Source organism: Amblyomma mixtum, chromosome 9 (genome assembly GCF_055824585.1).
Source record: "Amblyomma mixtum isolate Tamu chromosome 9, ASM5582458v1, whole genome shotgun sequence".
Lineage (NCBI taxonomy): Eukaryota > Metazoa > Arthropoda > Arachnida > Ixodida > Ixodidae > Amblyomma > Amblyomma mixtum.
Window position 1 is genome coordinate 4,496,634 of NC_143020.1, and position 72,089 is coordinate 4,568,722.

Sequence of the window (72,089 nt, forward strand, 5' to 3'; positions counted from 1 at the left end):
GTATTTCTCAGTGCTCCTAACACATTGTGTACTTATGGTTCGTAGTCCGTGTTGTGGCCGTTCGTGTACGAAATATTTTTCTCGAACAAAACTCGTACTCTGCTGTCCACTTAGGTTTTAGAAGGTAGACAAAAATGTCGGGGAATGTAGAAATGCTTGAAAAAAGTTGATTGGTAACTGCCGTGTAGTAGGGTATGTGTATTGTACTTTGCACAACGGCGTTCAGCACGCGAGGTTCGCAAAAACATGCTGACTGCGCTCGTAATTTCATTCCCTCGCCGCTTTCGCACCTTTTCACTGTTTACAGAGTTACAATATAAGGAGACTGAGAATGACCATACTTGCGAATTTTTCAGGTAATTCCACCCGTCGGCAACACCTGCTGTGTGCCGTGGTGCCGCAACAGGAGCACCTTGAGCAGGAGGCCAGGAACCATCTTCCGCATCCCACGGGACAGCAGGTCTGTCGTGCTTTGGGTTTTCAGCTTGCCATTTTTCATAGTTTAATATACAGATAATCGTCTATTTCCACAGCTAGTCGCTTTGGGACGTTAAACGCCACAAACCAAACCAAACCACCTATTTCCACAGCGATGTAACTGTGAATGTGTTTATAGGCATAAAATAAATGACCGTGACGTTGTTTGACAGATAAGAGTAGCAGTGAATATTTTCACATGGCAGCAAATTCATCATGTGATAACTAGCATACTAAGACTGCTTACTGTGTATGGTGCAAAGTCCCAAAATGACTCAGGCTATCAGGGACATGTATAACAATGAAGCCATTTGAATAATGAAAGTGCTGTGCACTGTGGATAGAAATAATTTTGCAAGTGTTACATTTTTCTTTTGAGATGAATACTAGGTAGGCTGCAACACCTATGCACCAGTTTGACAACCTTTGCGACGGCGCTTTTCTACAATCGGGTAATGTACCTTTTCCCCAAATGTCTCATGGTCTGTTATGAAGAACACTTGCGGCGGCTTGTTTGGATGCTAGTGAAGCACTTCATGCTTATACATTCAACAATGACGCCACCGCGGTAGCTCAGTGGTTATGGTGCTCGGCTACTGACCCGAAACACGTGGGTTCAATCCCGGTTATGGCGGTCACATTTCAATGGAGACGAAATGCTACAGGCCCGTGTACTGTGCGATGTCAGTGAAGTTAAAAAACCCAAGGTGGTTTAAATTACCCGGAGACCTCCACTTCGGCGTCCCTCATAGCATCAGTTGTTTTGGGACGTTAAACGCCATAAAAAGCAAAGCAGAGTTCCAGCAATGAAGTAATGGAGTGCCTTAAACACGTACGCAGGTCGACAGCATGGGTGTCATACAGTGGAAGAAGTGACCTTTTGGAAAAACCGCCCAGTTCAGTGTACACCAGGTACCGGATGTGCACTGACCACTTCACAGCAAAGGACTTTATGGATCCCGGGCACACGCGACTCACTAAATTGGCTGTGCCTTCTGTGTGTCCAGGTTTGCAAGGCAAGCTGGTCACAGCATATATATTTATGAAGTAAATATTGTAGCAGGTAATCAAGAATTAAGCTGACGTGCTCTACAGCAGATAATGTATACGTGCCTAGTTCGTATCTTTCCTTGTGCTGCAGTTCACTTCAGTTGGCTTGAGAGTTTTTGTTTTCCTTCATGGTCAATAATTTCACTCTTCTGCTGAGCCTTTCCACACTGTTTTTCAAGAAAAAGGCTCTGCATTCACAGATGTGCGCTCATATGACTGCCGTACTCATTCTGAACATTGATTAGTTGCCGTGGTGGCTCAGGGCTGGTGGTGCCTGGCTGGTGATCTCAAAGGAGTGGGTCGTCGATCCCATTCAGATTTCGATGCTTGAGGCCCTGTGTACTGTGTGATGTCAGCACGCATGAATGCACACCGGTGGTCCGAATTTCCGGAGTCATTCGCCAGGATGTCTCTCGTAGCCTGATTCGCTTTGAGACAAAGCAGTACAAATGAGACATTTGCTGATGTTTTCTGCCATTGCCTGCAGCGCCGCATCTGCTCATCGACCATGGCCATACCACAACAGACGTGGCAGATCATGGGTGTTCTCTTCCCCAAGCAGCAGCCGCTTTCCTGACTTGGCTGAAAGCGGTGCAAGCCCTCAAGAAAGCAGCTGCGTTGGTTAGTGCTTGTTCCTTTAAAGCTGCTTAGTAGCATTTTCAGTAGTAGTGTTTAGTAGCATATGCAGCATATTCTTCGGATGGTGGACACTATCATTTTTGCCCATTGAAAGAACAGTCAGTTTAAAATTAGTTAGGGAAGCGTTGATTTTGTGTGACTTTTAAACTGAATATTTATCGTGTCTTGTTGCATCATACGGAACGTCTCTCTGTTCACCGTTTTTCCGCTGATGGTAAAGTTTCCAAGTTATGGTTTAAGTGCTGGTACAGCTCACTCGATAGATTTGTGAACGGTTGTAAACATAAACATTGTTCCTTACTTCTGTACTTGCACATGCTCCTTAATGTTTCGTATATGCAGTTCGAGTAAATATTTATAGTATATTGGTAATGTATAAACTTCATATTCCAGGTGGCGTGGGTTAAGTTTGGTTGTCGCCATCGTGTTTCCCGTGCTGGAATTAGGCTAGACGACTGTTTCGTAGTTTCGACAAGTCATCAATATTCTGTTCTAATATGGTTGACCTGTCACTGAGTAGAGTTTGACCTTGCCTAGGCTGTAGGTAGTTGGTATGCGCCGGACAAAGTCCCGTGACCCACAAGCTGGTTGGCACGCTGAGTACAGCTATCACTCAGTGAAACTGCAATATGGACGACACTAACTGCAATTGACAAGAGATGACAGGAAATGCCTTACAGAGGCATTGCAAACAAGAACAGAGAGGAATGTGTGCTTGCCGCAGCACCACTGTTACTACCTGAATTGCATGTGCCAATGCAAATTTGTGTATTCCATGACGTTGTGTTCGGCTCTTGTGTTCCCTTTGGCCCTCAGAAACATAACTTTCCACTATAGAAAATCTTAAATTTCATGCCTTAAGAACAAACAAGCCGCAGTATTCTGCAGAAAACGCCAAAATGCGCTTCAATGCCCCTCATGTAATAATGAGAACTATTAGTTTCATTTTTTTCCCCACCTATTCACGGTAGGCAAACAAACCTTTGCCATTAGGCTCATAAGCTGGTAAGAGAGGCCATGTTTTCAGTGAGCTTGCTGCGACTTGGTGCGGAAGTGCAAGGAAGGTGGCTGTGTACATACAAAAAGTTTACACCCATAGTACCTGTTGGTCAGAAAGAGAAGACGCTGGCAGAATTGAGTGCAGCAAAGAAAGAAAAGAACAGCAAAGCACTGGTTGTCTGGAAACAGCAGTGACTGCTCCTGGTGCTTTGTGGGGAGCTCATGCATTAAAGTGTCGGAGGTTTGCCCTCACTGTTTTGGTACATGCGTCTTAAGCAATGCCTTTTTATGTTCAATTAATTTAAATATCTCCTCAGCCCTCAAGCTCCCATCATTGTATTCATCCAGATAAGGTAAAAGTCATTTGTCTGACGTGTTCCTACAGATGTCGGTAACAGTATGATCCAAAAACAAAAGGCGGCTCTTTACACAAATGTGCGGCAAATGCTTAAGTGGAGGTTTTTTTGTGCATTCACAGGAAACTAGGGGTGTTAACCATAGCATTGAATGCATAATGTAAAACTAGAAGCGTTTACTTCACATGCAGGAATCTTACTCTGGGACAAGTTATATTCGGGACAGTCGTGTAGATGGGTTGTATGATTGAATCGCGCAGAGTGCATTATGCTCATAAAAAAATACCCGTAATGCAATACGTTGCACTTATTGCAAGCAATGTTTACTGTGACGGAACCATTAAAAGGCATTTTGCCAAGACTGACTTTATTGCTGTTGTATCGTAGTAATGATAATTAGCAGTAAAACAGTACACGTAGCATACGGCTGCGCCGATCTGTATTCTGCTACTTCGTCGTCTTCTCTATTCCCGTGCGCGCGAGTGCGTGCAGCGCACCTTCCACACTTCATCTTTATCACATTTCCGCCGCACTTTAAAAAAAAAATGTCTAGCGGATGTCATAGTCTTTGAACCATGCGGGCCGCTTCTTTTTGCGAGTACTTCGGCGAGGCGGCGCAGGAAGTGAAGCCGCAGTTGCCGCTGTGGATGTACTACACGAGGGTTGAGGAGCGGCTGCCGATTCCGGAGCGGGCGAAACCAGGTGCGATGAAGGGCCCGAGCAGCTAACTTGAGCGGCTGGCAACAGATGGATTGAAGGCGCGTCCGAAGAAGAACCCTGGACCACGGTTCCGGACTGTGAACTGGGCGGCAGCATTCTGTTGCCGTCGATAGGCGGCTAAATATCAGCGAAAAGGGCCGCTGGAGCTGGGGACGACAGTTGCTGCTGAACTACTACTTCTGGGCGAACCGCAGAAAACTTGGACGAGTGCCACACTCGCCCATCATCCAGCAGATAAGATGCAGGTCCACGCTGCTCCACAATCTTCCGAGGCTCCGAAAACCGAGCTGACAGTTTGCCTCGCACATTTGATTTGCGGACACGCACGTACTGGCCAATCGGAAAGTCACGACACTTGGCGCCACTCCGCTGGTCCGCATAAAGCTTGTACTGCGCTTGCTTCTCCTCAAGCCTCTGCCGCAAAAGCTTAAGCGCTTTTGTCGGATCCATTGAGAAGCACTGATCCGGCAGTCCTATGACGTTGAGCCTTGTGCGGGGCAACCGGCCATGAAGTAGGACAGCTGGTGCAATTCCTGTCGTGGCATGGGGCGTACAGCGGTAGACACCGATGTAATCCACAATAGCTGTACGTAGGTCGCGTCGCTCGCACATAGCCAACTGAATATAGGACTTAAGCACTCGATTGAATCGTTCCACGAGTCCATTAGCTTGGGGATGGTACACTGAAGAGTAGCAATGGCGTATCCCCCGTTCGCGGAGAAAAAATTGCATGGCCACCGATGAAAATTGAGGTCCGTGGTCAGAGACAATCTCTTGAGGGTAACCCTCACGAGCAAAGAGGCCAAGCAGGAATTCTTGAACGGTTTGAGTTGTGATGGCATCAGCGAAGAAAACCTCTGGCCACTTACTATAATAATCCATTAGAGTAATCGCGAAGCGGAAGCCACTGGGAGCTTGACCGAAAGGCCCCACAATATCAATGGCAACCTTATCCCAAGGTTTTTCTGGGAAGGCGACAGGTTGCAGAGGAGCTGCCACCGGACGAGCCGATTTGTCACAGGACTGGCAGATAACGCATGTCCGTACCATTTCTTCGACGTGCTCGTCCATTCGCGGCCACCAGTAGAGCTCTCGCAGTCGACTTTTCGTGCGGCTGATTCCGGGGTGTGACTCGTGCGCGATGTCCATGAGGCGTCGTCGCAAACTTTCGGGAACGACGAGCCTGTCACCTCGGTACAAGACGCCCTGCACGACGGACAGCTCCGATCGCAGGAGATAGTATGGCCTGAGGTTCTCCGGTAGGGATTTCTTGTCCGGCCAAGTCGCAGATGTAAACTGAATGGCTTGAGCAACTGCCGCGTCGCTGATGGTTGCCTCTTGTAGCTCTTGTAGAGTCACGGCTGGCGATAGCAGGCAGACGAAATCGTCGTCACTGGAGTCGAACTCACTGGGCTCACTGCATGATGAGGTCGGCAAGGGAAGGCGAGACAGAGCGTCCGCAACAGAGTTGTCGTTGCCTTTGTGGTACTCTACAGTGTAGTTGTAGCACAACAGGCGAGCCGACCAACGTGAAATTCGCAACGGCCGATGATCCGTTCCTCTCGTCGACAGCAAAGTGACAAGTGCACTGTGGTCGGTGCGTAGAACAAAAGGCCGGCCCCACAAATACACGTGCCACCGTTCGCACGCCCAAACGCAAGCTAGGGCCTCACGTTCACCAACAGAGTACTTTCTTTCTTGGGGTGTCAAGGTACGGGAGGCAAACGCAACAGTTTGCAGGGAATGGCCGTTGTCTTGCTGAAGCACTGCCCCAAGGCCATATCCGGAAGCGTCACTCGTTACGACCACGGGAAGGGCAGGATCAAAAAAATGCAGCACGTCACATGACGTCAACATGTACTTCAGTAGCTTGAAGCTTGAATCTGCAGCAGCGGTCCAAGTGAAGGCTGAGTCGCTTCCACGAAGTAGGGCGCGCATAGGCTCAACGACGTCGGAGTAATGCGGGATAAACTTGGAGTAGAAACTCGCAAGTCCAAGGAGGGAGCGAAGCTCACTGATGTTAGATGGAGTCGGAGCCTTCGTAATCGCCTCAATGGCAGAAGAAAGCGGAAACAGTCCTTCACCACTGACAACGTGCCCCAAGAAAGTGAGCTTCGGAACGTCGAAGACACATTTGTGGTTGAGCTTGAGTCCGGCTTGGGACAGGCGCTCGAGAACAGCACGAAGGTTGGTCAGGTGCTCCTGTCGGGTGGTGCCATGGACTATGATATCGTCGATGTAGAAGAGGACACCTTTGCACCCTTTTAAAAATAAGTGCATCATCTTCTGAAAAGCCGAAGGCGCCGAAGCAAGGCCGAAACACACTCGTTTGAAGCGGAAGAGGCCATCATGGGTAATGAATGTGGTCAATTTCCGACTCTCAGGGCTAAGTGGTACTTGATGGTAAGCCGAGGCAAGGTCCAACTTCGAAAAACGCTGTGACCCGGCCAAGCTATGTAGAAGTTCTTCCGTTTGAAGCACAAAAAAACTGTCGACCACAATAGCCTTGTTCGGCTCACGCAAATCGACGCACATTCGGATGGAGCCATCCTTTTTCCGAGCAACGACTATCGGTGAAATCCACTTCGAAGCGTCGACCCGTTCAATGATGTCTTGAGCTTCAAGCTTCTGGAGTTCCTCGGACACTTGCTGTCGAATGGCAAACGGCAGCCGTCGGAGCTTGCAAGAAACAGGAGAAACGGAATCCTGCACTCTTTGTGCACGTAGCCACGAGCAACCCCGAGTTCCTTGGAGAAGAGATGTTCGAAGTGTGGACGTAGCTCAGGAGGTAACAGAGGCGTATCAGGCGTCATGGAAAGACATTCCAACGATGCACCTTTTATCTTCATTTGTAGGGCTGCAATGGAATCCAGACCCAGCAGCGTTGTGCCTCCCGACACAACGTATAACAGGATGCAGGCGGTACGGTCGTGAAACTTGGCTGTGGCAACAAAACAGCCTTGGACTATATTCCGAGACTTAGAATAGTCCAATAGTTGAACTGCAGTTGGTTTAAGCGGGAAAATTGCAGCGAAGAATCGGTGGTATAGGTCTTCAGAAATAATTGACACAGATGAGCCGGTGTCAATCAGGAAGCGGATGGACTTGCCTTCAATCAGGACCGAGGCGAAAATTCCGTTTTTTTGACTTTCAACATTGAGAATAGATGCACTGCTGGAGCCATCCGGCATCGACGATGTGTCAGCAGTATCTGCAACTTGCTGAACTTGTTGAACAGGACGGTTGGACGACTTGCAAAGAGAGTCTAAGTGGCCCATCTTGCCGCACCGACGACACTTGCGGTTGCGGGCTCGGCATGCAGGGTTGTTAGCCAGGTGGGCCGTAGAACCGCAACGGTAGCACATGCGCTGTGGTATTGCAGCAGCAGGTTGTGACGGTTCACTTTGGCACTTGCAGCAATGGGCCTGAGGTAGTGTTTGTCTCGATCCGCGCTCGCATCCCACAGGATGTACTGGAGCGTCCTCCTCAGCCAATTCCCTGGCTTCACGGGAAGCTTGCTCGCACTGTCGAGCAAGGAGCACGGCGCGCGACAGAGTCAAGGAGGAGCCTTCCATGAGTAGGCGCTCACGCAGATGGCAACTCGAGGTCTTCTCCACCAGCTGGTCCCTGATCATATCGTCCGCCATGGTCCCAAACCCGCAGTCGCCGACAAGGCTGCGAAGGACAGCGACGTACTCATCGATTGTCTCTCCTGGAGCCTGAACTCGACGGCGAAAGCGATGACGTGCGGCGATTACATTCACGGACGATTTGTAATGCGCCGACAGGATGGATATCGCCGCATCAAATTCGTCAAGGCGCGGCGCCTCGTCACCGGAGTGCGATGCAGCTGCTGTAGGCGCTGGAGTGGACGACGGCGGCGCCAAGGTATAAAAAATGCGCTGACCTTCCAGTCCGATGCAGTGCAGCAGGATGGCCTTCCGCCTGTCCGCGCCCAGAGTAGAGGCACCAGAGGCCAGCATGTAATTCCGGAACGCCAGCTCCCATTGCTCCCATGGAAGGGCAGGACGACCAGGAGTCGGCAGGAAAGGCGGTGGTGGCTGAAGCCCAGAAAAGCTCATGACGGAAAGTGAGCAGGCCACGTGAAGGTCCCGAATCAGAACAGCATCCTCGTCGCCAAAATATGTTGTATCGTAGTAATGATAATTAGCAGTAAAACAGTACACGTAGCATACGGTCGAGCCGATCTGTATTCTGCTACTTCGTCGTCTTCTCTATTCCCGTGCGCGCGAGTGCGTGCAGCGCACCTTCCACACTTCATCTTTATCACAATTGCTACCTCTTTTTCTTCTGTTGCAGTTCTTGGCAGCGATCCTGCAATGGGCTCAGCATACACAAATTGTCTACAGTATTCCAAGTCCAGGGCCACAACAACTATAAGGAGGGTGCAGGCGAAGGTGAAGAGCTGCCGCAAGACCATCACAAGGTTGCGCAAACAACAACACAGCTTGCCGCCAACTATTTCGAGGGCACTAGGTGTCATCCGGCCATTTGTCACTGACGAAGTGTTCAAACTTCTGACTGAACATGTGCGTTCAAAGCCAAGGGGCAAAGGCAAATGATTTCCTTTGTGGCTAAAGAAGTATGCGTTGCACCTAAACTTTCGTGGACCACGGGCGTAGAGATTTTTAGCACCCATTTTCACCTTGCCAACCCAGCATTCGCTGAGACGATGGTTGGCTAACGTCAACATGAAACCAGGTGTGATTCCTGGGGTCATTGAGTCGCTTTCAGCGACAAGTCAGACTTGGGATAAAAGAGATCAAGCATGCACTTTGATCTTCGATGAAATAGTACAGAAAAAAAAAACTTGTGCTACGATTCCAGTCAGGATGTTCTTCATGGCTTTGTGGATGATGGTAATGTGCGGACATCGACAATTGCAGACAGGGCTTTGGTTGTTCTGGTGGGTGGAATCTCCAAGAGGTGGGTTCAGCCAATAGCATTTACAATTGTCATAACCAGCACCTATTATGCGTAAATTGCTCATGTCCCTTATTGATAAACTTAAAGAAATAGCCAAACTGACTGTGAAAACACTTGTTTGCGACCAAAGGGGCGTCAAACATCAGCTTGTGTCATCAGCTGGGCGTGTCTGTTGACAGGCCTTTCTTTGAAAGAAGGGGTGAGCGGATATATTTTATTTTTGACGTGCGCTATCTCATTAAAACTACTCGTAATAATGTGCAAGCTCACAAGTTGCTAATTGGGGAAGAGGTTATGGACAGGGCTTACATTGAGCGCCTGTACAATTCGTCCCACGAGTTGCGCTTGCGTTTAGCCCCAAAGCTGACCGAGCGGAACATTTTTCAAAAACCGTGTTCTACTATGAAAGTAAGCAGAGCAGCAGAAGTACTGAGTGCTTCAGTGATTGTGGCCATTATGGCTTTAATATTTGCAGAGGAGCTGCCAACAGCAGCATTGGCTACAGCGCAGTTTTGAAAAAGAATGGATAAACTGTTTGATGCACTGAACAGCTCAACTCCTAAAAAAATAGCGCAAAGATATCGCTATGCGATTAAAAGGGGTGTTGAAGAACTTGTTCACTTCCTTCAAGATCAACTTCACTGCATTAAAACGTGGAAGTTTCCTGTCAAGCATCAGCCACAAACAATCATAGGCTGGCAGATAACTATCCAGGCTGTTTTGCTTCTTTGGAGTGATCTTTCTCAAAATCATAATTTTTTGTGCCTCCTCACCCGTCGGCTGCAGCAGGATTCGCTGGAGAATGTTTGGGCACATTAGACAGAAGCAAGGCTGCAACATGAATCCTAATGTTTTCCAGTTTATCTCTGGTTTAAAGCATATTTGCATTCAGAAACTGTTTAAACTTTCTAAACAAGGTAATGCTGAGGAGGATAGATGTGAACTTCTACTGGAATGTTCACAATTCTGTTAGCTGGGCATCTTTAGTTGATAATGTTGGGCGGGCTCCTGCTGACGACTTTCCGTCCTTGCAAGATGTTTCAGAGCTAGCCGCGGATAAGCACTCTCATGTTATTGAAGATTCTGTTGTCTATTATGTGGCAGGCTTCTTAGAAAAATATTTTGTTGGTAAATATGCAAATAATTGCATCTACCGTCAGTTGTTGAAAGATGAAGACAATACATTGAGTGGTTCTCATCAATATTTTACGATGCTGAAATCATATCATGTACCAGGCAAAGTGTTTGGAAATTTAACTGTACCATCGCAAAGGGCATGCACATTTGTGCAAGCACTTGAGACCCGCTTTGCTTTGGTTGAGGATACTGCACATCTAGAAAGGGTATGTGATGTTTTGCTGCGACATCTCCAATGCAATGGGGATTTTGATTTTTGTTCTCTTGAGTGCCGGCAGAAGTTTGTGAAAATGCATTGTAGAATTCGTTTATGCTGGCATATGAGATTTGTGAACAGAAATTTAGACAAAGTTCGCTTTCAGTCGTCAGTTTCTGGTGTACAACTTGATAAATTTAAAAGTTAATGTTGCGTTTAAGCATACGGCGAACTTGGAACCAACCTGCCTCAACATAATCTTTGAGAGAAGTACACAGGATGGAAGGTCAGCCCAAAGGACTTGAAGGGTGGGGGGGACTGGATTTAAGTGCACAAGCAATGTGCAAGCCTCTGCAGGATTGCTCTAGGTGCCGCCTAATTTATCGAGTGCATTCCATCTGTTCCATTATGTTTTTACACATAAGCGCTTTTTGTAGTGGCCCTCGTTGCTCTGCAGGTTGAAGAAATGAGCATACGGTTGTCGTTTCACAACTCATACTGCTTCCTTATTTGCACTGAGTAGTACCGCCCGCTTGGGGCGCTGAAGTCAAATGGACCTCTGGGCATTATGGGAGTGTCCGCTCTTTACCAATATCTTTCTCTATGGATAAGTAGTGTATGTACAACTACATCTGGGGTCGTGCGTAATTGTTTTTGTGTAGGTTAACATTCTCGTAACGAGGGGCCAGAGGGGCTTATTGGCTTTAGCTCGTAACCATAGTAACGGCGGGTCCATTTAGGGCTAGCGACGAGGATAAGCGGTAGCACTGGCGTTACGCCGTCGTTCTTTGTTGCGAATCTGTGCTGGTAGTGGCGATTGTGTGTGTGGCAGCTCTGGCAGCCGGAGCACCCTGAGGTGCGTCGTACGGGACGTGGCTACGCGAACTGCCGTTTAGCTGCTGCAAGGCACATCTGAGTTCCCGGTAATTGTTTTTGTGCAGGTTGGCTTCGTGTGACGAAAAGGCGGGAAGTTTCTGTAACCCCCCGTTTGATGCAGTAAGTTTTACTGCTCTTTGTTATACCCAGAGCCATATCGAAGGCCACGGTTTGCGTCGTCTTGCAAAATAAATAAATCGATAGCTGCTTAATTGCTCTGTCGTATGGTCAATTGCAGCAATTGGTACTCAGACATCAAACAACGAGTGTTATATCAGGATATTCTCTCCAGAGAAGGTGCCGTTTTGAGTGAATGCCTTTAATTGTAACCTGTTTCGCGTACGCGAAGCCGGCCACATTACCTTTCCTGCTTTTGTCGTGATTACGCGAAAAGGCGGGAAATTTTAGCGGCTTAAATAGCCACCGGTACATAATTCACGCAGAGGATTAAGTAGCCCGCCGTTTGATGCAGGATTCTTTTACCTCAATTGAAGTGTGATTTGCCACAGATATTTTCGATCGGTGTGTTGCGAGAACGAAGTGCCGCGTAACTGCTGCAAGGTACAACTTAGTCATCAAATAAATTTATAAGATAATTTTCTGCAGAGACGGATGTTTGGTGGACACTTTAATTGTGCCCCCCAAACGTGGAGTGCAGATGCGCAAGGAACCACCTTTTTGTAATCCTTGAAATAAGATGTCTAACGCTTTCTTTTTTTATTCTGGAAATCTCATTTGATTATTCTTTCTACAGCCGTGGAAAGTCGCACAGGTTGCGTCGACCCGTTGCAAGGGCCAAGCACCACCTAACTGCAACAAGGTACATATCTGTAATCAGTCCATTCATTGCAGTTTATTTCTTCCCCGTTATGTGTGCACTTATTTTGCCCTGTTTTACATATGTTATACTGCTTTGCGTTCTTATGTTACTCCGTAAATGTAGCAAATGTGGGCCGCGATGTGGGCTGCGAAAGCAGTCACTCTTTCTATGTAGACCTCTGGCTGACGCTAGAAAGTACCGTTTTGCTTTTAGTTTTGGTAATTTGTAATTGAATGCTTAGCATTGCTGTGTGGCTGTTTTTGAATGTACAGACATGAAGCAGAAATGCTTGGTATGCTCATTAATTTTCATGTGGTCTTTGGCAGCTGCCACGGCTGCTGTGCACAACTGCAGTGAATTCGTGGTTGAGACTGCCCTCAGAGATTGGCTTCGCCATGCTCCTGCGAGGCATCGAGATGCATTTGGAAAGGTATTTCACTCAGTTTTCCTATGCTTCAAAATTTTCATTGTGTATTTTCATCTTGTTGCAAAATTTGTGCTATATTTTTGCATGGGCTGAAGTAGTGCAACTAGTTCACTTGGCGCGTGATATTTTCTGATAGAACTTTGGAAACATTTTAATGCCTAGGCAAGGCAGCATTCAGCTGTTCTAACAAAAACTGAAAATGAGCAGAGCATGCAGTTTGCATGCATGGGGCATACGCCAATCTGTTGCTATTGTGCTGATTTTATAGCAGTGAAGATTCCACTTCGAAGATCTCGATAGTGTCCCATGAATTTTGTACTAGTGCAACTGTGATAACCAATTTTTATTGTCAGAACTTGGAGTCTCTTACCTAAGACTACAAAACTTTTGCCTCAACATGTAGAGAATCCGCCTTTTTACACTATAGTTAACGAGCTCGTTCGGCTGAAAACTCGGCAAACCCCTCCATCACTCTGGAAAAAAATCTCAGAAATTTCAAATGAAGTTAGGGTAGGGTCCAAATGTAGGTACAATTAGCGAGGAGGTTGCTCTTGGGGGTATTTCGTAAAATAGAGGTAATTCGTTAACTTCGTGTATTGCAGCTCAAACCCAGGCCCTTTGTGTGCCAGGTGGGCATGCAACACAAAGGCAATGAAGTGCTGTCGGTTGAGCGCGTTATAGGAGCGACCAGCTAGCGGATGCGTGGTTCGATTATAGAGATTGTTCATCGATAATTTTAATCAATGGTGTGAATCAACATTGAAAATTGATAAATTCAGAAAGTGTCAATATTTCACAGAGGCCATCAGGGAGAGAGTAGGCTGTTATGATGTGTGAAGTTTCCATCAGGTGTGCTTGCAGCTGGGGGTACTGTGGAGCGATGACATATCACATGGGGTATAAACAGTTAGTACTACTGGTCACTGGGGGAGCACTTGTGATGGCGCTCATAGTGTCTACTAGTGTGTACGCTATCTTGTCTACTGTTAAGGTGAAGCTTAGCCATCACCCTAACTTTTCACATACCTTACTTTTGTACCTGAAAATTTAAGCTGCAGGAACATTCTGTTTAGGTGCAAGCATATGATTGCCTACATGTGTTGCGACAGTCCAGAAGGCAAGCCATTCAGCTTATTAGATGAATGCAGTGTCTGTCCCAACTGAAGTACAGTTGCATTTAAGCGAGCAAATTGAAAACAAAAAAAAGGTCTTATGTCATGACTGACTTGATTTTGAAGCACAACTTTTGTGTAGTCTACTGCAGTGTTTTATGAGTTGGAGTGCCTATGTGACAGATAACCATGTGGAAAGTTTGTTTATTCACTTCAGCCAAACCGCCATTACAGAATAGCTGGCTTGTGAACTGGTGCGAGATATTTTGCCTGTTTTATTTTATAGTGAAGTCCAGAGATAAGGCATAAAATGAACAAGGGGCAAGCTGGAGGAGAGGATAGCTGTTTGTGTCTGCTATAGCAGATTAAGGCTCCTTTTGGATTGGCTTGTTCGCTTTATGGTGTAGTGCCACATAGATGTAAAGATTGTTTTGCATTTTGTGTTTGTGATGTCTGGTGAATGGACATTCTGAAAAATTTGTAGCCAGTGATGGTGTGTTCTCATTTTTTACTATTAATTTGGTATTCGGAAACTGTATAAGGAATCAGGACTGAAAGATGACATGAGGAAACAGGCTCCATTGTTAATTTCTAAAAGCGTAAAAGTTAGCGTTGATGCTGTATTATAGTTAGTCCAAGCATGCCCATGGAGCCTGTTCATTTGTAATCACTATAGGATGCACACAGCTAGTTTAAGGAAACTAAATTTTCAGCATGCTAGAAGTTTAAGGTATTTTATTTATTTTGGGCACAGCGCTGAAGTTTCCTTGTCGCTTTTGATGCCCAGCGGAGTGGCCTATGCACAGCTGAACAGTGAACCTACTAACTTCAAGCCAGAACAAGAGCAGCAAGGCCTCGTCGCTTTTGTTGCCCGTTGGAGTGGTCCATGTGTAGCTGTACTGTGAGGACCTGCTGAAGCAAGAGCTGCCAAGGGGTCTTTACGGGACTGCATATATTTAAAGGTTATAAATGCGTGAAAAAAACAAACTGGAAACAGTATGCAAGCAAAAGCTTGTAGACAGACTAGAAACAGGAATTTTCACAAAAAAATCTAGCATGACTATTCAAATCACAGTGAACGGCCTGGCAGGGACTGAGAACAAAATGTTCATTGAACAAGCTGGTAACTGAATATCCACCAACGCAGCTAAAGTTGCTTATGAAGTGTTATGCTAGAGTTTATGACAACTCCTGTTGCTAGTCTCTACAAGCTCCTGCTTGCATATTCATTTAAGCTTTCTTTTGTTCAATGCAGCATTTATTTTTTATGGTAAAGAGCAAAGCAATATGCCATATGGTCCTCATTCATTTGGACTTTTATATGTACAGGTGCCGTCAAAAGTAAATGGAAGGCAATATTCAGGAAAAAAAATTAATCATTGGCCCCCAGTTCATGCATCCTTGAATACATATGCCCAGCCCAATTGAGATTGTGCGAATTGCACTGTGCCCAAACAAGCATGGACCATTATGCTTTAGATTTAAAGAAATTAAATTTTTTCGACAAAGTCGCCTCCCATTTACTTTTGACGGCGAGTGTACAGTGGTTCTGTTATGTACACCTCACAGCTAACGTGAATAGCATTTCATGTCTTTTCTTTTTTTGAAAATGTGGTTTTTTACTGCAATTTCTATGTGCCTTAAGTTGTCACTGTTCCACTCACTTCAGTAGTTTTAGTCCTTTCTGTACAGTGCTGCGATTTGTCTGCAAATAACAGTAACAGCTATTATGTTTCTTTGCATTTCTTTTGGCATTTGTCTTAAGTGATTGTTTTGTACTTACAGTAAACAGTGAATTTGTTACTTTTCGCACACTTGTTTTCTATTCATTTGGCTAGGAGGAAAGCTAGCCTGTCCGCATTTATTTGAATTTTTGTGTTTCTTTTCGTTTCGGCATTTAACATCGATGTTGTCATACACATTACTTCCTTTTTGTATTCATTTTGAAAGAAGTATCTACTAACCAAGCTTCTGTTTGCACATTCATGCTGTATTTTTGGGACAGCAATTTGTTTTTTTTGGTCTACAAGCTACTGTGTGCATATTCATTTTAGTTTCATTTTTTGTGTTATTATTATGACTTGTTTTTAATCGGCAGCCGATCTAAGTACTCGTCGTTCTGTTCAGTCTTTTGCAGTGGCTGTATGCATATTTCACAGTGAACTCAAGTAGCACTCTGCTTGCTTTTTGTATTCTTTTTGAGTATGCCTTTTTATTACAGTGCTATGTGTCTTAATTGTGACAGCAAGAGTAGCCACTGTTAGCATGTATTAGTAGTGTTTTGCTTAGAGCTGTGCTCTATACACTCACCTACCAAGCACAATAGGCACAGTTATTGAGCTGACTAACTTAAGTGACCATTTTGGTGTTTAGTTCTTCTGTAGTGTAGTAGCTGTATTTCGTATGCCCATTTTATAAACACTAAAGACAATCCCTTTCCATTTGGGTTTTCTTCGAGTGTTTTGCTGCTTAGTGTTAAAATGTGTTATATGCAGTTGTAAGACATTTTTGTAAACAATGAAGATATTGGTGCCAATTTAACGCAGCTGCGAAGATTCTGGAAAGCTTGATGTACAATGAATATCTTTTGTAAGTTTTTTCTTGACCTTAGCTACACTAGAGGATTGAGATCCTAATTATTGCACATCATTCAAATCTTATAGTTTACTATTACTGCAGCGATTGTCAGTCAACCTACATGCTATCTGTATTAGCTAGCCTAAATACAGTTTATACACAGGCTTCAGGTAGATACCAGGTGCTATACACCTTTCCAAAAAGGGTTCCCTGGGCGCTGCCATAATGTTCCCTGGACTGCAGTGGGCACCTCGCGCTAGCAGGGTGGAAACGACGGGGGAACCGGTTTCCACCAATCCAGAGAGGAGGTGTTTCGTCGCTTCCACCATGCTAGCGCGAGGTGCCCACTGCAGTCCAGGGAGCAATATGGCAGCGCACAGGGAGCCCTTTTTGGAAACATCTATATACTGCCAATGAGGCATCTGTTGCAATGCCTAGGAAGCACAATAGATGTCTAACTGCCCTATGTGCACATCCATTATATGCGACAAATGTCCAGCCGTAACATCTGTACAACATACTATTTAAAGGTACGGATGCATTTCTTATAATCCCGTGGATATCCCCTCAATGTTATGCAGACATAATTGGAGATCTATCGGACATACACAATGTCCAGCAAGTGCTGTATTTGATACGTCAAAAGGCTGTATGTGGTTATCTGGGTTCCCTCATGAAGGATGTAGCCATGGGGAGACGGTTCGCTTTCAACAATTTCCCTTTCTCTCTCTTCTTTTTCGACTTTGGATGCTGCCCATTTGGTGAGCGCACAGGCCCTTGTAGGCCGTTCACTTACGGTTTCAAAGCTGCCTTTTTATTTCTCTGTAAGGTCGACATGCTCTTTCTGGGGCGGTCTCGCGAGGGCTGAGATGCTCTTCGATCTCCGCGCATACTGGAATCGCAACCCCTTCATATTTGGGGGTATTAACGGGACCTCCTTGTTTGCTATAACCGACTGATGCGGCCGTAGTTGTATCTGAAACATATTGCCATTGCCCAAGGCATACTTTGATGGTGGCACCGCACTTGTTCATGTCAAGCAAATGTTTGTTGTGTCTGTGGCAGTTATAAGTGAGCTCTACTGTATTGCACGTGCATCATGCCACAGACACAAGGAGATGCATTTAAAATAGGCAGGTGCCTGCTGCATGATATGTGCTCTATATACAAAGCGTATAAACAATGCTGTTGTGGCTTTGGAGACTCCTGCTTAGTCTACTGTGCTCTGTTTGGATTTTCAGACATGAGGACCAGTATTACGAGGCCAGGGTAAAATGTCCCTGAGGATGAACCTTCGAAAGCAATGTACTGCTGCGAATACGGGCAGAACCTTACTTTCACTTATTTGCATCTGCAAAGTTAGGTTCATGAGAATCCACCTAGATCTGCCATGAGAACTAGCCTGACCAGCTGGGCCGAAGTGACAAGCATTGTTAAAGATACTGCAACTGACATTGCATTTCAGCTGGTGGAAAACATCCGTTTCAAATATTTTCACTTGCGGTTAACAGAACATTGCAAGTTGCTCTTCTATTTCTTATCCATATCCTTTCACATTTTGTGTCTAGAGAAGAAAGACTACAGAAAGTGTTGTTAAATGCGCTTTTTGTGCATTGCCTTCTACACAAAAGCGCACATGTTCCGATGCCTGTGGCGTTGTGTTCATTCCAAAGTGACACTCCTTTGCTCTCTGTTATTTTGCAGGCCATGACAGAAAAGCCAATGCGTACAAGGTTCCACGCCTGCCACCCTTTCATGAATCCATTGCTTCATGCTTATAACATGGAAAATTCCATGTGCAGTGATCTCAGTGCATTGTGTCTATCACAAAGTGGATTGGAAAATGTTTTGATGTAATTGCTTCAATTGCAGGGATCTTACTAATGAGGAAAGTGGGCATTACCGTGAAAACAAAAAGTTTGTTTAGTGAACTTGTTTCGTAAGCAATATGGTTCGTTCCCCTGAAATCACAACAGGCTCTCTTAAAGGAGAAGGAAGGAGCGAATAACGGGTGGCAGCATAGTTGTCGCTAACAGTTTTTCCTGTTGTTGACGAGGCACAAGGTTCTTTTTGTTCGTTTTGACTCGATAGTGGTTGAGCAGAAATCACTGCTGTGGAATGGTCGACCAGTTTAAATTTAGCTCTCGGTGAGATTCCCATTTCTGTCGTGGTATGTAGAGAACGCCTGAAGTTGAACACAGCCTATTACCTATATACTCTCACGGTGTGCACTCAGTAGTAGAAATATTAGAATCATGATATTTGGTCGCAAAGAACCAAGCACCAAGAGAGGATTATGCCTGTCATGCAAAGGACATTGGTCTTCCAGCTATCTTAGCCAAGCCACCCACTCCACATAAAAAGGGTTGGATAGGAGATGGGAGGATACTGAGTGGTTGTCCTGCATTCCACAACACAGGGAGTGAAACTGGCATATGTTTCAGGGCAGTTATTATATTCAGGTGATTTCGCATATTTTTGGAAGATGGCCTGTGCCAGTGTCTGTAGGGTGTTGCATGTCAGCTTGTCAATTAACTTTGCGATGTGGAGAGTCGAAAAAAAAATAAGCAGCTGGTGCTCATCTTATAAAAACGAGAGGTATTGGTTCCAAGACATTTACTCGGTTAAACATACAAACGGCAGAAAATGACGCCTTTACTTTCGGTGCAAAGTGGGGTGAATCTGACTCCATTCTATTATTCCGAGATCAAAGCAGGATCTCTGGAACTGAAGAGACGGTCATTGCGCAAGACGGTGTGCGAGATCACACGAAAGAAAATTATGTAATTGTGCTGGACATTGTGATTGCTGTGATAAGTGTGCAAATTGATTATTTCATTTATGCCAAATTCTTTCGTGTTTTTCACTGAAAGCCGAAACATCGTGTGAATATTGCATGCATTGAAAGAATTTCCCTCTTGATGAATGTGTGATTGACACATCAATTTTTATATTGATTTTTGTTCTGTACAGCCACAAATATTTCCAAAATGCTTGCTGTCGTCATTCGGTGTGACTCCACCAGGTTTCACTTTGCTATGTCCGCAAGGTGGGGCTTTATGAACATTGGGGCTCTGCAGAAACCCTGCTGTCAGTATTGTGTGGTGAATTCTAGATGGTATCGTATCTGCTGCCGTTCACTGGTTTATGGGTATTTTTATGGCTTTGCTGAAGAGTACGCTATGATTCCTTTTGGTTGGTCACACGTGACTGACCTCACTTTGTCATGTCTGAAGCATTCCTGACTCTGTCCAAGCTATGTTTGTCGCTGTGTGCATTTAGCCTGCATTCTGACGCCTTCCGTTCTGTTTTGAGGCTCTTTTAAGAGCATTCGACATTTGGCTGTATGGGGTGACAATGTTTTTTTTAGTTTTGTAATGCTTAGTGCTGTTGTGCGCATTTGTAATTCATCAGGTGTGGGCTTCAGTTCGTGATGATTGTATGCACCTTGAATTATCTTTGAGGAGGAAATTCTTTTGTTATGATGTGAAGCCATTTGAAAAATTTGCCTCCCCAGTGTTTCTGTATAGCTCTTTGCTCTGTTGGCCCTGTTTACCTTGTGCGGTGCTGACCTATTGACGCAGTGCTCTTTGCCGTGTTGCCCAAGGCAATGCAAGCTGTAGCAGACTTGCTCGTCTAAGCACCGCACTATTTCTCTTTTTTTTTCTGATTTTGCCGGAGTGAGTTCCTGACACGTGGCAGGTCTTCATGCCTCACAAAATGCCTGTAAAACTGATTTAGTGTTGCTGTGATTCTGCGATTCTGATAAGTGATGACAAGTTGTACTTTTATTGCTGCGTATTTTCTTGCTGCGTTCACTCTCCCCGCATTAGTGGCATAGTCAGTGGAGGATGCACCACGCATGTAAGATGTGCGGGTTGTAATCTCAGTACTAGCACTAGATACCCACCAGTGATGCAATGAGCAAGTTTTCCCCCTAGCTTGTGCTGGGTGCAGTGCTTGGAAATGGGCCTTTAACCCCAACCTGTGTCGAAGAAAGTGCCTCGAGCCATGGTCCTCTATAGCTAAAGCTGCCCTTTCACCATCTCACCTATTGTCGTTATCAGCTTTCATTCTCATTACAATTTTTCATCCCACATTCGAGGCGTGGGCCTTACACGAGTAAATATGTTACGCTCTAACTGCACTTGACACACGGTAGTGTGCTGTTTCAGATGTGCTTCTACTGGTTTGGTTAATGCCTCTCTTGGAGCTGCTGCAGGGGAATCACCGTGTTGGGCATGTTGGCCACACTTGTGGGCGGCTGTAATCTTGGCTGCAAGCAAGCCTCCTGACCATTTTTTACCAGTTGTCAAGCTCTGAAAATTTTTTTCTACGTGCTGTAGAAAGGGTGTAAGAGGTCTTAAAAAAACAGGAGGAATCCTGTCCCAATGTGTTTTGTCTCTAACCATAACTCACACTCGTTAGTTTTTAAGCCTACGTAGGCAGACTTGTACAGTCCTTCCCATGAAGCCAGTTACTGTGCTAGCGAACAGGTCTATAAAGTGGCTGTTGGTTTGCTTGCAACAGATATCTGATATTTTTAGGTGACTATGATTCTTTCATGAGCATAAATATAGTTCCCGTCTGCGTGCAGAATTGAAAGTTTGGAATGTTTGCTTTGGAACTTGATTGTTTTTAAGACTGTCCTACTCAATTTACCGGACCTAGCACAACGCTTGTATGAGATGGTATGCTATTTTCACCGTCTCATCCACATAACACCATGTGAGTTGTTGCACATGCAATCCTGTGTCTTATGAATGTAAGCTTTCTTTCACTTGCAGGCTTGACCACCAGAGGCCGCAAATACGGTGTATTTTATTGGCAAAACTCATCAGGTTAGAATCTTCACTTTTTCTCCATAATGCGTTCCTGAAGGTTGTCTTTCAAAGAACAGTGTGAAGAATACAGAAGCTTGAGTTCATAGAACTGTACTGAATTGAGATATTTGCCTTTGATTTTCTGGAAAGTTGTTTTACGTAATATATGAACTGTTGACCAAACTGCCACCCCTGTGGGTTCTGTGGATTGATGCAAGGACTTGTGCAGGGGTCCAAAGCCTCATCAGGTTTTTAGCCTTTAGCTTTTGCTTCCTCTTGTACCCTGTCTGAGGAGCAAATAAAGAAAACAAAAGTGGTAGTGTGATAAACTTAGCTAATTGCCATTTGTTGGGTATTAGGCCCACTTGGGTGGGCTTAGGACAGCGTCTATCATGATGGCAGTAATGCAAGTGCTTAGAATGGCTTTCAAATGCTACCCTGTTTTGTTGGCAAGGATGACATTTTTTGCAGCTGAAATGTTTTCAGCTGCTTGCAGAATTCATTCTAGGGATATTTTTCTTCAGACCTGAATTCTTCTTAAGGCCGACCTATTCAATAAAACTTTTCATCAACATCCACAGCTGTTGACAATTATGTCCTGCACATTGATCTTCATTTCCCTAGCTCCAGGTGAGCTGTGGAATGTTTGTTCCTGCTTTTGATTGAAAGTATTCTTCCTTTACCACACAGGTTCAGTCGTCACACAGGGCGACCATGCGCCTCCTGTGCAAGATTCAACTGGTCAAAGGCGCCCAGTGAGCCACTGCATGGAATCTACTCCTTCTGGCAGTGGTAACCACCCGGGTAAACCTGCAGTAAAGAAGGTACACGAATGCACCCACTGCAACAAGGGATTCAAAAAAAGATCTCAGCTGGTGGTGCATCTCCGAGTCCATACTGGGGACCGCCCATACCATTGTGATGACTGTGGAAAGAACTTTGCAATTAGGTCCAATCTGAAGGCACACCAGCGCACTCACACCGGGGAACGTCCTTACGATTGTGACCATTGTGGTAGCAGCTTTGCACACCAGAGCACCTTAATGCAACACCAGCGCACTCACACAGGCGAGCGTCCTTTCCGTTGTGACCACTGTGGCAGCAGCTTTACATCGAAGAGCAACCTGGTAGTGCACATCCGTAGCCACACGGGTGAAAAGCCGTTTCAGTGCCAGCTGTGCCCCATGGCCTTTGTACAACGTTCAGTTCTTGCGAGGCATGTGAGATCCCATAAGGGCGAAAAGCCGTTCCAATGCGATTTGTGCCATAAAACATTCACTCAGGGAAAAAATTTAAAACTCCACAAAAACACGATTCACAAAGAATAGCAGCGGTTTCTAATGCCCTTAGTCGATATGTTTTCCTATCTACCTTTTTATGTGCGATCTAATGAGATTCTAGCAGAATGCTCTATGATGGGTGGGGGTAGCTAACCTTCGTCTTTCTTTACATTTGTATGTTTTGTTCACGTTTAAAGTTTTTTCAGGAAAATACATTTGTTGTTCCCTTAGGCTACACACACACTCGCGATAAGTATTTCCTGAACACAGAGTAATCCTGCTATGCATGTAAACTCGCATGAATGGAAATGAAATCTCGGTCATACGTGGATGGCATCACTTCAGTAGGAGGGAGATTTTAAAAACATTGTTCCCAATATTACAAAGAGATGTATCATACCAGAGATGTAATAGCATAGACGTATGCCAGTTTACCGCAAATTGACTACGCAGCCGTAGTGGCATGGTTAATATCAGGCAAGGTCACTGCGCCTCCTTTAGAGCCGGCGTTCAGTAAACCAGTCTACATCTACGCTACTTCGTCTCCACTGCGCTAAATTTCTATTGCTAATGCCATTTATCTGCCTGCTTCAGTGAAAACATTCAAGGGGGTAAAACATGCACAACTATTCTTTTTATTCGTGCAGTTTGAGTGGGCGTATTTTTGTGATGGACATTATAAATTCAGTAATTTATTAATGAGTGAATTTATGAACCGATTGAACCGATTTCTGTTTGTGTGACAACACAAGAAAACCTGCTCTTCTGTTAATCTTAGTGTGTTTATTCTGGCAGTGCTAGTGGCTGGAATGAGTGGCGAACGGCAAGTGTCCGACCTCTTATTGATGTGTCTTGTGTTAGTGTGCAAGTTTTAGAACAGTTCTCTGTACTTCGGTATCAAAGCCAACAAAAAGAGTTTACGAACATCTACATCACCATTTCTCAGACCGCCATCTCTAATGGATATAAATGGCATAATATTTGTGGAGCATGATCTTCACACGATTTTTATCTGTTGTGGTTGTCAGAATATCAGGTGTTTGTGGCCATTTCATTTCGTGTTAGCTTCTTTGTTGTGTTGGTGTTACTTGAAGAAGCCTTATTTTTTTACATAAGGTGTTCTTGATAACAAGCTGCAGGAGTCATGGCTGCTGAAACAAATACTGCGATTAGTGCCTAAGACAAACATTGTTTTTTAGCTTTGTTGTGTGAAATTGCACATGACTATTACATTTGCGATTACAAAATGTTGAATACCTTCTGGCTGTTTGTAAAACTTACTTGAGATATTGTCCATTAATTTCAAAAGCAGTGCAGTTCTTTGGTTAGGCTTTTTCTTCGAATAGCTGATGTTTCCTTTTTTAGCATTTTGCTTCGAGCGTCCACAGACATCATTGTGCCTTGCATCCAGGAAAGAATTTTTTTTGCCACTTGCTTCAGCACTTGGTTCTGGTTCCCACAGCAAGTCTATCCTATCTAATAGCATTGCATTTCCTGTGGCACGACAATGGGCGGTAGTTTCATCGGTTGCTTTGGAGAAAACTTTAAACCTCCCTTTTCTCAGCCACTGTACATTTACATTCGGTTACATCCATCCATTCTGAAAAGAAACATTGAACAACCTTTTCGGTGAATTCAAATTAAATATCCTCCGCTTTTCATAGTTGCACGATGGGAAGTACTTTCCATGTCTTGCAATCGCATTCTTTGAAGCTCAAGCACAGTTAACCCATATACGCCTTGCGTCCTATGTGTAGTACACCGCTCTTTTTTGTGTATAAACTTATAGTTTATTCTGTAAAAGCTTGTGCCTGCTGAGGTAGATTCAAGGGGGTCTAAACTTTTTCTATGTGGGGATTGAATTGCGTTTGTTGCGATTGCGCGTTGTATGCATCAAGAAAGATTGCGCAGTCTTGTCTGGTGTCCAGGTTTGAAATTCAACCTCACTGACTACATTGTAATCCTGCAAGGAAGAAACATTTTTGCATTGTCATAAACGGAAACCACCGTGCGTGGTGAGAAATGGGATTTTTTGCGTTGGATGGTCAGAACTGTCATAACTGACGGCCAGTTTCCAATCAACTATACCTTGCGCATGAATGAAACTTTGCAGCATCATAATATATAGTTAATTTAGGTTGTCTAGATGGTCCTCATAATGTTTATTTGTATTTAAATGTGCCCACGCCAACCATGCAGACAAGATGTACGATGGCGCAAGCTGCATTGCGGGTGGCATCAACAATTGCATAAATTTCGTGTGTGCCTGTTGCAACAGTTCTTCAATCTGTTGCTTTACACATTCCTGTTTGTGTGTTGTCAGTCTGTGAGAATAAGAAGCTTTGAAGAAAGAAATCTATGCGCATGCAGAGCAAGCATGACTTCGTGCGACCCGTTGAACGTGACTTTTTCATCGTACGCGAGTGAAGACATGGTATGTTTGTGTGCACGTTCCTAATGTCACTGCGCAGTCACGAAAGATGCAGGCTTGTTGATACCTTTACTAGTAACCTGAAAGGCACAGCAGTTTATAACCACAATACCAGACAAATTTGCTCCATAGAAACCTGCTGGAGTTTTTCCTATAAACCTGCTATTTCATCACTTGCATCTGCGGGTAAGTAAACGCAACAGGCAGCAGGGTTGTAACGGTCGTTAACCTGTCTAAATTCATTTTGTGTGTGTATTCTGCCGTGAGCGTGTCACTCACACGGTCGCCAGTGAGCTTTCCACGCTTAATTTCTCTTGTAGCGGGCTTTAGCAAGGACAGCACGTTGGTGGAGATAGATGTATTTGTTCTTCTGTGTCCGTAATCACACAGAAAATACTATCGTTAGTTCTTTCGGTGTTATGTATGACAAGTGTTCACTGTGCACTGCGGTGACTTGTGCAAGCTGGCGGACCATATCCAAAAAGGCGGCAGTACCTGTAGCCAGCAGTTTTCATCGAATACCGGTACAAACAGGCACTAGTTACTGCAACTCAGCAGGCCTTTTTTTTTGTATATGGAGGCCGTGCCCCTCTGCATGTTGCCGTGCCATGCAAGTACGAAATCCTTTTTCTGCGTCTCATTAGGAACTATACAGGAATGAAAAGTGCATGCTACCGTAGCATTGCACTAAATGGTCCGCTTTAAAATACAGGACTGCCCGCAGTATTGAATAACACTGGTGTTGATTGTCGTTTTCTTTTTTTTGTACTTGGCCTGTTTTCTGTGTTCTCGTTTTGCAGGCATTGGTGGAGCATCAGTAGCCAGGGTAAGAACATTCCAGAGGAACTGCTGCCAACTTATTCCGACCCATAGGTTGGAGCTACTGTCCTGTAAAACAATGTATTGGGGGACATATCTTTCTTCAATGCAATAAGAAATTCCCCATTTCTGTCTGAGCTCTGTCGAGTGTCACGTTGCCTAGCAGATTATAGTGGTTAATTGTTTTATTTCTTTTGTACTGCGGAACGTGGTTTGTTTGCTATGTATTGCGGGACATGTCTTTGTACCACGCACTGAGATGTCTCCCCTAGATTAAATGGATCTCTTGGCATCCCCTCTGTATCAGGGCTGTGGCGAATGCCACCTTTCCTAGTAAGTTAAAGTGGTTCATTGTTATGTTTTTCTACTGCCCCTTCCTTCTTTGTAAGCTTTGAATCCTTGTCTGTCTTTTTTCTTCAAGGCTATTTTTTTTGTATTCTGCGCTGTATACCTTCAATTTCTTTGATGTGCTGTGCAGTTTTTTTATTCCTATGTTTGTTGGAGTCTGATGGTTAGTTAGCCATTGTGTGCCTCCTAAGAGTTCCTTGCGAGTTATCCGCTAGCTCTTCCAGCTTCTGCCGCCGCGGTGGCTCAGTGATTATGGTGCTCGGCTGCGTACCCGAAAGACGCGGGTTCGATCCCGGCCGCGGTGGTCGAATTTCTTTGGAGGAGAAATTCTAGAGGCCCGTGTACTGTGCGATGTCAGTGCACGTTAAAGAACCCCAGGTGGTCGAAATTTCCGGAGCCCTCCACTACGGCGTCTCTCATAGCCTTAGTCGCTTTGGGACGGTAAACCCCATAAACCAACCAACCATCTTCCAGGTTCTCAAAATGTCCTGCCTTCCTTATTTGTCATTATGCCCGTTCTAATTCTAACCATCTTTTAATTTATTTCATATCTGCTTTCTTGTTAGTTATTTGGCAAATATTTGTGCTTGGAAGTCTCAGATTAAAAGATTGTATAAAAGTAAGACGGTACTTGTCTTTGCAGTGCAGTTGGATATTTAGCTTGAAATCGCAGCTGAGCGAATATTATTCTGGTTGAGCAAATCTTATGGTTTGTCACGCACATTCTTACTTCCCAAATTGAAAATACTCTATCCGTCATCACAGTGGTGCAGTGGTTATGGCGCTCAGCTGCTGACCCAAAAAACACGGGCTCAGACCCGGCCGCGGCGGTCGCATTTCTAAGGCGGCGAAATGCTAGAGTCCTGTGCACTGTGCAATGTCATTGCATGTTGAACTCCAGGTGGTCAAAATTATCCAGAGCCCTCCTGTGCGGTGTCCCTCATAGCCTGAATCATTTTAGGGAAGTTAAACCTTTTAAAACCGAACCAAAATACTCTTCTGAATTTAGTTTTGTTGGTTGGTGGTTGTCCGTCCGTATTGCCATATTGTTATGTTTAATCATCGTACTTTCAAAGTAACAGTGGAGAACATCTTCCTGATGTTCTCTACTTCCTGCCCCTTTTGTTATTTGTAAGCTTTGTGTCCTGTTCTGTTTATTTGTTTCCATTGAAGGCTACTTTGTTTATTCTACGCTGTATTTCTTAAATTTCTGTGATATGTTGTGCAATTTTTTTAATCTGGTCTTTCTTTTAGTCTGATGGCTCATTTGCTATTGTGTGGTTTTCTAAGAGTTCCTTGCTTGTTATGCACTAGCTCCTCCAGATGCATGCAATGGCCTGCCTTTCTTAATTGTTGTAATGCGTCTTCTTCTAGCAATCACTTTATTTATTTATTTACGTGAAAAATGGGGTTCAATCCCGGCTGCGGCGGTCGCATTTCGATGGAGGCAAAATGCAAGAGGCCTGTGTACTGTGCAATGCCAGTGCATGTTAAAGAACTCCAGACGGCCAAAATTATCCAGAGCTCGCCACTGTGGTGCCCCTCATAACCTGAATCATGCTGGGACGTTAAGCCGCTTAAAACCAAACCAAAATACTCTATTCAATTTGGTTTGTCTGGTTGGTTGTCGCCTATCGCTGTTGCCATATTTTTATATTTAATCATACCTTCAAAAGTTACAATGCAGAACATCTCGTCCTGACCGACATACTGTGTTGTCATACCTCACGATACCGGCTATAAGCCACAGCGAGAGGCGTCATGTTTCGTCAGAAGTCAAATTTTTTCTGTGGAAAAGCACAGGGTCGCATTGTATGCTGCCAGTCTTCCAGTGACATGGTTCAAAACCTTAATGTTGGAAGCCCCAGTTATCCCCTGAAATCCCTGCAGCAGCATACGTGGCAAGAAAGCATGACCAGCTTCTGACCACTCACGATAAGTGAAACTGTGATAGCATTTAATATTTCTGCAAAGCCGGCAGCGACAATGTATCAGTATTCAAAGTTTATTTCACAGCTTCATATCTCCTCCATGGAAGGTAATTTGCCCATACTTTTCTGCCATGTGTGTGTGTGTGCGGGGGGGGGGGGCTGCAGTGATCCAAATTAAGTCACGAATGCATGTTCTTGCCATGACACTCTTTGGATTAGGTTTGTACTGTGATGTTTTCATTGCATGTTCCCAGCTGCATGGTCCACATTTTTAAGTTTAATGCAGAGAAGTGCCATCCTTGCCTTTTTTTGATGGAAAAATTACATATGTACGTGTCATGAATGATATATTGATTGCAACTCAACATGGTAATACTAACTGTCCACAATGTCAACTTAGGTAGCCTTGACCGTTTTGAAACCGAGATGTGTTGAGTAACTAGCTTCTTCAAGGTTTTTCTGAGCCTGTTGTAAAGCTATTTGCTGTGTCGATACAATCACTGGCTGCCATCGTCAACTGTTGAGCCTGAAAGTATTGTACTCGATGCAGTGCACACGGGGATGTGCTCTGCTGCTAACTTCATTATTGTTAGTCTTGTCAACGTTGTATGACTAATTACGGGTTGGAGGCTTATGCTATCGTTGTTTAGAGCTATGATGGCTTGCCAAGAGATACAATGCGTACATTTTCAACGCGATAGCGTTCATTGTCCGGTGTTTCAGAAAAGACAGGGTCATTGGCCATGAGCAAAAAATCCACAGAAAATCCCTATAGAAGCAACCTAGGCGGGCCATGTAGGTCTCTTGACTTTGTGACTTCATCACAATCTGCCAGCCATTGCAGTTGGCACTTTCATTTACGGTTGGTCGCGAGGTTGCTCGGGAAGACCAACCTGGGTGGCTGTGCCAGGAGTGGTATGACGACCCCCTGGGACCTATGAATGTAGTGTAGAGAATGACCAATTCCACATATATTGCCATTAATCCAGTAATGCTGTCGTGTCATGCCCTTAACGTGAAGCTTAATTTCCCTCTGCAAATTTTTTGCCCCAGCAATGTTAAACGTTGTCTTCCCACATTTACGGTTAGTCATGGGAGCACTGCTGAAAATGAGTGCAGGTAGTGGCACTACTCTCCATTAAAAGGTTTAACCTATTACGACTCATGATTTTGAGAACGATCAGGGACACAACAGCTATCTAAGGATGTCGTTATGATGCCAGTGATTGTGTACTCACCGAATCTAGGGTCTGTAACATTCAGTTTAGCTGCATTGTCCATTGATTTCATTCACTTACCAATTCCTTGAAAACAAAGATGTTGGGATAGAATAGCACTAGCTAAGTAAAAAAAAGGTGTGTTTCTAAACAGAGATATCTGGACATTAATTGGACATTAATTAAACATTCAGCAGAACACAGCCAGACAGTATGTGGTCAGGTAGAAGGGGAGCGGCATTTCATATAAGATCTTGTTTTTCTCTCAGCATTGCCTTGGCCACCTTATATCGCAGGTCAGTTACCTCCTTTAGGAACTGTCGTGAACGAACATTCCATGCATGCTGCGATGTAACAAATATCGCTTGGAACGTGGGAATTCCCTCGGTGCTCACATATGCAAGGACCAAAAGACAACATAGCAGTGCTGTGAATGCACGCACCTTATGAAAATGAGTACTAGAGGAGGAAGAATTGAGAAACGTGCTGCATAAAGAATTTAAGCAGGATAAAAAAAATTCTTCTCCTCCTACCTTATACCCTTAGTGAGGGATACAACCTCACGGGTAATGTTCCCGCAAGCTCGTGCGACGTACGTGCAATGAATTCCCGAGGCTGAAGAGAGAGCTGTCTCCCCCACACCTGCGACTGTCACGCCATCTGTTGTCGCTGGGGTCGATACAATGCAGGTGACCCCCCTCGTTAAGGTAAATAGGGAGGACGACATCGCGGGGAGTAAACCCAAGGGGACGAAGCGGACCAAGTCCCCACAGTTGAGAGAATACGTTCTATAGTTTACTTTTTGATCCCTGCATTTCCTTGTACGATTGACTACATAGTATCGAGTGTCAATCGGAATTTGTCGTGGAGATTGCATCTACAAAGATAGCCTTGCTTTGAAATGCATAGTGCCATATGTGCTGTTAAAATAGGCATCTGCTGCAATGTGGCTGATCTGCAATTTAGGGTGCGCTCTCCTGGCTCGGGGCATTTGCTCGAAGCAATGCATCTGAGTTTTACTTTAGCCAGGAACCCGCATCTAAAATCACATCAGCGTTCCCTAGTTGCATCACTCCACCAGTCTCCTATGTACGCGAGTCGCCTATCCGCTGCCATGGTTTCATGGCAAGATCAAATGTATTCCTGCATTTTAAAGGCTGCTTCTGTGACACTAAGGGGACACCGTGCCTCTCGGTCACACCAAGTATATTCTCTGGCTTCCCTGTGTACAAGTGGTTACTATTAAACACTGCCTCGTGTAATTAAGGCCTTCCCTAGTGATTATTCTGCTTTTCTGAGCGTCCTTTTGCAGACAAATCAAGCGTATTAGCTGAAGAAGGAGTGCTAATTGCTGCTTAAACAATCTGTATAAATAGCTGCTGCTAAACTATGCAGGTAATATTCTCAGGCTCATACCCTTTTCAACTGTGTGTCTGGTGCTCTGAATTTCTCTCTGCCAAGTTAGGGTCACGAGAAACCTTCTCGTTGATCTGTGACAAGAACACAGTGGGTCACCTTTTGGCAGCACCTCTACATGGTCTGAAGAGCATATTGGAGCTCAGGCTTACGCACTTTTTTCATTTCATTTATTGAATCCTCAAGGCCAAAGGCATTAAAGAGGGGAGTGGTTACAAAACATGAAGATACATAAACAGATGCAATGCATGATAGAGAACAAAGTATTATCATATTCCTGCTATACAATGTTCGCTAGTGCAGAACGAAAATGCTGGTTATCACTTATGTCGGCGATGTCTGCGGGAAGGCGGTTCCATTCGCGTGATCTACGAGGCAAGAAAGACTGAAATGCAGTTACAGTGTTACACGCTTCAATGCCAACTTTGTGACGATGATCAATGCGGTTTGACACGTATCTGGGGGACCAAATGAGGACATCATGTAGCATGCGATGATAGTATAGTTTATGAAAGAGGCTCAAACAACTTGTCTGCCGGCGGGATGCTAAAAGAGGCAAAGAAAGATTAGCTTTCATTCTTGTTACACTTGCGGTACGGTTAAAGTTGGACAGGATAAAACGAGCAGCGTTATTTTGAACTAGCTCAAGCAAAGTTATCAGTTTTTCATGATGGGGATCCCATATGGCGGCGGCGTATTCCAGATTAGGACGTATTAGTGTTTTATAAAGCAATGATTTCAAGGAAGACGGAGTTTTGGAAACGTTACGGCGCACGTAGCCCAACATGCGGTTCTTTGTTAGCAATGTACTCAATATGGCGCGTCCAGTTAAGGTCAGCAGAAATATGAACACCCAGGTATTTATATGAAGTAACCGCTTCTAACGGAACGTTATTTAGGTAGTACACAGGCGGAGCGTTGGCACTTCTTGATATTCACATAATGTTCCACTTATTAGTGTGAAGTTCCATAAGCCATTCATTACACCAAAGAGAAATGTTAGATCACGCTAAAGAAGGTTAGCATCGTCGGGCGATTTTATTTCGCGGAAAACCACATAGTCGTCAGCAAACAAAAGAATGTTAGATGATACAATGGAAGGGAGGTCGTTGATGTAAATAAAAAACAAAAGGGGTCCGAGCACGGAGCCTTGTGGCACGCCCGAGTAAACTTCGCCGTAAGGTGAGTTATAGTTATTAGCGGAAACGAACTGTGATCGGTTAAGAAAGCATTCAATCCATTTCAGAACGCTGTAGTCGATATTCAGTTGGGTTAGCTTTTAAAAAATTGCTGAGGCTCAGCTTGGCTAAGCCTGGGGAATGCGAAGCATATTAGTGGCTAGGCTTGGTAATACATGGCTTTCCTTGGTTGAATACTTGGTCATTTTAATACAACCACTAGAAGCCTTCGTCGTGGGGGAAGACAACGGCATGGCTACAGCGGAACGCCGACTAACCCCGAGACGCGCGTTGGGTGAGCGCCTGGATTGCCACGGAAGCCGCGTCTGCCTGCCCGGTGGAGCGAGCGTTTCACCTACACCGAGTGTGAACGCGCGTTTGAAATGCGCGGGAATGCGCGGGTGTGAGGCTAGGGGTCCCACGGTGACGGCGCGAGGTGGAGGCCGGCTCTCTCATCCGATGTCACGTGGTGTGACGTCACGGTTTCACGTGGCGTGACGGCTAGGGGTCCCACGGCGACGGCGCGAGGCGGAGGCCGGCTCTCTCATCCGATGTCACGTGGTGTGACGTCACGGTGTCACGTGGTGTGACGTCACGGTGTCAGGTGGGGGTCCCACGGCGACGGCGTGAGTGGTAGCTCTAGCAATATGCTTCGCATAATAATAAGCGGTGACATACCTTGTCAAATGCCTTAGAATAATCAAGGAAAATGCAGTCAGCTTCTGAAGCGCGATCTAAAATATCATGAAGTGTGATAGTGAAGCTGGCAAGTTGGGTTTCGCAAGAAAATGACTTCCGAAAGCCATGCTGTGCGGGTGTAAAAAAGGAATTAGACTCGAGAAAGTTCACAAGGTTAGTGAAAATGGCGTGTTCTAATAGTTTGCAACAAGTACTAGTGAGCGAGATGGGGCAATAATTTGTAGGGGAGGTTCGATTTCCTGATTTGAATAATGGAACCACCTTCCCGACTTTCCATTGTGTTGGCAGAATGGAATTATCGAGAGTCTGCTGAAAAATCTTTGTTAGTATTAAGGAGCTAGAGGCAATTGTATTTTTTTTTTTTATTTAGGATGAATGCAGTCAAAACCGGGCGATGCATGAAGTTTTAGGGCATCAAGAAGTTTAGCAACGCAAGATGTATCGATGAAAATTTGAGGCATAGAAGGGTAATTATACCGGAGTGGAACGGGATGTGTGGTGTTTGATGTGCGCGAGAAGTTCTGAATAAAGTTTTTGTTAAGTTCTGATGCGCATAAATGAGCCGGAATAGGGTCCCCTGACACGTCAGTTAAGTTAATAGATTCTTCGGTATGTGGGCTGATAACGCGCCAAATTTTTTTAATGTTGGTAGATAGCATGGATGGTTACTTGTTAGAAAGGAAGTTATCTCTTGCTTGCTTAAGTGCAGTTGTATAGGCATCAGCGGCAGTCTTGTATGCGCCTCAGTGTGTGTTACACGGTGATAGCCTAGCTATACCATATCGGCGCTTTTTTCTGTTAGATAGGCGTCTTATATGGGCGGTGTACCATGGGGCTTGAGGATTAGAAGTGATGGTGCGTCTTGGAATATATTTCTGAGTTAGTTCGTGAACTTTGGTCTTGAACATTTCCCACTTCGTTTGCACAGAGCGATCGCCAAAGTTTTTCAGGAATTTTTGAGAAAACGCTGATAATTCATTGTTAATGGCATCGAAGTCTGCTCTAATATAATCTAGTATGGTCTTTTTCTTTCTTCCAGGTTTAGGACAGGCAGCGTTAATGCTGAAAATAAGCAAAGAGTGATCGCTTATATTAGGTAAATAGGTGATGGCGGAAGCAAAGTCGGCTCGATTGGTTAGGATCAAATCGAAAGTGTTGGCAGTGTTGACAGAGATTCTGGTAGCATTAGTGACTAATTGGGTAAATGAAAAAACGGAGCATAAATCAAGAAAATCACTGGAATCGGATAAAAATTGAGAAAGGATGGGAGGCTAGGTATCTCAAGAAATATTGGGAAAGTTAAAATCTCGTAGTAAAATCAAGGAAGCCGATAGAAATCTGGTGTGTATTATGTTAAGTTCGTCGTGAAGCTCGTTAATGAAAGAGCGCAAAGAAGAAGGAGGGCGATAGCATACGCCGAATATGATTTTCTGATGGTGTAGAGTAACTGATGCCCATACTGTTTCCAACACGCTATTAGTGTAGATGCATGATGACGGTATGTCTTTCGAAATAGCAAGGAGTACGCCGCCTCCCCGCAGGATAGTTCGGTCGTTGCGATATATTGTGAAGCGGTGTGCGTTGTGAAAGATTTCGTTATCGTGGATTTGATGTGATAGCCAAGTTTCAGTAAATGCGATGATATGCGCAGTACAGGTGTCGATTGCCGATGAAAGAGGTGTTTTCTTATTTAAGGTACTTCTGGTGTTAGTGTACAGAATCGTAACATCTGATGGTGATGAATGACCACTGCCCCTCTCGCGCCCCTAGGACGCAACAAGTGGCGAAGCGTCTGATCCTTGGGGCACGTGTTCGGATGACAGCTCGATTTCATCAATTGTGTCGTTGGATGGATTGTACATGAAGCATTTGTCGCGTATGAGTAGCTTATTGTAGCGAAGGCGAAATTTGGGTGATCCCGGATAGCCGATTCCAAATTCGCTTAGTTTCCGTCTCGCAGTTCTAGTAGCGGGTGAAAAATCTTCGCTTATTGATAATTTGTGTTCCTTGAAATTAATACGATGAGATAGCATTAACTCTTACACTTTGTAGTTGGTAAATCTGGCAATGATGGGCCTGCATTTGTTAGCGGAAAAGATGCCTAAACGATGAACACGCTGAAATTGGTCGTTTGGTAACGAGTCAAGTACCTTCGTTAGTGCATTGGTCAGTGTGCTTTCTGTTTCTTGCCAAGTTTCTGATGAATCTGTCAGTCTATGAAAAATCAAATTATCTCGGCGTGATCTGTCCTCCATATCATCTAGGCGTTTTTGTAAGAAGCGATTTTGTGAAGTTAACATTCGATAGATTCTTGCATGCCTGCGAACTCATGGCTGAAGGTGTCAAGAACTTTCCCTTTCTCTTCCAGTTCATCTAAACGCTTCTGAACATTAGTTATTTTTGTTTCGATGCTTTTCTGCCCAGCCTTAATGAATTTAATATCTGCGGTCAGCTCAGTTTGTGCCTCCGAACTTTGTAATGAACGGGCGTGAATATCTTTGAGCAGTTGAAAAATTACTGTCATCCGTTCTGCAGGGTCTTTAGGGAGCGATTCAATTTCTGACAGGGATTCAGATCGCGTGGTGGGGCCGGGGATCGTTTCTATGTCGGCGGAGCACAAGAGTAGAAAAGCCATAGAAAAGCAATCACACACAGTTTCACACAGCACCCCTGGGCACTGGAACACCAGCAAGCAGATGTCGCTCTTTTTAGCGTACAAGGAAAATGTACACATTTGCATTGGAGCAAAGCGGAAATCAGGAGCCATGCTTCTTGCAACGTTCCCGTGCCCACTGAATCCGAGGACGGAGAGATGCAGCTTAAATTCCTTGCGGGCGATGATGCACTTGTCGATGGGGTTGAACGGCCGCAGGCGAGTGATTCCACCGTTTGCGCAGGGATGAAAGATATGTTGACGGGGCCACTGTCAGGCAGTGGCATAGGTAGCATCTGAGCTGAAGGGCATGAGGGAGATAGCGATTCCGCTATCAGCCAGGTGAAGAAGAGCGTCAGCGTAACCTGCATTGGAGCAAATCGGAAATCAGGAGCCATGCTTCTTGCAACGTTCCCGTGCCCACTGAATCCGAGGTCGGAGAGGCCGCAGCTTAAATTCCTTGCGGGCGATGATGCACTTGTCGATGGGGTTGAACGGCCGAAGGCGAGTGACTCAACCGGGTGCGCAGGGATGAAAGATATGTTGACGGGCCACTGTCAGGCAGTAGCGTAGGTAGCATCTGAGCTGAATGTCATGAGGGAGACAGCGATTCCGGTATCAGCCAGGTGAAGAAGAGCGCCAGCGTAACCTGCATTGGAGCAAAGCTGAAATCAGGAGCCATGCTTCTTGCAACGTTCCCTTGCCCACTGAATCCGAGGTCGGAGAGGCCGCAGCTTAAATTCCTTGCGGGCGATGATGCACTTGTCGATGGGGTTGAACGGCCGCAGGCGAGTGATTCCACCGTTTGCGCAGGGATGAAAGATATGTTGACGGGGCCACTGTCAGGCAGTGGCGTAGGTAGCATCTGAGCTGAAGGGCATGAGGGAGATAGCGATTCCGCTATCAGCCAGGTGAAGAAGAGCGTCAGCGTAACCTGCATTGGAGCAAATCGGAAATCAGGAGCCATGCTTCTTGCAACGTTGCCGTGCCCACTGAATCCGAGGTCGGAGAGGCCGCAGCTTAAATTCCTTGCGGGCGATGATGCACTTGTCGATGGGGTTGAACGGCCGAAGGCGAGTGACTCAACCGGGTGCGCAGGGATGAAAGATATGTTGACGGGCCACTGTCAGGCAGTAGCGTAGGTAGCATCTGAGCTGAAGGGCATGAGGGAGACAGCGATTCCGGTATCAGCCAGGTGAGGAAGAGCGTCAGCGTAACCTGCATTGGAGCAAATCGGAAATCAGGAGCCATGCTTCTTGCAACGTTCCCGTGCCCACTGAATCCGAGGTCGGAGAGGCCGCAGCTTAAATTCCTTGCGGGCGATGATGCACTTGTCGATGGGGTTGAACGGCCGAAGTCGAGTGACTCCACCGGGTGCGCAGGGATGAAAGATATGTTGCGGGGCCACTGTCAGGCAGTAGCGTAGGTAGCATCTGAGCTGAATGTCATGAGGGAGACAGCGATTCCGCTATCAGCCAGGTGAAGAAGAGCGCCAGCGTAACCTGCATTGGAGCAAAGCTGAAATCAGGAGCCATGCTTCTTGCAACGTTCCCTTGCCCACTGAATCCGAGGTCGGAGAGGCCGCAGCTTAAATTCCTTGCGGGCGATGATGCACTTGTCGATGGGGTTGAACGGCCGCAGGCGAGTGATTCCACCGTTTGCGCAGGGATGAAAGATATGTTGACGGGGCCACTGTCAGGCAGTGGCGTAGGTAGCATCTGAGCTGAAGGGCATGAGGGAGACAGCGATTCCGGTATCAGGCAATTGAAGAAGAGCGTCAGCGTAACCTGCATCGGAGCAAAGCGGAAATCAGGAGCCATGCTTCTTGGAACGTTCCCGTGCCCACTGAATCCGAACACGGAGAGGCCGCAGCATAAATTCCTTGCGGGCGATGATGCACTTGTCGATGGGGTTAAACGGCCGATGGCGAGTGATTCCACCGGGTGCGCAGGGATGAAAGATATGTTGACGGGGCCACTGTCAGGCAGTGGCGTAGGTAGCATCTGAGCTTAAGGGCATGAGTCAGATAGCGATTCCGGTATCAGCCAGGTGAAGAAGAGCGTCAACGTAACCTACATCGGAGCAAAGCTTAAATCAGGAGCCATGCTTCTTGCAACGTTCCCGTGCCCACTCTGGCGTAGGTAGCATCTAAGCTGAAGGGCATGAGGGAGACAGCGATTCCGGTATCAGGCAACTGAAGAAGAGCGTCAGCGTAACCTGCATCGGAGCAAAGCGGAAATCAGGAGCCATGCTTCTTGGAACGTTCCCGTGCCCACTGAATCCGAACACGGAGGGGCCGCAGCTTAAATTCCTTGCGGGCGATGATGCACTTGTCGATGGGGTTAAACGGCCGATGACGAGTGATTCCACCGGGTGCGCAGGGATGAAAGATATATTGACGGGGCCACTGTCAGGCAATGGCGTAGGTAGCATCTGAGCTGAAGGGCATGAGTCAGATAGGGATTCCGGTATCGGCCAGGTGAATTTTTATTGTGGCATTTATATTGTGTTCGTTGCTTTCGCTTTTGGCTGTGTTGGGGTGCATGGACTGAGTTTTTTCCAGCCAAGATTATCTGGCGAAGGTTATCAAAATAACGCATTGCTAAAGATACCAGAACTAACATTGCATTTTAGCTGGTAGAAAACATGAGTCTCAAATATTTGTACCCGCATTTAACAGCGCATTGCCAGTTGCACTTCTTTTTCCTATTCATATTCTTTCACAATTTGTGCTTAGAGAAAAAGACTACAGAAAGAGTTGTCAGATCTGGTTTTTGTGCATTCTTGCTACCACGTTGTGCATTGCCATTTACAGAAGAGTACATATGCTCCAATGCCTGTGGCATCTATGTTCATTTTAAATTGACACTCCTTTGCTCTCTGTTATTTTGCAGGCGAGTATTGATAAGCCAATGCGTGCAAGGTCCAAAGGAAACCTTGAATACTACGCCTGCCACCCTTTCATCACTTCTTTGCATCATGTTCATAACCTGGAAAATTGCATGTGCCGTGACCACAGTGCATTGCGTCTATTCACAAAGTGGGTTGGAAATAGCTTTGATGTAATTGCTTCAGTTACAGGTATCTTAATAATCAGGTGATTGGGCATCACCCTAAAGAAAAGTTTTGTTTAGTGAACTCGTTTTGTAAGCGATGTAATTCTTTCCACAGAATTGACAGCGGGCTTGCTGAAAGGTGAAAGATGGAGGGAATAACAGGTAGCTGCATAGCGGCCTCTAACAGTTGTTACTGATGTTTTGGATGTACCAGGTTCTTTTTGTGCGTTTTTACTCGACAGTGGTTGAGCATAAACCATTGGTGTGCAGTAGTTGAACAGTTTGAGCTCTCAGTGAGATTCCCATTTCGGTCGTGGTATTGACAGAACACCTGACCTCGTATTGCAGTCGAACGCAGCCTATAATTTATGTTCTCTTCCGGTGTGCACTCAGTAGTAGAAGTACTAGATTAATGATACTTGGTCACTCGAAATCAAGCACCAAGAAAGGAATGCCTATCATGCAAGGCTCATTGCTCTTGCAGCTATCTTAGAGTAGCCAGGCACTCCAAGAAAAAGGGGTTGATAGGGAAGGGGAGGATAATGAACCGTCGTCCTGCATTCCACAAGACAGAAAATGAAATTGACATATGATTCAGGTCAGATATAACTTTCACGTGATTTCGTCTATTTTCGGAAGAAAGTTTGTGCTGGTGTCTATAGGACGTTGGACGTCAATTTGTCAGTTAACCTTGTGAGTTCGAGAACTGTAAAAAAAAATAAGCAGCAGTGCTCCTGTTAAAAAAAGATGTATCGGTTAAAAACTATTATGCTCAATTAACAGTACAGACAGCAAAAAATGATGCCTTTATTTTTTGTGCAAATTGGAGTGACTCTGACCCCGTCTTATTATTCAGAGGTCAAAGCAAGATCTCTGGAACTCAAGTGATGGTCACTGCGAAAAACGATGTGCGAGATCACACGAACAAGAACAAGATGTATTTGCGCTAGACATTTCAATTTCAATTTCAGTTGATTTTAGAATTTCTTTTACAGGAAATACAAACACTTTTTGAACCCATAGCCAGCGGCTAGTTGGGGTCCAAGTACACAAAATACGAAAAAGCAAATTCAAAAACGGCGGACATATACAGAAAATCGTAAGCGTAGTACAAGATTAAAAGCAAAGCAGTCTAAATAGCACTGGTAGATAACATTCGGCGCGGCAAAAGAAAGAAAATAGCTTTGAAAACATGACATTCAAAAAGAACTTTCGGACATCAAGTGTTAGCAAAAACTATCGTGTTACATAAAAAGTACATAATAACAGAAAACTGTGACGAAAAAAAGAATTTCAGGTTAAATCAATTATTTCAATAAATTGTTTTTTAAACATACCAGCAAAATTGTGTGCGTTTTTAAGAGAGATTGGTATCCCGTTCCAAATTTTTACCCCAGCAGACTCCACTAAACGCTCACCATATATATTGCGGATGGGAGGGAGGTTGAAATTGCCAAAAGAGATGTTTCTAGTGGACCGAAGCGGGAGATCAAGTATTGATGCATGAAAAGGGTGGTTGTGTCTTGCTATGTTGTGAATACATAGAGATTTTTAATCGATACAATGAATCAAATGGAAGGATCATTGACTTGCGAAATAACGGTTTGCTGTGCTCATAACGATTAGACTTGTTTATTATTCTTAATGCACGTTTTTGAAGACGGATAATAGGATTTAAATACGTATGGTAAGTTCCACCCCATACTTCGACACAGTATGATAGATGGCTTTCGATGAAGGCAAAATAAAGCATTCGTAATGTAGAGATGTCAAATAATTCCTTAGCCTGATGAAGAGCATGACATCCAGATGCCAACTTCCCGCAGACTGCCTCAATTTGGTCTTGCCAGAGTAAGTGGCTTTCAAATGTGACACCTAGATATTTAAACGAAAACGTGTGTTCTGTTAGAGCATTATTTACAAGGATTCTGACATCAGTTGGGTCGATTACTTTTCTTCTTGAATAGAATATCAGGAATTTAGTTTTTTTCGTGTTTATTGTCAGCTTATTAGCTGAGAACCATTGCTCTTTTTTATGGACTTCTTGATTCGCTTTTTCTTCTAGCTCTTTCATTGTATCTGCCGTTATTATTAAACACGTATCATCAGCATACACCAGAAGTTTTGAACAGCCGATAAATGAAGGTAAGTCATTAACGTATAAGGAAAACAAAAATGGACCAAGTACGGATCCTTGCGGAACTCCAGTGTAAAGCTTGTGCGATGAGGATGTAAAGGAATTCATCACCACAACTTGTTGACGGTCAGTGATATAACTAGTGAGTAGGTCGGAAATATTATGACGAAAGCCATAGTGTTTTGGTTTTGTTATCGGGATAGATTGATCCACTGTGTCGAATACCTTTTTTAAATCCAAAAATATTACTCCAACTAACATGTCATTGTGCAAAGCCGTGTTAATTTTCTGGGTAAGTGAGAGAACTGCTGTAGAAGTTGAATGGTGTGACCTGAAACCGTGTTGTTGCGTACTGAGGATACCGTATTTTTCTAAAAACTTGTTGAATATGTTTGCGAGAATTTTTTCAAAGATGTTATTAATTGTGCTAAGAAGAGATATTGGCCTCTAGCAATTTGCGTCGTGCCGGTCACCGTCCTTATATACTGGTACTACCTTCGCTGTTTTCAATACAGACGGATACTTGCAAGCATTAACAGAATGGTTAAAAAGCGAGCACAAGACGGGACCAAGGATGTCAACATTTTCTATCACAGCCCTATTGCTTATGCCGTCGAAACCTGTCGCTTTATTCGTCGGCATCGTTAAAACAACAGACTGTATTTCTTCTAGTTCAATTTGGAACAAACAAAACTATTTGGAATCTTAGACTCAATGTCTATTACATTTAGGTCCTGTAGGTTTTGCGCTAGGTTGTATTGAGTGGTTGCTCTGTTAAGTGTGTGTAGTGATTCTTTAATTTATATCATATTCTTTCGTGTTTTTCACTTAAAGCAGAAACATCATGGGTGAATATTGCTTGCGTTGAAATAATTTGCCTTTTGATGAATGTGTGATTGACACATCAGTCTTCATATTGATTATTGTGCTGTATAGCCGCAGATAGTTTCAAATGCTTGCTTACGTCATTCATTGTGACTCCACCACATTGCTTTCTTTCTTTGTCCGCTAGTCGGGGTTTTATGAACAATGGAGCTCTGCAGAACCCCTGCTGTTAGTATTGTATAACTAATTCTACATGGTATCGTATTGGCCGCTGTTCACTGGTTGATGGGCCTTTAGCTTTCGCTTCCTCTTATACCCTGTTTAAGGAAACAAAAATGGCAGTATGCTGCGTGCTAAACATTGGTAACTTCCATTTGTTTTGTTATTAGGCCCACTTGGGAGGGTTTAAGACTGTGTTTGTCATGATGCCAGTAATGCAAAGGCTTTGGATTTATTTCAAAGGCTACCCTATTTTGTTGGCAATGATAACATTTCTTGCCGCTGAAATGTTTTCAACTGCATGCTCAATTAAAACTAGGAATATATTTAGGTCAGTATTCTCCTTAAGGCTGATCTACTGAATAAAAGTTTTCATAAACATCCGCAGCTTTTGACGAGTATGTCCTGAACATTGATCTTTATTTCCCTAGCTCCAGGTGAGCTCTGCAATGTTGGTTCCTGCATTTGACTGAAAGTATTCTGCCTTTATAACACAGGTTCAGTCATCACACAGAGTGCCCATTGCGCATTTCCTGTGGAAGATTCAGCCAGTCAAAGCCGCATAGTGAGCCGCGGCATGGAATCTGTGCCTTCTGGCAGTGGTAACCACAGGGGTAGACCTGAAGAAAAAAAGCTGTACGAATGCACCCACTGCAGCAAGAAATTCAAAAACAGATCCCGTCTGGTGGTGCATCTCATTCTCCATACCGGCGACCGCCCATACCACTGCGATAACTGTGGTAGCAGCTTTGCACTAAAGGCCCACCTGGTGTCACACCAGCGCACTTACACTGGCGAACGTCCTTACCGTTGTGACCACTGCGGTAGGAGCTTTGCACACCAGAGCACCTTAGTGCAACACCAGCGCACTCACACAGGCGAGCGTCCTTACCGTTGCGACTGTTGTGATAGCAGCTTTACACAGAGCAGTCACCTGGTGGCACACATCCGTACCCACACGGGTGAAAAGCCGTATCAGTGCCAGCTGTGCCCCATGGCATTTGCAGTACGTTTAAGTCTTGAGAGTCATGTATAGGTTGATTGCACCGTATGAAGCCGGTGTTCAGTAAACCAGTCTGCATCTACGCTACCAAATCTCCGCTACGCTAAATCTCTATTGCTGGTGCCATTTGTCTGCCTACCTCAGTGAAGAGATTTGGGGAGGTAGAACATGCACACCTATTCTTTTTATTCATGCAGTCTGAATGGGTGTATTTGTAACGTTCATTGTAAATTCACTCATTAATATCATTGAACCTATTTTTGTTTGTATGACAACACAGGAAAACCTGCTCTTTTGTTAATCTTTGCGTGTTTATTCCAGCATTGCAAATGGCAGGAATGAGTGGGGAAATTCAGGTGTCTGACCTCATATTGATGTGTCTTGTGTTAGTCTGCAGGCCTGATAATAGTTTCTGTTCTTTGGTATGAAAGCGAACAAAAGAGTTCACGAAAATCCACATCACCATTTCACAGAGTGCTATCTCTGCTGGATATAAATGGCGTAATACTTGTGGAGCATTATGTCCGCACCATTTTTAATCTCTTTTGGTTGAGAGAATATTAGCTGTTTGTGACCATTTCATTATGTGCTAGCTTCTGTGTTGTGTTATGTGTTGCTTGAAAATGCCTTATTCTTTTACATAAGGTGTTCATGATAACAAGCTGCAAATGTCGTGGCTGTTGAAACAAGAAGTGCTGCGATTGGCGCCTCAGAAAAACATTGCTGCTTTGTAGTCTATTGTAAAGTCGGCAATTTAGGCTAGTTGTGTGAATTGAACATGAGTATTTTATGAAAGTTGCCATTACCAAATGTTGAATACATATTTCCTGTTAGTAAAACTTAATTGACGTACTGTGCATTAAATTCAAAAGCAGTGCATTTCATTGGTTAGCCTTCCTCTTCAAATAGCTGATATTTCCTTGTTTTTTTAGTGTTGCTTCGAGTATCCATAGACATGATTGTGCCTTGCATCCAGAAAAGAATTTTTATCGTCACTTGCTTCAGCACTTTATGGGGGTCCCCACAGCAAGGCTATCCTGTCTTATGGCATTGCATTTCCTGTGGCATGACAATGGGTGGTAGTTTCATTGGTTGCTTTGGAGAAGACTTTAAACCTCTTTTTCTCAGCCACTATGCATTTACATGCCACTACATACATCCATTCTGATAAGAAACATTGAGCAACCTTTTCGGGGAATTCAAATTAAATAGCCCCTACTTTTTTTCGTTGCACGTTGTGAAGTCCTTTCCATGTCTTGCACTAGCATTCTTTGAAGCTCGAGCAAAGTTAACTCATATACGCCTTGCGTCCTATATGTATAACACCGCTTTCTTTCTTTCGCAGAAACTCAATTTATTCTGTGAAAGCTTGCGGCTGCTAAAGTAGGTTCAAGAGGGTCTAAACTTTTCCTATGCAAGGATCGCGTTGCGATTGAACAAAGAGGTCGACTAAGTGCAGTGCTGGATCCTGAGTGATGCCTGGGAGTGTGCTGTTAGTGACTCTCTTCAGTCAACGACTACCGACCTGCGCTTTGAAGAAGCACCTTTACACTTGGTGGAGGTGCCTCTATCTCCGTTCCGGTCCTCAACCTGGAAATTCGGAGCGGAACTTTACTCGCTCCACCCACAATGCCAGACGCTCCAACTCAGCCATCGCCGCCCATCAGACCGACCGTCTGTTCCGGGGTGCAACACCAGCGCGACCCTTCTCCATTCAGTGGTACAGACGACCACGACGTCGATGACTGGCTAGCCTCATACGAGCGCGTCACCACTTACAATCGGTGGGAAGATTCTGTTAAGTTGAGCAACATACTCTTCTACCTCACAGACGTTGCCAACCTAGGGTTTCGTAACCGTGCCCAACAAGCAATGGGCCTCCCCTTGTGCGCCCAAAAAGGATGGAATGTTCCAGCCCCAGTACAGCATTTATCAAACGTTTCCGGAATCAAGTGGCAAGACATAGAAATAAAAGCAAATAGGCAGTGCTCCCATTAAAGGTCTAGAAACGTTTTTCAGAGTTTTAAGCTGCAACAAAGACGAATTATACATTTAGGTCCCAGAAATGTAACTGGGTATAGCGTTTTCGGGACCAATGGCTTTCAACAAGAAATAAAAATCGACTCCTCACTCTCTTTTCTCTCTCCCTCGCACCACAAGCTGCGGGGAGAGAAGGTTTTGCTTTTGCACTCGTCGTTTTGAGAGATAAAACAGCAGTTTCATTCGAACAGCCGAAGGAAACTGTAAACCCCGCATCTCTCTCGGCGCATGAGTTGCTCGCACGTGGGCCGTCGGCTCCATGCTGCAGGCTGGCGGCGGCGGTCTGCATTTTCATCGCGCCGCCGGCAGCAGCGGTCACCAGCTTTCCCGTGTTCTAGCGTTCTCCAGCTTCCGCCCAACTTCAACATCCCAGTTAACCAGAAACCTCGTACCAGATAGATCCAAATGTCTATGCCTAAATATAACGTCCACTGAGCGTTACCAGTATGTGTCACTTTATGGCAGACATGCATGGTATGTAGCATATGCCATGATGTTGTACATCTTCTGCACATACACGAACCACGAGCATGGGATGTGCAGTGTCTGGCTACTCGTGGCCGACCAAACTTGCCACACAACGCATGATATATGCCTCCTCAATGTCGCACATATATATACATCTCTGCTCAGCTAAGCGCTACGCATTATCCAGATAATAACCGAACCCGACTGGAACCACAGATTGATTACAAAGCCGACGCTTTTGGATACCTTCTTCACGGTTGATCGGGTTTGGGCAAGAGACGCGCTTTTGAACCGTCTTGCGAGCCACTTTTCGCAGATCGTCATCGTATGAGTCATTCCATGTCTACATGAAAAAAAAAATGGCTGAGGCTTAGCTAAGGTTAAGCCTAGTCAGATGCGAAGCATATTGATGGCTAGGCTTCGTAATACATGGCTTTCCTTGGTTGAATACTTGGTCATTTTAATGCAACCACTAGAAGCCTTCGTCGTGGGGGAAGACAACGGCATGGCTACAGCGGGACGCCGACTAACCCCGAGACGCGCGTTGGGTGAGCGCCTGGATTGCCACGGAAGCCGCCTGCCCGGTGGAGCGAGCGTTTCACCTACACCGAGTGTGAACGCGCGTTCGAAATGCGCGGGAGTGTGACGTCACCATACCACGTGATTCACACGGCGTGCAACCGCAGCGACGGCACAAGTTGGAGCACGGTCTCTCATCTGTCGTGACGTCATTGTGTCACGTGGTGTGACGTCACCATACCACGTGGTCTGCACGGCGTGCAACCGCAGCAACGGCACAAGTTGGAGCCCCGTCTCTCATCTGTCGTGAAGTCATTGTGTCACGTGGTGTGACGTCAACATACCACGTGGTCTGCACGGCGTGCAACCGCAGCGACGGCACAAGTTGGAGCCCCGTCTCTCATCTGTCGTGACGTCATTGTGTCACGTGGTGTGACGTCACCATACCACGTGGTCTGCACGGCGTGCAACCACAGCGACGGCACGAGTTGGAGCCCCGTCTCTCACCTGTCGTGACGTCATTGTGTCACGTGGTGTGCACGGCGTGTAACCGTCACGAAGGGCTTGGGTTACCTTTTGTAATATGCTTCGCATAACAATCTTTTAAAGCGAAAGCTTTACTACTGGCACTTTCAGCTTTTGGCGTGGCGGTGTCACCACCACCGGCGCCTAACGGCTGCGCTCTCCGCTAGGAGCGCAACAGGTGCTTTGTGACGTCACGCCGAAGAGAAGGGCGACCGACTCGCGCCGTCGCAAGCCGCGGCGGTGCCACCACGGCGTGGCCTCCGCGATCGAAGCGCGCTTTTAAGGCGGAAGCCTTTAATGCCTCATCGTTGTAAGCAGGAGCTGTCGACAGAAATGTCCCGCTTTTCAATTGGTCGAAACGGTCGTGACGTCACAGTGCGCGAATTTCAAACGGGGCCAATTGTACTTTGGCTACTAACCATGCAACCAATTAAAGGGATCGTTTAGTAATGCTCCAAGTAAGTTTGACTGAGTTTAATTAATTCCCTACTTAACCAATTAGTCAAACCTTTCTAGTGAGACCAGATAAATAAATAAAAACCAGTAAGAAATTTGCCGAGCTTGGGAATCGAACCCCGGTCTCTGGAGTGTGAGTCGAGCACGCTACCACTCCGCCATGCCAGCTTTTTTTTCTTTATTGCTTGGATTTTGCAAAGAAAATTGGACAAAACAAACAATCAACAACACAATAAACGCTATGTACATACGACTCGTGGTCATCCAGCATGAATCTGGCTTCGTCTAATTAAAATTCAGGCAATGTACAGAGCGGCTCTAGTTTGAGCCACTCCAGAGGGTCCGCAGCTGCCCTTTGAATGGCCAGAAACATGTCCATATTTTCGCGAAAGTAAATCGTGGCAGGTCTTGCGTCTCGGTCACAATGGTAGCCTGCCATTCTGGAGCGCCATATACAGTGGAGGCCTGTCAACATTAAGTCAAAAGGCACCCCATCCTCATTTTCAACAGATAAGTACCGAATGCCGCACGGGTCTAGCGGAAATTCTTTCTTTAAGGTTCGCTGCAACATATCCCAAAAATAAACCCCTTCCCAAGTGTGTAAAAAACATGGTCTATTGTTTCCGGCTTCCTGCAAATCAAACAGTGAGATCCCCAGGGTAAAAAGAACTCCTTTCCCTCTAAAAATGTTTTAACCGGTAAGGTTCCGGTGTGCAGCTTAAAAAAGAAGGTTTTTGTTCCTGGCGGCACCTGCATTTTTTTCACTCTCTTTAAAACATCTTTGCCTGGGCCTCCTCTGTACAAGACCCTGTACAAGGGCACGGGAAAAACTACATCGCACAAAGCACGGTACAGTTTCTTTCGTTTCACAGTGGACAGAAAGTCATTCGAAAACCGCGCGGAAAGCAACCTTACACTGGCAACGATTTCCCGGTAAAAACCGCTGACCCTACTGTAAACCTCAGCAGTTCCGACTGCGTACTCCGGCAGCAGGCGCCGCAGCCTAACTTGGCATACGGTGCGCAAAAACAGGTCTCTTGTGTCCCGAAACAACAAGAAACGATTCACCAGCTGTCGAAGAAACAAATGGCCCAGTCCCAGCCCAACTTCCTGTACCCGTCTGAACAGGTTGGTCCGGCTGCAGCGCTCCCAGTCAGACGACCAGATGAAGACGGCGAAAATTCTGTGCAGCTTTTGAATGCTTAACCGTGAACAGTGCAACACCTGCATGACGTACCAGAGCCTGCTGATGAAGAACAGGTTGCAAATAGTGGCTCTGGCAAAAATTGAAAACGTCGTCCCTTTCCACTTATCCGCTTTCTCCCGTATCTCTTTGACCTGCCCTGTCCAATACTGTTCGCTGTCACGGTACGCATCGAGCGGAACGCCCAAGTACTTATCTGGTGTCGTCGTCCAAGGCACACTGGCGAACCGTTCAGGCGTAGACGCCCACCCGCCATGCCACAGCCCGAGGCACTTCGACCAGTTAACCCCGCTTCCCGTAGCTTGCTGAAATCGCGTACACATTTAACTGCCTCGCTTATGCCTCCCTCGTCCACGGCAAACACTGCAATGTCATCAGCGTACGCTAAGTGCTTAACTTCAGCTGCTTGCAAACTCAATCCGTTTATACTCCTGTTTTTCAGTATCTTTGAACAAAGGGTCTCCACATAAATACAAAATAAAAGGGGGCTGAGGGGACAGCCCTGGCGCACCAAACGCTGCACGCTAATGGGGGCCCCCAGACTATTGTTAACGATCAATCTCGTCGTCCCGTTCCGGTACGCCAGGGCCCCATCCTCGCGAATAACAGAACCAACATTAACATGGCCCAATACTACAAACAAAAGTTCGTGGGCGACGCAGTCAAATGCCTTTTCTAAATCGATCTGGAGAATTTGCCACCTGGCCACTAGTGTCATCACAGCATTCTAAGACACTGCGCGCAACGTGAATATTTGTAAAAATAGACCGCCCTTTAATCCCGCAGGTCTGATGCGGACCAACTAAGTAATGAATCACGGTCTGCAACCTTCGCGCCAGAACCTTCATGTAAATTTTGTACTCGACGTTCGTGAGTGCTATTGGTCGGTATGCTGTTACCAATCGTAATCTGTCTATGTCGTCCGTTTTGGGAATCAGCACAGTATGGGACGAACCATAGGATAAAGGCAGTGCTTTTATTTTAAAGGCTTCATTAAAGATAACCTTCAAGATCGGGGAAATTACAAGTTTAAATTCTTTGTTGAATGCCGCGCTGAACCCGTCGGGTCCAGGCGACTTACCTGGGTTCAAACTGTCTATTGCTTGCGCAACTTCCCCTTGAGTTATCTCCTGCTCTAATCTTTCTTTAGTTTCGTCGTCCAGACGCGGCATGTCGGCTAGAAACGCCTCCTTAAATGTGATAGCATCTACCGGATGTATCTATGCGAAGAGCGCCTGGTAATGCTCGAAAAAAAGCTGCTTTGATGTGGTCGATGTCCGTTTTTAAAACACCTCCCCATTCTATTTCGTTAATGTGATTTCTTTCCGCCCGGGCCTTTTCTAAACCAAGCGCTCGTTTCGTTGGCGCTTCCCCTGCAGCCATGTCTTCTGCCCTTGCCCTCACCAATGCTCCCCGATAACGATCTTCTTCGATAAGCTCTAGCTTTTGTTTGGTTTTTCTTATGTCTTCTATCCATTTACCAGGCGCTCGGCATTCCTGTTTTATCATCTTCTGAAGCAGTGCCTTTAGCTCCATTTCCTTTTTTTTTCCTCATGATGTATACAGGTGGCTCTTTCTATGGCTTTTAATTTTAAAGTTTCTTTAGTGAGCTCCCACTGCTGCCAAATCCTCATGTTGCTACTTAGTTCTATTTTTGCTATTGCAGTACTACATAACTATTGCATTTAGGTACAGTATCCGCGGATGCATAAATGCAGTCTAGCCGTGCGTGGCTTGAGCCCTCCAATCGTGTGTACTTTACAGCACGCGCTCCTTCAAGACACTCGGTCACATCCTCGAGGTTGCAGTTAACAATCATTCGTAACAACACTTGAGTGCTCTTATCTCGGAAACTTCGGACGCTTGACCTGTCGCGCGCACTAAGGACACAGTTGTAATCGCCCATAACAATGAGCTTTCTGTCCGTGCGAAGCCGTTCTTCGACACTTTTAAAAAACGCGGCTCGGCCATCAACAGCATTAGGTGCGTACAGGCAAACAATGCGCCAGTCAGTGTTGTACAGCGAAAAATCTATCGACACGTATCGACCCGACAAGCACGAATGATGACCGTGTACCACTAGCCCCGGCAACTTCTTAACAAACAGAATACAACCAGCCGATGTGCCCATTGCATAACATGAACTGGTGGGCGAGTTGGTCTGACATATCTAGTGAAGCTAAGGCTAAAGGGGGGCAACGCTGCCCGTCTTTCTAAACAAAGAAATCTGTCAATTATATCCTATGTCCATGTCGTGTCCCACAATCTGAAGAGAATAGGTAAAAAGGCTGGATTTGATGTTTTTTCAGCGCCTGTCAGACTCAGTGGCTTGTGTGCGAGGGTGAATGGCCAGGATAAAAGATCAGAATCTGGTCATGACTGCAAGAAAAACCACAGGACGAAGTACGTGCCATGCCAAGATAACGTGGTGTATTCAGTCCCGTTGACGTGTGGTGCTTCATACATCGGCCAAACGGGCTGTTGTCTAAATGAAAGATTTAGAGAGCATGGAAACAACGTTAAGAATGCGGCCCGCCACATAGGTATTCACTGTCGTGATTGTTCCTGTTTTCCGAAATTCAAAAACAGCCATGTAGTTATCAAACACAGAGATAAACTTACTAGAGAGATAATCGAGGCATCTGAAATCATGAAGCTGGGTGAGAATTGTATCAGCACCGCTTCCGTAGCCATTTCGTTGAAAGAGCACAATTATCTGATGTCATATGACCGATGTACACGCGATACAGCTGCATGCGCATAGTGACTGGGATGAAACCTTCCGCTCCTCTCTCTTTCTTTTGTTGTTTTTTCGAAGGTGCTGAAGTATATATAGGCTGATTGCATCCGGAATAAACATTTGTTGTCAGTTCAGCGCTGTGTTTGTCCTCTTCTTCCCTTGGCCTTGTGCCGTTGCGCTGCTTCACTAGATTAGCCCATTGCATGGCTAACAACAGCAAAATATCTAGACGTGAAACGTCGCACCATGCTCCCGGTCTCTTCCTCACTGCTCACGTGCTCCTGGTCAGGAGGCGCCTTGTCGCCGCCACACTTCTAAGCCGGAACCTTTGGCCGCGGCCGCCGACTGGCCCGTCGTGCTTGCGGCGTCTTTGCAGGCGGTTCCTCGACGCTGGGCTCTGCTGCCTTTTCCCCTTCGGCCTTGGTCTCGGCGTGCGGACGCTTAGCAGGGGTAGTCACGCCGGTGTTCATGCGGGCGTGGACCTTCTCGTTGTGGTTATCGCTGGCCGCCTTTGTTTCTGCGTCCACGTGCGCTGGCGGGCTTGCTCCAACTTCGGGCGTCTCCACAGGCGTCGAAGATGGGTCTGTAGTTCGCGACCCGCTCTCCTGTGCGCCAGCAGCGTCGGTGTTGCTGCTCGAAACAGCAGGCTCAACCCCCGCCGTTTTGCCCGTGTCGTCGATGCCGCTGGCTGCTTCCTCCGCTTCGACGACGTCCATGAGCTCTGCGGTGTCGCTCGCCGCTACACGCCTGGTAGCCGACGCGTAGGTGCGCACGCAGTCAGCCTCGGAGTGTCCATAGCGTCGGCACTTCGAGCACCTGGGCACCTTGCAATCACGGCGCACGTGCCCCGTGCCGCCGCAGCGCAGGCACTGCATCGGCCGACCGGGCACCACCACTAGAGCCAACTCGCCAGCGATACGAACCTGGTGGGGCAGGTCGTCCACCTTCATGCCAGGCTTCATCTTTAGCAGCACGGTCCTCGTGGTGGACCCCTTCTTCATGCCGGCGAAGCGCCAACGCTCCCGGGTGACCTCGGTCACGTTGCCGAACGCCGCGAAAGCTGTCCGGATGCCCTCGTCGACGACGCCGTGTAGCTCCCAGTGCAGGCGCAGCTTCACCTGGTGGTCTTCTGGGTCGAAGACGATGCAGCGGCGTCCCTTGACTTCCAGCTCCTTCATGGCGGCCAGTTTCTTTGCGGCGTCCGCGCTGCTGAAGGTCACCGCCCACACGTGGTTTCTCTGGTACGCCCCCAACGCCACGACGTCGGGGAGCGCACCAACGTTTGCGAGGGCGTCTCTGAAGTCTTCGACCCGGTAGGGTCGCACACGCACGTCACCGTGCAGAAAAACCGTGTTTAAAACATGTCCGGTGGGCAGGGTAGGCAGAACGATCTCGTAGTCCTTATCAGCGTCGCTGGCAAACCTGTTTCCGCGGCCGCCAACGGCCGCTATCGCCGCTCCGTGGGAGCCCATGATTCTGCGACCGTCCGCTATCGCGTCTGGAAGTATACTCCGCCATGCCAGCTCGATGGTTTCGAATGAACAAAGGTGCGTCTAGTGAATATGCTGTCTTCGTTCACTCCCATCTTCCTCCCTTCCCGTTACGGCGAGGTTTAGGTGTCCACCGAGATATGAGAGACAGATACATTTCCTTTCCTCAAAAACCAATTCACCGACGAGCAAGGCGTATTTGTCCGCGTTTCAGATTGACCCAAGTTGTCGTGACGTCACCGCGCGTGAAATTTGACGGGTGTCCACCGAAATATGTGAGACAGTTACTGCGCAACTTCCTATCCTCAAATACAATTTTCGACTAGTGTCTACTGAGATATGTGAGACAGTTAATGAGTAATTCCCTTTCCTCAAATACAATTTTCATTTTGTTCATTACGGCCCCTCTTTCTTCTTTCACTCACACTTCCTCCCTTCCTGTACGGTGCAGCTCAGGTGTACACCGAGATGACAGAGAATTACAGACCATTTCCTTTCCTCAAAAAGCGTTGCGTTCGAAGGGCAACGCACAGCGCCGAACAGGTGGTGGCGTACTTTGGACTCCGTAGCAGCGCTACAACACGCTGTCGCGTTCCACTCCTAAAGGCGAAGCTTAAGCGTCATGAATTGGCAGTTAATTAATGTACCAACAAAATGTGCAGTGAACAATCGCGTAGCAGAATGCAGCACTCAGGCTTTCGCCTTTCAACTTGGATTTACCAGGACACTTACCATGAGTGCCAAGCATGCCGTTGTAGCCAGTGCAGGAGCAGCAGTTCTACAGTCTGCATTAACAACACCAGCAACCAAGTATATCCTCACAGCGCAGCGATTATAGTTTCGCTACTAGTTGTACATAGAATAGCCAAGTGATCACCACAGCAGCACCAAGGTATACAACAAGTTTCACACAAGCACCACAACAGCACGACTATCATGTGAGCGAGGGCGTAGCCATGGGTATTGCTTTCGCGATTTCCCGGCTTAACCAAGTTGAGCCACAGCCATTTTTTTAATGGAGAAATCATATGACTGTCTGCGGAAAGCTTGGAGGCACAAAGCACTAAGAGCACATTGCACTACTCCACGCAAAAGGGGGAAAGGGGCAACGCCCCGCATGCATGCATGCACGCAGCTAGTTACGGTTTCTTTTATTGGTCATGCTTTTACTTTTGCATTTTTGTTGTTTTTGTAATTAAAGTTTTCATTGAGAAAATTTTCGTTAATTTGTTCTTTTATACCTTGAATTTTTTTGTAGGCTAAAGCTTTCGCCTGTGTACTGTGCGATGTCCATGCACCTTAATGATCTCCGGCCGGATGTTCGAAATCATCTGGAGCCATCCACTGCGGCGGCCTCATAGCCAATTAGTAGCCGACCCTGTAAAATCAAAACCAAAAATGTCCGTACAGCGCCTCGAGCAAAGGGATCTAAAAACGTTGGCCTCGAGCGCCTCCGCCAACTCTGTTTTCCAGTTTTAAAAAAAAAAAACGTCAGTGTAAGTGAACCAAACTGCGGGTTTTACTGAATGTCCTGCCACCTTTGGTCAATATTGTGAACTGTATTCAAGTTTCAAGCAGGGTTGCAAGTGTGGGAGAAAAACCGTGGTTGCGAGACTGAGATTTTTGACAGCCCTCCCGCCTTTTGCATTGAATTTTAAATAATAAGAAGTATTAGAAAGTAAGGTACTTGAGAAAAGTTTTGTGTACGTGACGCATTGCGGCCGCGCCTCCCGCGCCGCCGCGCTGGCGCCGCAGCAGACGACAACCGCGACCGCGCAAGCGAAAGAGAAACGGGAACTACGTGCGTAAAAGTCGTGACGGGCCACAGGGTTGGCTGGGCTTGGCCTTGGCCTTGGCTATGCAATCAGTCAGTAAAACAACATGCTCTGGGTGTCTACTTGAACTGTCGCTTAAGCAGCTGCAAGTAAGTCATAAAGTAAGATATTGGTAATTAGCAAATAGCGGACACTCGGCGAAATCTGGCCCCAGGAAATGACCCGCAATCCTCCTCCTCCAATAGATACTCTGCCGCCTAGGGGATGGCGCCACCAGTGGGCTTCTTCGATTATCCGCCTCTGGCAGCCCGCGGTTTGCCTGCGGGCATGGAGGAAGGAAAAAAACAGGAGAGGCCCTTTCCACACAGCAGCCTGGGACACGGTGCTTACACCATGCCCTGGGAGAAAAGTGTGGAGGAAATCACGTGGTTTTTTCTCGATTGGGAGGCCATCTTACTCCGGCAGCTTAGCAACGGCGTCGTAGTTGCTGTTTACAAACCGGGCGATAGCAGACGGCCGCGGCGTAGCATTTGAGGTGCGTGCTTTCCTCAACTGCTCGAGTTTGTTTTTGATCGTGCTCACAGGCTGACGTTGGCGCCGTTCACTTATATCTCAGGTGGAATTCGCTGCAAAACTCTCGTTGTTGCGTGCATTGATTTCAACGTGCTCGGCGACCACGATCGCACGGGCATTTCGTCTACTGCGTCACTGCTCGGAGCCGTCGGGAGACCGCCGCTGCATTCGCGCTGTTCGTTCACCAGTGATTCAATACGGCGTGCGCTAGAGCGGTCGTCGGCGCATTGTGCGGACGTTTTGCGTCCTGTACGTGCAGTGTGTGTGTGTGCCATTCGCGCTTCCGTTTACATCGGAAGTGAAACCTCGTTGCTACCTATGCGTGCTCTTGCAACGCTCCAGCGATTGTCACTGGCGTCGGTATAACTGTCATTCTCGTTTTTCGACGATTGCGTTTGTTTGAGCGGCGGGGGCCATGACATGGGCGGAGAGCGCTATTGTAAAGGAAGCAGCTGCGCTCGCTTTGCTCTTAGTATACAGAAACTTTGTTACGTGCCCGTTTGAAGAGTCTAGCGAGCTATTTGCCTCTGTGACGTGCCGGGCTCAAGTGTATTCGTTCATATTGTAGCGTGCAACGCGAAATCGAACACCGGAGTACGAAAAACTGCGGCGGTCCCTCAGTGGTCCGAGCGCGCGAGCGAGAGCCAACTAACTTCTTTCTCTTCTAGTGCATGCACTACTTCTGTCTCTTCGAATACATGTATCAATATCGTGGCCAATTCTGTGCTTTTGGTCACGCGCTATGTTTAGACCGGTTTCCTGTAGCAGGTTTGCAATTGCTTTTCTAGCTGATGTCATGGTCAAGAAGTGCGAAAAAGGCGAAGCTCTAACTGAATTTGGAGGCATTTTCTCACATGTGTTTATTGTGCCCATGTCCTGTGATAGTGTTATTTGTCGTAAAAAGTACGTGGTGAAATGAGGATCCGCATGTGCGCTGAATTTCATTGATGCTTGTGGTGGTTATTGTGTTCAGGAAAGTAAAAACAGCGCTAAATTTTACACAAACCACACAGAAAGACGGACAGCGCCCGTCCTGTCCACTTTCTGTGTGATTTGTGTAAAATTTATGCTGTTTTTACTTTCCTGAACATAACGTCACACCAACTAGCCCAGCAAAAGGGCCTGTGGTTATGTTGAAGAAAAATAATTTGATGCATTCATTACGTACAACAGATCGCTTTCATTGCCTATATTGTCGATCACAAGTAAAGTGTGCTACTATGCAGTCACACTACAAGCTAGTATTTCACCAAGTACAAAAAAGTGGAGCGTACAGTGGAGCTTATTGACCTTCACCTCTCTCGGTGAAGGCAAATTTCTAGCGCTGAGCTAAACAAGCAAGCATACTAGTTGCGTCGAAAGCAGCCTTCAGATTCCCGGAGACAGGCGTTGCCAGGGGGGGAGGAGGGTCTTATGGCGTTTGTGACCAGGGCCGAGCAGTTGGAGACGGCACGAATACGACGCAGTAAGAAGCAGTAACTGGAAGTAGCCGCCTGTCTGACACGGGTATTTCCGCTTTATTAACTTTTCCGCTGACGAACACCAGCATAGGGCACCCTAAACCGGCAAGCAGCCAAGCGCCACTCGCGCGGGGGCCTGCGCCCTTGTGGTAGCACGCTCCTTCGTTGGCTTTGAAACGCGGGCGCAATCGGCGCGGCGGCGAAATGCAAACAGAAGCCCGCCGGAGTAAGATGACGCCGAGCTTGTTTCACGTGACGGCCTCTCCTGCCTGCGGGCTGCCCGAGCGCGCTCGATTTTGTCGGGTTGCTCCGCCCACTTCGGGTGGCTGCCCGGAACGCGTTCGTATTTCTCTGGCTGGGCGGTTTCGGGCTGCCAGCCGGCGGCCAGACTCGCCAGGACGATTTTGTGCTGGCAGCGCTCGGGCAGCTAGCAGACGACAGAGAGGTGTATGGTAGCGGGAAGCTCGCGCGCCCCTTTTTATAAGCACTAGAAGGACCGCGGTTCTTCATGCGATGTTTTGCGCGATGCAGGCGCTTGTTTCGACTAGGCCACGGTGCATATCGACTGTGTCGCCTGCAGTGGCACCTTTTGCGGTAGTTCTCGCTGTTTATTGATATGTTTTGCGTGCGTATGCGCGATCATATTTCGATCGTCTCACCACCTCGCAAGCACAATTGCTCGCTTCATACTACGATCGCATACTTCTGATTCACAAAATATTTCGGCTGTTAATTTCGTGCGCTCGGCGGATATTGCAATGGTGTTCGAGGCCTTTCACCAGAGCAGCCGGATTCCAGTTCCGAGTACGCGTTCAGACGCGCGCATATATGCATGTGCTGAACGTGTTTTACGAAGTGTTGGTTGAGCGCGATACGGGAGCGTATGGTCTTCATTGCGTTTGGCGCAGTGCAGAAGTGGATATGCTTTGAAAAACGCTTGACTGAAACATGTCCTTTATTAAAAGCCATCACGAGCACATTGCTCGAGACATCTCTGCGGGCATATATGTGCCGCACAAAATTGTCGCGCCGACCACGATTCTGTCGTCGCCAACTGTTATACAGCTTCATGCTCGGGCCTTCTGCCACATATGCTCAAAATATGTGAGAAGCACCGCAGGCATGCACCTCCTCGCGTTTGGCTCATTTAAAAAAAAAGAGATATGAAAATGACCTCTAGCGCTGATCGTCATTCAAACACACGCGAATCGTGAGGCGCCGACACGCAGGAATTTATTGTAGCGCCTTTCATTCCAGTGCCAGTTCTCTGCTATAAAGCTGCATTATTACAGAAACGATACGCAGCTAAATTTATACAATGCACCCGCTTGTTCTAGGTGGACGTTCAAGAAGCTGATATGCGCTTTTGGCGAGATTATGCGTCCCTTGCCCGCAGCAAAAGCCGGCGGCCGACAGACTACAGTTGAACGAACGTATCCCGATTCTTTTCTGCTTACAGCTTACAGGAAGCAGGTTACGAGCGTAGAAATCGCAACGACCACAGCAGAGTCCACCAGGGTCGATCGTCGGTGCGTAGTAAGCAAACACGCAATAATCCGAGAGTACGGCTTGTCGTTTGATAACGCACGGGCTGTTTTTCCGTCCTATGTGGTGTCGACTGAAACACGTTAGATTGCGAGATTGCTCATCGCATGCTTTTGAGGATTTCTTGAAACTTACACAGTGCACCGAAGGCACACGCTCGCGTTATCGTTGCCGATGTATACGAGTGCGAGCTTGATCAGCTGCATGTTCTGCAGTCTGCGGCACGTAGCCCTCAGTACAAGTCGTTGTTTGGGATACCAAGCAGCCTATTTCTACCGTACGCGTGCGTAGCAATGGGCGCATTTGTTTTTCAGTCCCGGACTGTCCGGGACTACTTGCGGACTCGAGTCCGGTATTTGTTATTCTCGGGCAGCCCGAAAGCTCCGCCTACCTGCCTGCATCGCCATAGTAACGCGTTCGTTTTTAGCCTATGGCAGTCCGCGGCCTGCTTGGGGCTGCTGAGAAGGCAGCAGACGATAGCTGCGCGCCGCGCTGGCAGCCATATTGAGTTAGACTCCGTGTGCATTTTGAGTATTTTTCGTGTTCCTGGAGGTCGATATCATGCGTTAATCCTTCATATGAGCTCCGTAGCTGCTCTATGAGCCATCGCAATACTTTTTGTTCATGCTTCTTCGTTTATTTTCTTGAAATCCACCGCACAGGGACGCACGTTCGAAGCTGCGAGCGCGTATTGTTTGCTCGTGTCGTCAAGAGGTTCTCGTTCGCTTGTTTTGCGACATGCTGTCTGTACGCTTACCTGAAAGCATCGCAGGTGAACCACTCGTATACTGGAGCGGCTATAGAGCTTGTTAACATTTTTGCGAAGGCTTTCGTCTATCTGCCGATCCGCAACGAGTTCGGCTACTTTGTGCGAACTTCGCCGCAAGCAGTAGCGGCGAGCTTACCTCCGAAGCTGAGTTCTGTAATGCACCTACGCTAAGCTGGCAGTACAGTCTTTAAATCGACTCAGTATCATGATCGAGCACACGGCGTTGCTTCGGCGTCGTGGTGGCCGTGGCTTGCGTGGTCTGCTAGCAGATGACAGCGTCCTTGTACGGTAACCGAGGGGGAGCCCGGCTCTGGCGCCGAGTTCGAAAGCAGCCTATGGCAAGTAGGTCATGTGACCATGACGTTGATTCCTGCCAGAGCGGAAGCCGAGACCTGTCAGCAAGTAGTCCGGGACTGGAAAAACAAATGCGGCCAATGAGACGCAGAACGCGAATAGAGAGAGAGCACCTGCCCTCCGTGATCCGCGACTTGCTTGCCGCCGTGATTGCCGGCCGCCTGGTACCGGCACGCCGGTGGCTGCCAGCCCACGTGACCATGATGCGTTTTCCTGTCAGAGACGAACTTGCGGGCCAACAGCGGGCTGCACAAGCGCGGTTAATCGAAGAGGCCCAGTCTTTAAACGCGCGCGCTGGCGGCCGGCGCGGCGGCAGACCCATCCGAGCAGCAGACGACGGAGCATCGTGGGGGCAGTTTTGTGCGCGTGAAAGCGTGCGGCGTATTCGTTCGTGCGGGCAGGCCGCAATTTTTTTCGTCTCTCTTGCCCTTCGACGCAGAACTCCCCCTGTTTATGACGGCGGCAAGGTGAGAAATGTTTATTTGTGGAAGTACCCTGCATTGCAAGCAATTTAGGCGGCCGCGCCGGCCGCCGGTGCCTGTCTGCAGTTAGTGAAGCGGCGCGCTCGCTCTGTGGCCTGCCGGCTGTTGATCACGGCATTGCAGTTTGTGACAAAGTCAAGGAAGGAATGTTTTGTTTTTGCAAAAGTACGCTACATTTTAAGCACTTTATGCAAAATTACGCTGCATTTCAAGCACTCTAGCTTAGTACGCCGGCGCAGTTGTGAAGGGCGCGCGCACGCTGTGTCATGCTACGCCGTGGGCGGGAGCGACGGGAGGAATGATGGTGCATGATGCATCTTCGCCGGTCAATGCGTAGAAAAAAAAACCTGCGCACGGCCTGTGGCCCGACGCGCTGTGCCTAGCGGTTAGTTTTGCTTGGTTTCGTGCTGAGTTTCTCGGGACGTCACGTTTTTGTATGCCCCCCCCCCCCCCCCCCGACAATATGTAACTTCTTTTTGGTGCCATTTGTCGGCGTAAGGTTAAAATGTATACTTTTTTGAAAGTGGGCGAACGGCGAAGACGACTGTTACCGCGCAGCAAGTACGGGACTGTAGTTTTCAAGACTGGTGAAAAAAAAAGATAACACATGAAAAGCTCAAAAACCTGACTCTTGTACGTATGTATGTATACGTGTGAAAGACTCCGTTATCTGCGCTCGTGGAGACGCACATTTCATTCGTGCATTGACAACACAGGATTGCGCTTTTGAAAACCGGAAAAAAAAGGCAACGCGTCGGCCTTTCTAAACTCTAAAGAGCTTGAAAACCAAGAACTGTTGCGCCGATAGTTTAATTTTCTATGCTTCTTAACCATACGTTGCACCCGAGTATTTCTCAGTGCTCCTAACACTTTGTGTACTTGTGGTTCGTAGCCCATGTTGTGGCCGTTCGTATACGAAATATTTTTCTCGAACAAAACGCGTACTCTGCTGTCCACCGAGGTTTTAGAAGGTAGACAAAAATGTTGTGGAATGTAGAAATGCTTGACAAAAGTTGATTGGTATCTGCCGTGTAGTAGGGTATGTGTATTGTACACCCTCCCACTTTTTTAACCTGAACGCGCGAGCGTCGACTGCCCGGCGCTGCGGCGCCGGAAGAAGGAGAGGAGAAAGCGAGCGAGGGCAGCGGCACGCCCACAAATCGTGCTGCTGGACTAAGGGTCGTCTGCTAGGCTATTCTGATTAGTGCGAAGCAACCCCTTCCCATCATCGGCTGTTAAGCATCGGCGCCCCAAGAAGCTGAGACTAATTGTTTTTAACCGCTGCCTATAGCGCGGGTGATTCTGAAAAGAGCATACGTTTGGGGACAGCCTAGCATGCCCAAGAAACCAGTTGCAATCGTTACATACAAAAAAGTGACTGAAGGGGATCCTCGCTAGAGCCGCGTTAATTTCGCTAAAGCAAATGCTTTCGAGGCGCTGCCGGCAAATGCAGCCAGTGCCTGGAGTCATGCTTGGAATGCTACGCGTTTCCAGCAGCCCGGAGTGACAAACTGTTGTGTCCCCTTATTGCTTTTGTGTGTGTGCGCCCCCGCATCCTCCTCCTAACGACCACTCGCATCCTCCTCCTAACGACCACTCGCGTCCTCCTCCTAACGACCACTTGCCCCTCGTCGCACGCTGTCGCCAGATGCCCCCCCATGGTGCGCCCCCGCATCCTCCTCCTGTTTTGGGAAGCCACTCCCTCCCGTGGACGCTTCTCCGCTCCCTCCTTTCTTCGGGCGGCCAGTTCGGCTCCTGCCTCGGTCGACGCTGGTCGCACCCTCATCGGCTTTAAATAAACGAAGTCTTAAAGTACCGTGTGCGTCTTTCGCTGCATTCAACACAGCGACCGGACACGACAGTGGCGACGAGAAAGTGGATTCGACCCGCGCTACGCAACGCTATTGACAAGCCATGGCTACGCGAGGGTTTCCCAATCAGATACCAGAGTTCAACGGCTCATCGTGGTCATCGTGGGTTGGACGCCTTCAGTTCTACTTTGAAGCTAACAACATCACAGACCCAGCCTTGAAGAGGGCCAACCTGCTGACGCTGTGCGGGGAGCAGACCTACGATACTGTCTGCGCCCTTATTCAGCCAAGCACACCAGCGGCAGTGTCTTACGACGACATCGTAAAAGCGCTGCAAAAGCACTACGACCCAAGGCCATCCGAGGTCTACAGCCGGGCTCGCTTCCAACGACGAGATCAACTGGGAGGAGAAACTGTGAGCGCCTACGTAGCCGCGCTCAAGAAGCTCGCTGCCGACTGCAATTTTGGAACGCTGTCGACAACAGCTACCGGGCAGGAGGGAGACGCAGCTTCTTCTGCTAACACCACCATGCTTCCCTTGGACGTGATGTTACGCGACAGATTTGTGTGCGGACTGAGTGACGAGTCACTGCAGCAGCGCCTGTTCGCTGAGAAGGACCTCACATTCAGCAAAGCTTACGACATCGCCGTTCGAGCGGAGAGCGCCGGTCACCAGCAGAGAGGGATTCGCCGGAACACCGAGCCGGTACACCAGACAAGCAACCAGGTGCGCAAGCCTTCTGTTGTTGTAAAATCGGTCAAAAAGGCACAACGCTGCTGGCGGTGTGACGACCAACACAACCCCCAGGGATGTCGATTCCAGTCAGCCACGTGTAATTTTTGCCACAAGCGAGGGCATATCGAAAGAGCATGCATTACGAAACGGAGACTTGCCAAGATAAAGTCACCTTCCCAGCCTAATCACAGCGTCAACGCCTCAGAGAATACGCCGCTATCTGATCTCCATGGAACAACATCAGCAACACCATCTGTGTTGTACGACCTGAACACCATGAATCTCGGCACGCGACCGAAGATTTTTACAGAAGTAAGCGTACATCACCAGCTGATTAAGTTCGAGGTGGACTCCGGCGCAGCCTGTACTCTGATCAGTGAGGACACGTTCCGAACTTCATGGCCATCTGACGCACCCGCCCTGCAACAAGACGACACGCACCTGCGAACGTGGTCAGGACAGAATCTGCCACTATTGGGCTTTGCCAACGTGCAGGTTAACTACAACGGCCAGACCCATACGCTACCTCTGCTTGTTGTGAAGGGCACAGGATCAAGCCTTCTAGGGAGAAACTGGTTTTCTCCACTAGGCGTGATGATATGCGGCATACACCAGACGCCGAGCCAGAACATGGTTGAGCAACTGCAAGAGAAATACGAAAGAGTATTCTCGGAAGAGATTCCAGGAAACGAAGGGCCCCCGGTCACACTGGAGTTGTTGGACAACGCGCAACCCAAATTTCTGAAGGCCAGGCCGGTGCCGTTTGCTCTCCGAGATTCAGTTGAAAAAGAGTTGGACAAACTGGAGCAGCAAGGTGTCATCGAGCCGACGCAGCATTCAGAATGGGCCACACCACTTGTCGTAGTTCGCAAGAAGAACGGAACCATACGCCTCTGCGGAGACTACCGGAGCACCGTCAATCTTGCGACTAAAGCGTCCTCTTACCCGCTACCGACACCTGAAGAAGTATTCAGTGTACTACGTGGCGCAAGAATCTTCAGCACATTGGACCTCACCCAGGCGTATCAGCAGCTGAAGGTGAGCGAGTCAACTGCTGAATTATTGGCAATTAACACACTGAAAGGCTTGTACAAAGTCAAGCGACTGCCTTTTGGCGTAGCTGCAGCCCCGGCCATATTTCAAAAATTCATGGAGACAGTGCTTCAGGGCATCCCAGGAGTTTGTGTCTACCTTGACGATGTCATCATCAGTGGCACTTCCACTGAAGAGCATGCAGTGCGCCTAGAGCTCGTTCTCGAAAGGCTAGCAAACGCTAATTTGTGCATAAGCAAATCGAAGTGCTGTTTTGCGGTGCCAGAGGTGCAATTTCTGGGACACCGAATTGATGCGGAAGGCATTCACCCTACCGAGGACAAAGTGCGAGCGATCACAGAAGCACGAGCTCCAACAAACAAGCAGGAGCTACAGGCTTTTCTCGGACTCTTGACGTTCTACGACCGGTTCTTGGAACAAAGAGCTACCGTGGCCAACGACTTATACCAACTCCTTCGGAAAGATGTGACATGGACATGGTCGCCACGCCATCAGCAGTCATTCGATGCCCTGAAAGACCTGATTCGAAGATGTACAGTCCTCCGCCACTACGACGAAAGGAAGCCTCTGCTTTTGGCTTGCGACGCATCACCGTACGGAGTCGGCGCGGTTCTATCGCAGACTGACGAGCAAGGAAGGGAAGCTCCCATCGCCTTCGCCTCACGTACGTTGTCGCAAGCAGAACGCAACTACGCGCAACTTGACAAAGAAGGGCTAGCCATCGTCTACGCGGCGACACATTTTCACCAGTACATTGCCGGCCGGAAGGTGACCTTTATAACCGATCACCGACCGCTATTGGGCATTCTGGGACCACAAAGGCCTATGCCACCAACTTTGTCTCCGCGAATGACACGTTGGTGCATCAAACTCTCAGCGTACGACTACGCTCTGGTCTACCGCAATGGGAGTAAACATCAAAACGCCGATGCGCTAAGCCGTCTGCCACTAGACGCAACTGTTGACGAACCATTTCCACCAGGAGACGTTCTGATGTTCGAAGCACTGCCAGAACCTCCGCTTACAGCAGGCACAGTTGCAGCATCTACGCAGAAGTGCGCAGCTCTCCGGCTAGTTTACACAGCTGTTCAACAAGGCAACGTGCATAAACTCAAAGGGGACAACTTCGACGCTTACCGCAGGCGAGCTACAGAGTTGAGCACCCATCGCGGCTGCATCATATTTGGGTCCCGAGTTGTGATGCCGAGAGAACTACGCGCACAAGCTATGTCTCTCATCCACGCCGGACATCGGGGCATCGTTGCAATGAAAAAGTGTGCCAGAAGCTACATGTGGTGGCCTGGCATTGACAACGACATCGAAACAGTGGTGCGAGAATGCAAGCCTTGCCAGAGCAGCCGGAGCGCCCCGCCGAAAGCTCCTGTCCCAGAATGGGAAAAGCCAGACACACCATGGCACACACTGCACATTGATTTTGCAGGACCAATTGAGGGCTGCACTTTCCTTGTGGTCGTAGATGCCTACACAAAGTGGCTTGAGATAAGGCAAATGGGACAGACGACTTTGGCAGCAGTCATTGACAACCTCCGATCACTATTTGCAACGTTCGGCCTGCCGCGCAAGGTAGTGTCGGACAACGGAACACCGTTTGTGTCTGCGGAGATCCTCAAGTTTTATCGCGACAACGGGATCTCATCAGTTACATCGGCCCCCTACCACCCAGCGACAAACGGACAAGCCGAGCGCTACGTAGCCGAGCTAAAACGCGCCCTTGAAAGAGATCAGACAGGCTCGCTGCAGCGCCGCCTTGCGCGCTTTCTCTTCAAGCAGCACACGACGGTTCAGAGCACAACAGGCGAGACCCCCTCGAAAATGATGTTCGAGCGTGAAATGCGAACCCAGCTCACAGCCATCCTCCCCGAGCCAAAGGCAGAGACGTTCCGGGAAGAAAAAGCAATTCCGCGCTGCGGCACGCTTAATGAGGGGCAGCGCGTCCTCGCCCGACAGTTTCTGAAAAAGCCACGCTGGGAGGAAGCTACAATTGTCAGACGCATAAGCCTGCGCTCTTGGCTCGTCAACATACATGGCACAGTAGCATGCCGACATCTCAACCAGCTGCGTAGATTTACGACGCCGTCTGAGAGCTGTCCGCCAGCGGAGAGAACACGTGCACCATCTTCCCACATAGCCTGGCACCTCTTCCCGGAAGAAGAGACTTCGCCCAGGACAGACCTAGGAGACACAGCGAACAACAGCCAGCCTACAAGTGTTTCTCCCCCGAGCGCACAAAGCCAGCGCGCCTCCACGCGTGAGCGCCGACCCCCTGCACGATACCAGGCAACTTTCTAAGGGGGAAGGAAGTGTTGTGTCCCCTTATTGCTTTTGTGTGTGTGCGCCCCCGCATCCTCCTCCTAACGACCACTCGCATCCTCCTCCTAACGACCACTCGCATCCTCCTCCTAACGACCACTCGCGTCCTCCTCCTAACGACCACTTGCCCCTCGTCGCACGCTGTCGCCTGATGCCCCCCCATGGTGCGCCCCCGCATCCTCCTCCTGTTTTGGGAATCCACTCCCTCCCGTGGACGCTTCTCCGCTCCCTCCTTTCTTCGGGCGGCCAGTTCGGCTCCTGCCTCGGTCGACGCTGGTCGCACCCTCATCGGCTTTAAATAAACGAAGTCTTAAAGTACCGTGTGCGTCTTTCGCTGCATTCAACACAGCGACCGGACACGACAGTCTTAAAGTACCGTGTGCGTCTTTCGCTGCATTCAACACAGCGACCGGACACGACACAAACACACAGCAGATAGAACACGTAACAAAATCGCTGAACTCTGCCACAAAACTTGCTTCGCAGGGGTTGCTTCGCACGAAGCAGAACAGCCACGCAGACGACGCTAGCTACAGCGACATGATCAGCGCGCATGCTCGTTCCCTCTCCCTATTTCCGCTATGCTTCGCCTCGGCACCCCTGCACTGGGCAGTCGACGCTCGTGCGTTCAGGTTAAAAAAGTGGGAGGGTGTACTTTGCGCAACGGTGTTCAGCACGCGAGATTCGCAAAAACATGTCGACTCCATTCGTAATTTCATTCCCTCGCCGCTTTCGCACCTTTTCACTGTTTACAGAGTTACAATCCAGGGTGAAAATTTCTAGTTGGGAGTCTGCTGGACCCAACACTGCTGTTTTTTTAGCAGAATCCCAACACAGTTGGAACCAATAGAACTGGGACCAGCAACAGTTGGGACCAGGAACAGTTGGTCCCAAAAGCAGTTGGGCCCAGCTGCTGCTGGGCACAGCAGCAGGCAATGGAACCAGCTCATATATCTCCAAATCTGCATGAAAAACAAGATCAGTAGAAAAATTCCAAAGACAGTGTTGTGCCTCAGGTATTTTTGTTCATTCTACTGTGCTAGTTTTTTTTTGTGCTGAGTTCGAGGAATATAGGCTGTCCCAAAAACACTTGTTAGCTCTGACCATTTTGAATTTTGCCAAGCAAACACACCTCACTGAATGCCACTTGCTGCTTTGAGGCATATTTATGCATTCCGTGTTCCTCAGGAGCAGGACAGGGCAGGAATAGGTACTCTTCAGATTTGACTGTTTATTTGCCTCATGGTTCATCACTTCTTGACTGTGGAGGGTAAGGCTGCATGCAGGCCAGTCGGCAAGGCATATTGTAATCATAAAAAACCGTAAAAGGCACAAGATGGAGCGAGGCAACAACACAAGACTGCCCGATGCTGTTGCCTCCCTCCATCTTGCGTCGTTTGTGGTTTTTCATCATTGCGATCACTTCATACTTCGTGGCCTCATTGCCCACTTTTCTGTGCTGATTTTACATCGCCTTGTATCTTCTCATCCAATATTCAATTGATGTTTTTTGCCACTGGTTGCACATACACGGCCTTTTCCTGGCTCCAGTGCTTGAGAGTGGCTGTAAAAAAGTTTTAAAAACTGTTAAAAAAGCTACACAGATATTAGTTTGGGCATGAAAGGGGAAAGGGTGCAATGTGATGAAAACATTGCTATTTGAAATGCTTGAAGCGGTAGTTCTAGCGCTCAGAACTCCTAGCCTACAGGATGGTCCAAGCAACCAGAGATAGCCATCAGCCGGCCGTTGGCCGCCCGCTTGGTGCGCTGCAGTCAAATGGGCCGCTGGGACCTATGGGAGTGTCCGCTCTTTACCAATATCTTTCTCTATGGGTAAGTACTGTATGTACAATTACATCTGGGGGCGTGCGCAATTGTTTTAGAGCGCAGCTCTTTGGCGTCCGTTCCTGGGTTTCGCGTCGTCGTCGGCGTCGGCCTCGTAACCAGCTCCGCCCCCCTTTCATCCGCAGCTGGGGTTGACTCACTATCGGCGTCAGCGGCATCAGTCAGTCGCTGCTATCTCTTCCCTCCTCCCTTTATCGTGTTGTCCGCTTGCTGCGCGCGCTTCTGCCCCCATCGTTTGCCGCTGGGTGTACACGCCGCCCCCCTCCCCCCTCTTCCTGCGAGTCTCCGGTTGTCAAAGCGCCGGCTCGAACTTAATTCCTTTCTTCGCTCCTCCTCCAATGCAACCCCTGTGCGGTGGCAATCAGAGAGCCAGATCGGTGGCGGCGGATCTGAATATGTGCACCGCCCGAGCCGAAATTGCCGCTGCCGTTCGCCCTGTGCGGTGGCAATCAGAGAGCCAGATCGGTGGCGGCGGATCTGTATATGTGCACCGCCCGAGCCGAAATTGCCGCTGCCGTTCGCCACTGCGAAATTATCTGCCAGTTCTTTCTGAGCCATGAGCGAGACGACCGATGGAAGTCCTCCGTCTGCTAAAAAAAAAATTCTGTGATAGCGCATGCATGTGTTGCTCGATTGCTTTGCCTCAATCTATCGAAAAGTGAAACAGCTTATTTGCTGCGCTCAAATTTCGCATTAGGAAGTAACGTAATCGCCGGTAATTTTTTGTGTATGTTAACACGCTCGTAAAGAGGGGCCAGAGGGGCTTATTGGGTTTAGCTCGTATCCATCGTAACGGCGGGTCCATTTTGGGCTAGCGGCGAGGATATGCGGTAGCACTTGCGTTACGCCGTCGTTCTTTGTTGCGAATCTGTGCTGGTAGTGGCGGTTGTGTGTGTGGCAGCTCTGGCAGCCGGAGCACCCTGAGGAGCGTCGTACGGGACGTGGCTACGCGAACTGCCGTTTAGCTGCTGCAAGGCACATCTGAGTTCCCGGTAATTGTTTTTGTGCAGGTTGGCTTCGTGTGACGAAAAGGCGGGAAGTTTCTGTCACCCCCCGTTTGATGCAGTAAGTTTTACTGCTCTTTGTTATACCCAGAGCCATATCTAAGGCCACGGTTTGCGTCGTCTTGCAAAATTAATGAATCGATAGCTGCTTAATTGCTCTGTCGTATGGTCAATTGCAGCAATTGGTACGCAGACATCAAACAACGAGTGTTATATCAGGATATTCTCTCCAGAGAAGGTGCCGTTTTGAGTGAATGCCTTTAATTGTAACCTGTATCACGTACGCGAAGCCGGCCACATTACCTTCCTTGCTTTTGTCGTGATTACTCGAAAAGGCGGGAAATATTAGCGGCTTAAATAGCCACCGGTCCGTAATTCACGCAGAGGATTAAGTAGCCCGCCATTTGATCCTGGATTCTGTTTTACCTCAATTGAAGTGAGATTTGCCACAGATATTTTCGATCGGTGTGTTACGAGAACGAAGTGCCGCCTAAGTGCTGCAGGGCATAACTTAGTCATAAAATAAATTTATAAGATAATTTTCTGCAGAGACGGATGTTTGGTGGACACTTTATTGTGCCCCCCAGACGTGGAGTGCAGATGCGGAAGGAACCACCTTTTTGTAATCCTTGAAATAAGATCTCTAACGCTTTGTTTTATCCTGGAAATCTCATTTGATTATTCTTTTTACAGCCGTGGAAAGTCGCACAGGTTGCGTCGACCCGTTGCAAGGGCCAATCACCACCTAACTGCAACAAGGTACATATCTGTAATCAGTCGATTCATTGCAGTTTATTTCTTCCCCGTTATGTGTGCCATTATTTTGCCCTGTTTTACATATGTTATACTGCCTTGCTTTCTTATGTTACTCCGTAAATGTAGGAAATGTGGGCTGCGATGTGGGCTGCGAAAGCAGCCTCTGTATGTAGACCTCTGGCTGACGCTAGAAAGTTTCGTATTGCCTTTCGTTTGTGTAGTTTGTAATTGAATGCTCAGCATTTCTGTGTGGCTGTTTTTGAATGTACAGACATGAAGCAGACATTCTTGGTATGCTCATTAATTTTCATGTGGTATTTGGTAGCTGCCACGACTGCTGTGCACAACTGCAGTGAATTGGTGGTTGAGACTGCCCTCAGAGATTGGCTTCGCCATGATACTGCGAGGCATCGAGATGCATTTGGAAAGGTATTTCACTCAGTTTTCCTATGCTTCAAAATTTTCATTGTGTATCATCATTTTGATGCCAAATTTGTGCTATATTTTTGCATGGGCTGAAGTAGTGGAACTATTTCACATGGCGCGTAATATTTCCTGATAGAACTTTGGAAACATTTTAATGCCTAGGCAAGGGAGCATTCAGCTGTTCTAACAAAAACTGAAAATGAGCAGAGCATGCAGTTTGCATGCGTGGGGCATACGCCAATCTAATGCTATTGTGCTGATTTTATAGCAGTGAAGATTGTACTTGGAAGTTCTCGATAGTGTCCCATGAATTTTGTACTAGTGCAACTGTGATAACCAATTTTTATTGTCAGAACTTGAAGTCTCTTACCTAAGACTACAAAACGTTTGCCTCAACATGTAGAGAATCCGACTTTTTACACTATAGTTAACGAGCTCGTTCTGCTGAAAATCCGGCAAACCCCTCCATCACTCTGGTAAAAATTTCAAAAATTTCAAATGAAGGTAGGGGAGGGTCCAAATGTAGGTACAATTAGCGAGGAGGTTGCTCTTGGGGGTATTTCGTAAAATAGAGGTAATTCGTTAAATTCGTGTATTGCAGCTCAAACCCAGGCCCTTTGTGTGCCAGGTGGGCATGCAACACAAAGGCAATGATGTGCTGTCGGTTGAGCGCGTTACAGGAGCGACCAGCTAGCGGATGCGTTGTTTGATTATAGAGACTGTTAATCGATAATTTTAATCATGGTGTGATTCAATGTTGAAAATTGATAAATTCAGAAAGTGTCAATTTTTCAGAGGCCATCAGGGAAGGAGTAGGCTGTTATGATGTATGAAGTTTGCATCAGGTGTGCTTGCAGCTGGGGGTACTGTGGAGCGATGACATATCACATGAGGTATAAACAGTTAGTACTACTGGTCACTAGGGGAGCACTTGTGATGGCGCTCTTAGTGTCTACTAGTATGGACGCTATCTTGTCTACTGTTAAGGTGAAGCTTAGCCATCACCCTAATTTTTCACATACCTCTTACTCTTATACCTGAAAATTTAAGCTACAGGAACATTCTGTTTAGGTGCAAGCATATGATTGCCTACATGCGTTGCGACAGTCCAAAAGGCAAGCCATTCAGCTTATTAGATGATTGCAGTGTCTGTCCCAACTGAAGTACAGTTGCATTTAAGCGGGCAAATTGAAAACAAAAAAAAGGTTTTATGTCATGAAAGAGTTGATTTTGAAGCACAACTTTTGTGTAGTCTACTGCAGTACTGCAGTAGACTACACAAAAGTTGTGCTTCAAAACACGTGTTTTATGAGTTGGAGTGCCTACGTGACACATAACCATGTGGAAAATTTGTTTATTCACTTCAGCCAAACTGCCATTACAAAATAGCTGGCTTGTGAACTGGTGCGAGATATTTTGCCTGTTTTATTTTACAGTGAAGCCCAGAGATAAGGCATATAATGAACAAGGGGCAAGCTGGAGGAGAGGATAGCTGTTTGTGTCTGCTACAGCAGATTAAGGCTTCTTTTTAATTGGCTTGTTCGTTTTATGCTGTCGAGAATCTAATCTTTCCACCTTCTTTCTACTGTAGTGCCACATAGATGTAAAGATTGTTTTGCATTTTGTGTTTGTGATGTCTGGTGAATGGACATTCTGAAAAATTCGAAACCAGTGGTGGTGTGTTCTCATTTTTTACTATTAATTTGGCATTCGGAAACTGTACAACGAAGCAGGACAGAAAGATCACATGAGGAAACAGGCTCCATTGTTCATTTCTAAAAGCGTAAAAGTTAGCGTTGATGTTGTATTATAGTTAGTCCAAGCATGCCCATGGAGCCTGTTCATTTGTAATCACTATAGGATGCACACAGCTAGTTTCAGGAAACTAAACTTTCCGCATGCTAGAAGTTTAAGGTATTTTATTTATTTTGGGCACAGCGCTGAAGATTCTTTGTCGCTTTTGCTGCCCAGCGAAGTGGCCTATGCACAGCTGAACAGTGAACCCACTAACTTCAAGCCAGAACAAGAGCTGCAAGGCCTCGTCGCATTTGTTGCCCATTGGACTGGCCCATGTATAGCTGTACTGTGAGGACCTGCTGAAGCAAGAGCTGCCAAGGGGTCTTTACGGGACTGCATATTTTTAAAAGTTATAAATGCGTGAAAAAAAACTGGAAACAGTATGCAAGCAAAAGCTTGTAGGCAGACTAGAAACAGGACTTGTCACAAAAAAATCTAGCATCACAATTCAAATCACAGTGAATGGGCTGGCAGGGACTGAGAACAAAATGTTATTGAATAAGCTGGTAACTGATGAAATAACAGCGCAAGGAACGGGACGAAAACAAGAAGGAAGAAGACACAGACACGGGCGCTGTCACAGACACAGACAGCGCCCGTGTCTGTGTCTACTTCCTTCGGGTTTTCGTCCCGTTCCTTGCGCTGTTATTTCATCATGGATTACCAACTAGCCCGGCATCTTCCACTTCTGGTAACTGAATATCCACCAACACAGCTAAAGTTGCTTATGAAGTGTTATGATAGAGTTTTTTATGACAACTCCTGTTGCTAGTCTTTACAAGCTCCTGCTTGCATATTCATTTCAGCTTTCTTTTGTTCAACGCAGCATTTATTTCTTATGGTAGAGAGCAGAGCAATATGCCATATGGTCCTCATTAATTTGGACTTTTATATGTACAGGTGCTGTCAAAAATAAATGGAAGGCAATATTCAGGAAAAAATTTAATCATTGGCCCCCAGTTCATGCATCCTTGAATACATATGCGCAGCCCAATTGTGATTGTGCGAATTGCACTGTTCCCAAACAAGCATGGACCATTATGCTTTAGATTTAAAGAAATTAAATTTTTTTGACAAAGCCGCCTTCCATTTACTTTTGGCGGCGAGTGTACAGTGGTTCTATTATGTACACCTCACAGCTAACGTCAATAGCATTTCATGTCATCTTTTCTTTTTTGAAAATGTGCTTTTTTACTGCAATCTCTATCTGCCTTAAGTTTTCACTGTTCCACTCACTTAAGTAGTTTTAGTCCTTTCTGTACAGTGCTGCTCCTTGTCTGCAAATAAGAGTAACAGCTATTGTTTCTTTGCATTTCTTTTGGCATTTGTCTTAAGTGATTGTTTTGTACTTACAGTAAACAGTGAATTTGTTACTTTTCACACATTTGTTTTCTATTCATTTGGCTAGGAGGAAAGCTAGCCTGTCCGCATTTATTTGAATTTTTGTGTTTCTTTTCGTTCCGGCTCTTATCATTTAACATCGATGTTGTCATATACATTACTTCCTTTTCTATTCATTATGAAAGAAGTATCTACTAACCAAGCTTCTGTTTGCTCATTCA

General features: G+C 46.9%; 1 protein-coding gene and 1 pseudogene across 1 annotated transcript; one reads left to right on the forward strand and one right to left on the reverse strand.

Moving 5' to 3' along the window:
* Nucleotides 1–21,923: 21,923 nt before the first annotated feature.
* Nucleotides 21,924–44,214, forward strand: LOC149328123 (uncharacterized). Its single transcript, XM_089561457.1, has 3 exons — nt 21,924–22,414; nt 42,014–42,371; nt 44,200–44,214. Exons 1-3 carry the CDS (start codon nt 21,924–21,926, stop codon nt 44,212–44,214), a joined length of 864 nt encoding a protein of 287 aa, XP_089417583.1.
* On the reverse strand, nt 34,929–35,499 carry LOC149328124 (uncharacterized; annotated as a pseudogene).
* Nucleotides 44,215–72,089: the final 27,875 nt, after the last annotated feature.

What these genes read in the sequence shown, in the direction of transcription:
- LOC149328123 (XM_089561457.1), top strand. Translation starts at nt 21,924, where the DNA reads ATGGAATCTACTCCTTCTGGCAGTGGTAACCACCCGGGTAAACCTGCA. An exon ending in GAAAAGCCGTTCCAATGCGA is followed by an intron (nt 22,415 to 42,013) that starts TTTGTGCCATAA and finishes GTACGAATGCAC; the next exon opens with CCACTGCAGCAAGAAATTCA.